Below are 72,089 nucleotides of genomic sequence, written 5' to 3'. Positions count from 1 at the left end.
TTTGTATCAACTAATCATCCTCCGTCTCTGCTCGGAGTTTTCCGGAACTGGAGTCTTCCGGGTCCCACACCGGAAATCCCTCCCCTCGGAAACCCGGCCGTGATTAAAAGGTTCCGCCTCCTTTGTCACCCCGGTGACACATACAGTAGCATTTCATTTTTTATAAAATGCGATTTTGACCAAATGTATTTTACAACAGGAAAAACTGAGCGCCTATATAGCTATAACAATCTAGTTGGTAAGCTGTTGATGAAAATGTAATGATGCCGCCGGCGCCGTTTCCATCGGAAAATCATAAGCACAGGTGCGCCCCCGCGCTGTTCGTACTGGAACTACACAAAGCACGAGTGATCCTCGTCACCGAGGTAACATATATTTCTAAGAAATGTGTTCTTTGATTTATGATTGCTGATACACTTAATTTATTAACATTTAATCATTTAACATTTAATGTTATGGTAATAATATTAAATTATGGTTAATTCAAGTCTGTTAATATGCACGTATTCGCTATCTAATTTTTGAATCTACAGTATTCTATACCTACTCTCCGGTCGTCCTCACATGTATAAATGTAGTTAAACATGGTTTTACTACAGTAATGTTGTAGTAGTAACTAAAAAAAAAAAAAAAAAACATTACAGAAGATCACTGTGAAATCTTTATATTTTATCATGCAGAATGTAATTCATGATTTAATTCATTCCAAGGCTTAATTTATTTGATCCAAAATAAGCAAAACCAGTAATATTGTGAAATATTTGTACAATTTAAAATAACTGTTTTCTATTTGAATATATTTTAAAATGTAATTTATTTCTGTGGTCAAAGCTGAATTTTCAGCATCTTTAGTTCAGTACTCTGCAGTGTCACATGATCCTTCAGAAATGCTTTTCACTGCAACTGTACTTTTCACACTATTTTATAATTTTTTTCATTGCTGGCTTATTTTATGGGAAGTGTAGTGAATAAGTGACCTTCAAGAGACCAACATTGGTCCTCCACAGTATCAGGTTTTTGCCATCAACTGCAACTGTGGAGAGATCCTTTTCAAAAATGAGGTTAATTAAGAACCAACTCCGAAGCCTTTGCTCAGAGGAGAGACTCTCAGACCTTCTCCTCATAGCCAAAGAGAGGGACATCCCAGTGGATCACAGTGAAGTCATAAACATCTTCAAGCATGGCTCACAGAAGGTTGCTGTTGTAATTAGGTTTAAAGAAGCCCTGAAACCCTGTATATCTATATTATCTATATTATTATTACGGTTATTAATAGTGAATAAATCTAAAGCTTTTGAGACTATTTTTTTTTATTGAATTTGTCATGAAGATGAGACCATTTCCTCCTTTAATGTAAGCTTACTAAATAATCTTGATATAAAAAAAAGGGAGGGGGGTGCCCTTTTTCAGTTTCAGCACATGCCCCTCAAAAGGTCTGTGCACGGCCCTGCTGCAGACTCAATACTATATACTGAAAGACTCACTTGTTCTTGGAAGTCTTGAGCTGTTCAAGTCTGACTCAGAAAGATGTGACTCATTTCAGCATAAAGTAATCACTCAGAAACACTGTGATGTAATTAGATATTCAGTCAGAGCCAGCCCATCTAATCATCACACCATGCTATGAATCTCATAGCCTGTGCTGAATTTCTATAATGTTTGTGTTTACTTGTGCATGAAAAGTAATTGAATACTTAAGGATACTTGGACCTCAAATGTCTGGTCTGGAGTGGCTATTAGTGAATATGTAGGCTATTTTGTCATATCATAGTAGTAATCCTGTAAAGTTTACAACAAGATTTAACCAAGTGGGATAGGTTCCTGGATTAGTATCCTTTATTGGTCCTGAAACAATTTTCATGTCCTGAATCTTAGCCCAAAAATTAGTCCAAATACAGTCTTGATAAGAATGTTGTTTCAGGGCCAGGGCTCCAGACTGCACATTTTACGACCAAAATTTGAGAGTGTGCGACTGAATTTTACATCCAGTCGCACATGTGCGACCAGTAAATTTGTCCCCCTTTTTTTTTTTTACACGGAAGGGGCTTATCAATGAATCTGGAATGTGTGGCAGGCCAATGAGTGTGAGAAGAATAGGGAATGGCCACTGTAAGTGGCTAATGTGTGGAGGAAGAGGGCCCTAGAGATAATCGAGCGCGCGTTTAAACGTCTGTGGGAAGGAGACGGAGGAGACGCAGACAACCTGCTATATGCGTTTGAGCCATAGGGTCTGAGCAATCATGAGCAAGCTAACTATTGACTTGTTCTTCCGACCTGCGTCTAGTGTGCCAGTTAAATTCACTTGCTGGCTTCCCAAATAATACATTACAACAGCGATAATCAAAAAAACGTGAACAAAACGATTACTCTTTGTAAACACTGTTCAATGTGAGTGCCAAATCTCGAACATGACCTGTCATTTACGCCGCCATCACCCAGGAGTTGATAGCGCACGAGCGCAGGCGAGACCTGAACTGCAGACGTTACCATCGGTGTTTAAACTAAACTCATTTAAGTTTTGCCTATGTAAACATTCAAGAGCAAGACGCGTCTTTCAAGTCTTGCGTTTGACCCTATGGCTCAAACGCATATAGCAGGTTGTCTGCGTCTCCTCCGTCTCCTCCCCACAGACGTTTAAACGCGCGCTCGATTATCTCTAGGGCCCTCTTCCTCCACACATTAGCCACTTACAGTGGCCATTCCCTATTCTTCTCACACTCATTGGCCTGCCACACATTCCAGATTCAAAAAAAAAAGGACTTGAATGGACAAATTCACACAAAAAGTATGTCAACATGTCTGTCTTGATGAGTATCCTAGCAGACATAGTCTGTTATGCCTTAAGTGAACTTATATGGTCAAGAAAGACACTCACAGTATCGTGTAGGGCAGGCCTACTGAATCAGCTCTGAATTGAATAGCTTTTGTAACTTTAATAAGGATTAATCTTTAATTTATATAGTCAAATATGCAATGTTATTTTACATATGATTATTTTATTAAATTTCTGTACCTGAAAACTAATCTTAGACCTACCTGAAAAGCATCGTTTATTTTATTAGTATCTTTGCTCTATTGTATTTATTTGTGCTTTTGCTTGTGGTTAGATTATTTGTTCATATTTTCTTTATTTTATTTGACAGTAGTCTTTTTTTCCCTGAACACATACCGAATCATACCGAAACCGTGAACCTAAAACCGTGGTACAAACTGAACCATGAGCTATTTGAAGCGTTGCAGCTAGTACAGTGTCACAGTCAGAAGATGATTCAGAGTGAGAGGTTTTTGTGGCGAAAAAGGCCAAACCCACCATTTTCGTGAAGACTGGCTGCGAGACTTCAGCTGGTTAAGGTAGTACTGTAAGGAGACGAATTCAGCTTGTTAAGGTAGTATGCGAACTGCATACTACCTTAAGGTAGAGCACTAACCTGCGAATGTTGCAGTCGCTACCCCATAACTGCGGGGATTGGGAACACGAAGTTTGCCAACAGTGCAGGCGCTAGTTAAACACAATCTTAGCCTCAAGCGTAGCGTATGCGGTGACATGTTAATAAATCAAAAAGCAACGCCACTGCCGGTTGCTTTTAGAAGACAAGAGGTTGTAACGTTAAATCAGAGGGCAAAGGCATTGTAATTTCTGCATCTATTATCAAAGTATTTATTAGTAATACACTGGAAATTTAATTAGTAGAAATGTGAATATTTGGTTAGTATGTTGATATACGGTGTGTGCCCCTAAATTTTCTGGTTGTGCCCCTAAAATTTTCAGTTGGGGGCCACTGTGCTCCTAGTGAAAAAAGTTAGTCTGGAGCCCTGAGGGCTATCAAAAATATTGATCCAGGAATAGCCTATGTCTTGCTTGATAAAATCAAGGTTAGCACAGTCGCACAAGAGTTCAGCTAATGAAGAACTCTGTGAAGATGAAAAACAGAGGATCTAGACAGCTGGAGAAACACATGTAATTGTTACGTAACACAGGAGAAAGATGCAATAGCAAATACGCTTTATTAGAGGTAAGTATTTAACTGTTTGGTCAGAGTCACAAAAACACAGCTGGAGAGGAATGGAGGATCGGGCAGGATCCAGCGCTGATGTAGAGTGACGCAGGGACCTCGGTGAACAACCAGTGCAGTGCTCCCAGTCCAGTGAAGATGATCCGTGAGTGAAGTGAATCCGTGGAAGTGCGAGGAACTCGAAGAAGAACAGGGAAATCCACAGGAGGCCAACAATACTCGGGAACAGGAACACACCGGGAGAACAACGATCTGACAACATGAGACACCAGTTACTGAACATATAAAGGGTAAAACAGATTGAAGCCAGCTGGCGCTGCTGATCATTGCTGATCAGTGACCACGCCCACAATTACACACACACACACACACACACACACAACAGCACGCAAGACGAGAGAGAGACAATGAATTCATACACCGTGACAGTACCCCCTCCTCTAAGAACGCCTCCTGGGGTTCCCAGACGGACTTACCTGTCGATTGTAATCATCGATAAGGGAGTGATCCAGAATGTCTCTAGCAGGAACCCAACTTCTCTCCTCCGGACCGTAACCTTCCCAGTCCACCAGGTACTGAAATCCGCGTCCCCTCCGTCTCGAGTCCAGAATACGGTTAACCGAATAAGTTGGTTCCCCATCTACGAGACGCGGCGGGGGAGGAACCGGGACTGGCGGATTAATGCGTGCATGAAACACAGGTTTAATCTTAGACACATGGAAGGCGGGATGAATTCTCCTGTACGCAGGAGGAAGTTTGAGTTGGACTGCCACCGGACTAATGATTTTGGTGACAGGAAACGGGCCGATAAATTTGGGAACAAGTTTATTAGATACGGATCGGAGAGGAATATTCTTAGTAGAAAGCCACACTTTTTGACCCACGACGTATACGGGAGGCTTCGACCGGTGGCGATCGGCCTTAGCCTTAGTGCGCTCTTAGTCTCACGGGCTCTCATCCAAGTGTGGCGGCACCTCTGGACGAAGGCGTGGGCGGAGGGGACCGCGACCTCAGATTCTGTACTGGCAAAAACTGGTGGCTGGTAACCTAAACTACATTCAAACGGAGTGAGGCCCGTGGATGACACTGGTAACGAATTGTGGGCGTACTCCACCATAGACAATTGTTGACACCAGGAGGAAGGATTCTTGGAAACCAAACATCGCAACACTCTCTCCAAATCTTGGTTGGCTCTCTCAGTTTGACCATTGCTTTGGGGATGGAACCCCGAAGAAAGACTGACAGTCGCTCCCAGTAACTTACAAAATTCTTGCCAAAATTTGGACACAAATTGGGGACCCCTGTCAGAAACCATGTCTATCGGAAGGCCATGTAAGCGAAAGACGTGATCAACGACGGTTACCGCTGTCTCCTTGGCAGAGGGTAATTTGGGCAAGGGAATAAAATGAGCCGCCTTCGAGAACCGGTCCACGACAGTCAAAACAACCGTCTTGCCCTGGGAGGGCGGTAATAAAATCTAGTGCGATGTGGGACCAGGGTCTCGAAGGGACAGACAGCGGTTGGAGTAACCCATCTGGGGGTCGATTGGAGGATTTACCAATGGCACAAACAGAGCAAGCCAAAACAAAACTGCGGATGTCACGAGCCATAAGTGGCCACCAGAATCGTTGCCTGACCAAATAACTGGTACGATTAACTCCTGGATGACAAGCCACACTGGAACAATGCCCCCACTGAATAACGTTGGACCGACACTCCTCTGGCACAAACAACCGATTCGGTGGGCAATCAGGCGGAGGCGTTACCCCTTCTAAGGCCTTCATGACCTTCGACTCGACCTCCCATCTGAGAGTGGAGACCACTAATGTCTCAGGTAAAATACACTCGGGAGTAGACGGGCGTTCGGATTGGTCAAAAATACGAGATAAAGAATCGGGTTTGATGTTTTTGGAACCTGGGCGGTACGAGAGAGAAAAGTCAAAACGTCCGAAAAAAAGTGCCCACCGAGCCTGCCTAGAGTTGAGTCTTTTGGCGGTTCTGATATATTCCAGATTCTTATGATCAGTCCATACGATAAAAGGTACCCCTGAGCCTTCTAACCAGTGACGCCATTCTTCCAGCGCTAACTTGACTGCCAACAACTCTCTGTTACCAATGTCATAATTACGCTCGGCAGGTGATAAACGATGGGATAAAAACGCGCAGGGGTGCATCCCAGATAGCAATGAGTCGGCGGACCACCGTCGGTTCTCCGGCGGCAGTAGAAGCGGCAGAATGGCGACATCGCAAACACGTTGGACGGCGCACCGCCGGCGGCAGCCGCTTTTTAAAAGCGGCAGCCGCCTTCCTACCGCCTTCGTTAAGCGGCCGGCCCGCGGGCCAACCGCCGTTCCGCCGCCTTTATATTGAAGGCCGTCCTTCCGCGGCCCGCCGGAGGCAAACGCTATTTTCGAGCGCTCTGCCGCCGCTTATTCTGGCTATATATATATATTTTATTTATTTATTTATTTATTTATAGCATGCAGTTTATCAAGAATAATGATTGCTCAAACCAGACAAATTTACAATTGGCATTTTTATTCCACATTTCAAAGTACAGTAACTGTCATTTAAACAAGATGTTTCAGATCACTGAAACATAACAGAAAAATAAATAAATCAATATACTAACATGCAGGTTTCCAATTCAATTTTGGTTAAACAGCCTTACAAGCAAATTACAACACTTACAATAAGTGTTCATATAAAAAGGACAGCTCTAGGGTAACAAATTACCAGTAAACATTATGACAAGTAAAGAGGATATTTGATACCAAATAATGTGCAAGATACCAAATAAATAAAAGTATAACTACATTTACAAGCCATTTCTAACAATATGATAAGTGGTAGTAATTTATAGTAAAGCTCTGGAGTAGAATAGGCCATTATAACGGCAATGCTGACCTGTGGCACAAGGATTTACAAGCTTTATTTGAAAAAGAAAGTAATTTCCACAGTGAGTGAGTGTAGTCTGACACTTCTGACTTCTTTAGGGGTCTTGATTCTACTGACTGCAAGATAAAGAAAGGATTCCAGTTGTCAGTGATTCTGGGGTGTCAGTAGTCAGTATAGTTTTAAGTGGTCGGCTGTGGGTCCCTCTCAGCTGTGCGGCGCCTTTTTCTGCCTTCACGGTCAGATGCTCCTTTCAGGTAACGCGTAACGTTAACCTGGACCGCCTCATCAGTGCATCCAGGGTTGCTGGGTCCTTCCGGATGGCTAATATAGAAAATACAGATCTGTCATTTAATTTGAATTGCATGAGGACAATAGGACATACACATCTACTTAAATCTAAAAAAAATATCCAACTTACTTTGAACAATGGTCTTAAGGAACATGTCTCTAAAACATGCTTTATCCCCTACACCAAGCTGAAAATCCAAAAAAGTGTTACAAATTACATTTCTCTGAAGCTTCTCATAAATAAATAAAAAATGTGAAAGGCTAAGGATTCAGACTGTAATATATGCAGTATACAATCTTAAATTTTACTTTATATCTAGGTCTACTACATGTACAGGTAGCCCCAGTGGGAATTAGGGCTGTAGTCAACCAAAGAAATCCTTAGTCGACCAAAGTCTTGTCCTGCGCAACGATTAGTCGACTAAAAAAAAACGCAATGTTTTGATTGAACATTTTTTAATAATTGTCATAGAGCATTTATAAAACAACAACGAAAAAACATCAAAAATACATAAAACTATAATAATAATACAATTCTTTGAAAAACTGCAAAAAGTGAGGAGCTCTGTCCTCCTAGGTATAGTAACAGTCACAATCGCGCACCTGACCACACCACACGCTACAAAAAATATAACTGCTGTCTGCCACAATGAAAAATCCTAACAAAAGCTCTCGTTTATACAGGCTGTATATTCTTCTTTACTTTCAAAGCTATGGGTTAACTTTTGTCCAGCCGATCTAGGAGTTTTAAAACAAACACACACAAAAAACCAAAGAGCCTAAAAAACATTCCTAATAATAATAGGCTGTATTGTAGGACCGCATATAGGTTTATTTTCGTTTTGTTACATTATTTAGGCTATTTTCAAATGCGTCAAGTGTACAAATAAAAACAAAAACATATCAAGAAAACAATCTATTGAGTCAGCATGATAAAGCCGTTAAAGGGACTGCTCACGTCTTTTGCGCGCTCAAGTTCGATTTCAAATGTAGGCGCGCGGTGTGCGCTAATGATGGAAGCAACGCGGTCGCGGTGCGACGCGCTCTTTTTTTTCCAAGTGCGTCCACGCCGCATCGAGATAAAAACATATAGTGTATAAAAACATAAAAACCGAAACAAGTAGCGTTCTAACTGAATGAATACAGCTAAACTACCTATATCCCTCACTGAGCACGAAGCAGCAGCGCAGCCGGCCACAGGTGCGAGCGAGTGTTCTATGTGTGTGCGCTAAACTGTGGCGCTGTTACAAAATAGCCTAAATTAAAGCATTTAAAGTTGGGGATAAACCATAGGCTAATTATATTTAGAATACAGTAATATATAACTGCTTATAAAGGAATAAATATCAAGGAGTAAATCATTGAAAAATTCGTTCTATTGGTAAAAAAAAAAAAAAAAAAAAAATGCGACTGGTCGACCAATAAGAACGTCAGTCGACCAAGACGGCATCGACCGATTAGTCGACTAAACGACTAAAGTTGACAGCCCTAGTGGGAATTAAACTGACAACCACAGGTGCTGTTTGCAAGTTGTACCTAATTGCTCAGTGCAAGCAAACGTCTTCAACATTGTTTGTTGAACTTGCTTCACCTGCTCTTGAAGTAAGATTTTACAATTCGTATTTTTATATGTAATATTGTAGTGTTTATTATAAATGATTTATCTGTGCACTTCATTATTCTTTTAAAATTCATGTAGCCTTATAATCTTTAATCAAATACGTTACCCTTCCTTCCCCCCTCGAAACGACTTCTCTTCTCTTCCGGTCATGTGCTATGGCGCGAGGGCGTGGCAACTCCCCTCAAACCGTGCTATGAGCAGAGATGGAGAAGAGGAGCGCTAGAGTAAAACCCTGCCCTCCGTTCATTATACCGTTTCATTTTTAAATACGTCACAACACTGGAGAAAAGTCGTTTGTAACTTCCGGTTCATGCCGACTTCAAATAGAAGCAATAGTTTCCAAGACAAAAAAAACTTCACAAATAACATCACTTACTTGTACTCAAACTCTTGGCTCTGTGAAGTGGAGTCTGGATTACTGGGGAGAAACCTGGTTGCGAGAAAGAGGAAACAGAAATTTGAAAATCTAACAAATGGTATAGTTTAGTGGCAGGATCACAAATCCAGCATAACAGCAATAGATTTTACATACCAGTTCAGCATTTTCCTGGTTTTCTGGAATCGATGCATCTTTCTAGAGTTTTTTTTCTTGAGACTTCCAAGATTCTAGAGTAGGGAATAATGAATGAAAGAGTCAGTTATCCACAATAAACAGAAAATAAATTACACAGATGAAATACAGGAAAAAAAAAAATACACAAGTCAGACCCATTTACCTGCTCCCTTCATGAACTTAAAATGATGTTTCTCCCAGGTGCTGTGTGGAGGTGTGCAGAGGATGGCTAAATTGTTGCCTTCGTCTTTTTGCTGAGGTTAAATGGGGGCCAATGGCACATGCTCTCGCTGAGCCACTCTTGCGGAACCACTGCAAATGGCAGATCCTCCTCGTTGATAAACTGAACAATGTGAACCATTTAAAATAGAAGAACATTTTGCATAAAGTATACTTTTTGATTAATTTCCAGGCAAAATCAATAACATTAAAATGCTCACCCCTTCAAAAAACGAGTCATTTTCACAAGTGGATCAACAGAAAACCATGTTCAGACAAACACAATCATATACATATACACACATATATACATATACACACATATATACATATACACACATATATACATATACATATATATATATATACACACACATCGTTATTTTTGTAAGAAAACACCAAAAGTTAAACTTTCTAGATGTAAAGCTTTCTTTCTAGATGTAAAGCTTTGGCGATCTACTGTAGCTAGATACATTTCAACATGTCGAACATGCTTGAATTCAGGGAGTAAAAAAGGCGAAGCAGCATGTGTTAGCTAACACTGTAAGTTAAACTAGACTAGCAGCATGGTTGTCGAATCAAACAAAACATCATTATGTTTAGTTAGAAAACAACACAAGTTATACTGATCAGTCTTTCTTGTCGTAAAGATGTTGCTAACGTTACCATTCCCACGTGGGCGGGAGAATTGTCCTTCAGAATTTGGTTACGTAAGTTAGTTCATTATTCGACTGACCAATACTATCTTAAACTACATACTGTAGTACTCACACTTGCATAAACATACGTAAATATAGTTAAAAGAAGAAAAGAAAAAACTAACGCCAGGAAGAAACTAAGTAACGTTAGCCTAACTAACGTTAGCTATGTCAGAAACATGACGAAAACTTTGTAAACAAGGCTAACTTACTAGCTTGACTAGTAAGGCAAGAACATATTTGAAAAAGATGAACTAAAAATGTACAAAATGAACATAATATTGCGTTACACAAAAAGGAAAAATGTACTTACTTTAAAGATCGTAGTCAATGACTATAGGATATCGTCTCCAAATACTGAAATCGTGTGACGAGTGGCCACTGTTGTGTTGCTAAATCTGCTTCCGTTTTTTAGGTACTGCCCCTCTCGGCCGGTGGAGGTACTTCTCTGTTTGTGCTTTAATACTTTCTTAAACATTTGTACAGATTGCAAAACTCGCAATTGCAAATTAATCCCTTACCTGTAAAAGGTAAAATAAATAAAAAAAATCGAGCTTGTAAAAAAATGAAAGACATAAACGAAATTTCCTGGGGTGACAGAGAGACAAAATATTTCTAAATATTTCACTTTATCTTTCAGGTCAAAACAGGGATTTTCATGTTTATTATAAATATTACCATGGTTGCAAATTAATAAAAAAAAATCTAAAGCATACCCAAGCTTTTGGCCAAGTTGCAGATGTCTTTCACTGTTCACTGATTTCAGGCATTGGTGAAAAGTCTAACTTCATCCATTTATTCTGCTAAATTGTTCATACCATGAATGAAATATTTATTTTAAAACCTAATCAGAATCAGAAAGATATTTATTGCCAAGTAAGTTTTACAAAAGGAATTCTTTTTGGACTATTTGTGCATCTCGATTGTGCATAAATCAAAGAAATGTAAAGAATTGTCATCCTTAAGTGAATAAAATAATTCTATATATTTTCCATAGGCCTAGCACTGAATCGCTTCAGAGTTTCAACGTAATTTAAATGTATTTTCCTAAACCTTATGGAATCAGACTGAGTCAAATCTGTTATAAACCCTAATGACTTTGGAGCAACAACAATAACAAATTTTGATATAATTCACATAATAATCGCTTTAAATGTGATAGTTAAAATGCTGTCAGTTCCACTCATGCCAATGACATGGCTGGTCGATTTCAAAGCGGCTTGCCGCCAGCCGGCCGCGGTTCATTTAGACGGCGGCAACCGCCAGAGAGAATGAAGTCGGCGGCCCGGCGGCTGTTCGCCGGCGGCATCTCGCAAGAAATGGGAGTGACGTATTCGGCGGCAAACGCTTCATCTCCGCCAGCGGGGCGCACCTATAGCCGACAGTTTGGGGCCGGCGGCAAAAAGAAGCCGTGCCGATATTTTTTGCTATCTGGGATCCTGTCGTCTGTGGAAGAACGTTGGGAAAGAACTGCTCCTACCCCCACCTCTGACGCATCGACCTCCACCACGAACTGACGTGATGGATCAGGGGTAACGAGGATGGGAGCCGAAACAAAGCGGCTCTTAAGTTTGGCGAACACAGCCTCGGCTGTATCGGACCACCTGAACGTCGTTCTGGGGGAGGTCAAGGCAGTCAGAGGCGCGGCTAGTTGGCTGAAGTTGCGAATAAAACGCCGATAGAAATTGGCAAGTCCCAGAAACCTCTGCAGGGCCTTACGGGAATCTGGACTAGGCCAATCAATCACAGCCTTAACCTTGTCAGGATCCATACGCATTCCCTCAGACGAGACGATGAACCCTAGGAAAGGAACAGACTGTGCATGAAAAACGCATTTCTCCGCCTTGACAGAAAGCCCATTCTCTAGTAACCTCTGAAGCACTCGTCTGACGTGCTGAACGTGTTCCTGGAGAGAAGATGAAAAAATCAATATGTCATCCAGGTAAACATATATGAATTGGTCGACCATATCTCTCAGCACGTCATTGACGAGTGCCTGGAAGACCGCTGGGGAGTTGGACAGCCCGAACGGCATAACCAAATATTCAAAGTGCCCCCTATGGGTATTAAACGCGGTCTTCCATTCATCACCCTTCCTTATGCGGACCAAATGATAAGCGTTACGTAAATCCAATTTTGTGAAGATGGATGCTCCCTGCAATCGCTCGAAGGCTGAAGACATCAACGGCAAAGGATAAGTATTATTTACCGTGATGTTGTTCAACCCTCGGTAATCAATACACGGTCGCAGAGACCCATCCTTCTTCCCCACAAAAAAGAACCCCGCCCCCGCTGGAGATGAAGAAGGGCGAATGAATCTGGATGCTAGAGAATCAGAAATATATTTCTCCATAGCCTCCCTCTCTGGAACAGAAAGTGAATATAATTTGCCCTTAGGCGGAGACTTACCAGGCTCTAAGTCTATAGCACAGTCATAGGGACGATGAGGAGGAAGAGAAGCAGCTCGAGACTTACTGAACACTTCTCTCAGGTCCTGGTACTCCTCGGGCACGTTAGACAAATTCACTGCCTCCTCCTGGAACACAGAAACAGGTACAGACGAACACGCAGATACGAGACAAGACTCATGACACTTATTATTCCATGTAGACACAGAATTGTGGCCCCAATCAACTCTGGGATTGTGCAAAGTGAGCCACGGATGATCAAGTACAACTGGTGCGAGTGGTGAGTCCATGAGGAGGAATTGTATAGTCTCAATGTGATTGCCGGATGTGATGAGAGTGATGGATTCAGTAGTGTGAGAGATGTCGGGGAGGAGTTGGCCGTTGAGGGCATTAACGGAGATCTGGTGCTCGAGTGGAGAAATGGGAATAGAAAGTTTATTTGCCAGTCCAAAATCCATAAAATTACCTTCCGCCCCAGAATCCAGTAATGCCTTGGTGTCGTGTGTGCAGGTTGCCCACCTTAGTCTTACCGGGAGGAGGGTAGATGATGATGGTGATGAGGTCTTCTCGGCGGAGATCCCACCCGATAGTAGCCTCAAAGTTACTACCGGGCTTGATCTTTTACTGGGCAGGCATGAATGAAATGGCCCGCCTTCCCACAGTATAGGCATAGTCCCTGGGATCTCCGCCTCTCGCGCTCCTCCCGGGAAAGCCGAGCTCTACCCACCTGCATGGGCTTGGGATCGGGGATGGGGCTGACCGTGTCCCTGCTGCCGACCCGGGAATCCTCCGTGCTGAGATACTGATGACTCTGCTGAAACCGACCCATCCTGCTCAGCCGAGCATCGAGTCTTAGTGCTAGCTCAATGAGTCCATTCAAATTCTGAGGCAGATCCAACATATAAATTTCCCTCTGGACACGGTCAGCCAACCCATGCAGGAAACAGTCCCACTGCGCCTCCTCGTTCCAATGGCACTCTGCGGCCAGGGTGCGGAACTGGATGGAATATTCCGACACCGAGCCATTACCCTGGCGGAGATCGGCGAGTAGTCTGGCCGCCTCCCTACCCGCTACCGCACGATCGAAGACCCTTCTCATCTCTTCGGAGAGTGCCTGGAACGAGGCGCAGCATGGGTCTTGATTCTCCCACACCACCGTTCCCCAGAAAGCCGCCTTGCCAGACAGTAAAGTCAGAACAAATGCCACTTTACTTTGTTCCTGGAAAAACGTCAGTGGTTGCAATGAGAAATGCATAGAGCATCGGGTCAGGAAAGCTCTGCAAAATTCAGGTTCACCTGAATATCCTTCGGGGATGGGTAGGCGTGGCTCCCGCTGCTGGTGCGGCTCTGGTGGTACGGGTTGAACGGGCGGTGTGGGTGGCACAGTGGGAATTCTCAGATGTTGAAGTTGTTGGGTGAGCTCGGACACCTGCGTCACAAGCGCTTGGACCGCCCGACCTGTGTTGCTGATGCTCTCATCGTGCTGGTCCAAACGCGCAATGCTCCGATTGGCAAACTCATCCCAGTCTCTTGCGCCTGCTACATCCATGATTGGTCAGATCGTTCTGTTACGTAACACAGGAGAAAGATGCAATAGCAAAAACGCTTTATTAGAGGTAAGTATTTAACTGTTTGGTCAGAGTCACAAAAACACAGCTGGAGAGGAATGGAGGATCGGGCAGGATCCAGCGCTGATGTAGAGTGACGCAGGGACCTCAGTGAACAACCAGTGCAGTGCTCCCAGTCCAGTGAAGATGATCCGTGAGTGAAGTGAATCCGTGGAAGCGCGAGGAACTCGAAGAAGAACGAAGACGAACAGGGAAATCCACAGGAGGCCAACAATACTCGGGAACAGGAACACACCGGGAGAACAACGATCTGACAACATGAGACACCAGTTACTGAACATATAAAGGGTAAAACAGATTGAAGCCAGCTGGCGCTGCTGATCATTGCTGATCAGTGACCACGCCCACAATTACACACACACACACACAACAGCACGCAAGACGAGAGAGAGACAATGAATTCATACACCGTGACAGTAATATGCATGCAGATGCAGTGGTGGAATGTAACGAAGTACAAATACTTAGTTACTTTACTTAAGTACATTTTTCACGTATCTGTACTTTACTTAAGTAGAATCAATAGTGGATACTTTTTACTTTTACTTCGTTACATTTTGCAGCAATTATTATACTTTCTACTCCACTACATTTCTACAACGTTCTGTTACATTTTCGTTAAATTTTCTGATCAGTTTTTCCTCTGTCAAAACGTCATCCTGACCGTCCGTTCGTCGCACGTTTGTCTCACCAGTGAAGTCTGGTTGCCATAGATATATCAACCCGGTCACACTAAATGCGTCTCTATAGCACGCAGTGTGTTTATCGTGCAATTTATATGCGAAAATTAGTTTTACATGCATAGGAAACACATTGGCAGGTTTAGTAGTGATGTGGGGTGCGTGTGTATTATACGTTTGGTAAGGATTAGTATGGCAAGCCAAGAGGTTCAGAATTACGCCATAAATGAATCGCGTTTACAGCCAAACGCCGTCATATACGGCGTTTTAACATAATATGTGTGTTTATATATATATATATATATATATATATATATATACACCGTATATAGTAAGGGTATATAGTAAGCTTGATGTGTATATTGCCTAATTGCAAGCTTGTTCAGAAATGGTGACAACAACTTAAAATATAACTGCTTTTCCATCATATTGAACATCATTATATGAGTATTAGGTTGAATGAGTTAGAATTAACTGTTTTATTAATCATTAGAATATAGACATTAAGAGAATAAATTGTTATGCAAGTACTTTTACTTTTAATACTTAAAGTACATTTAAAATCAGGTACTTTTTACTTTTTACTTAAGTAGGGTTGTCATTGTGGTACTTCTACTTTTACTAAAGTAAATATGTCTCTGGTTATTTGTACTTTTACTTAAGTACTGAGATTCAGTACTTCCTCCACCACTGTGCAGATGTGAGCTCATCGGTATATCCGTGCATATGGATGTATATTTTTGTGAATGCATGGAAGGGTGTGCATGAAATGGCATGAGTTTTTTTAATTTATCTGTTTTTTGTATGACACAGGGATGACATTTTCTATCATATCACAGAATCCCCATAGCCAGCAATTTGTAAATGCCTGTTAAAAAAATATCACTATCGAAGCACCATCTTCTCGATAAACAAAAAAAGTGATCGTTTTTATAGCTGTGTCTACAAAATGATAAACAGTATGAATCAATTGCGAGGCTAAACAGTTAGCAGTAAGGAAGGCCAGTAGGCTAACCCTTACAAAAAATAACTGCAGTACAAGTACAACTGCAGTAAAACTGCAGTTTAAAGCAGTATAACTGCAGTTTAAAGCAGTAACGTTATAACTGCAGTACAATGAAGTACAACTGTAGATTTGCAGTATTAATGAAGTATAGATACAATATAACTGCATTACATTGAAGTACAACTGCAGTAAAACGAATCGGTTACCTAACGTAACCTCGGTTCTCTCTAGATGAGGGAACGAGTATTGCGTAAGCTAGCTTACGCTACGGGAAAGATTCATCTTTTCTGAGAAATTGAAGCCAAAAAATTATCCTATAATTTTGTATCCATTGTCAACGCAGTTCAGCTGCAGCAGACCATGAGCGGGCTAGCTAGCAGCTCATTGGTTCGCTCACAGAGAACTGCTTAAGCCTATGAGGAGACGCGAATGAACTCTCGGCCAATGAGAGTCTGACATGCTCTCATTACGTCAGAGCCCGCCGAAATGGGCGTGGTCAGAGAGTATATTACTGGCGTCCTAGGCTGTAAACTCTGGTTTTCATAGAATGAAGCGAGAACGCTAGTAGCACAAGCACGGCCAGGAACGCAATACTCGTTCCCTCATCTAGAGAGAACCGAGGTTACGTTAGGTAACCGATTCGTTCTCTTACGAGAGGTTCTCTCGTATTGCGTAAGCTAGCTTACGCTACGGGAACACCTGGTCAACGCCGTGCGTGCTAAGCATCCACTATGAGTCCCAGGGGAGACCCCAGGGAACCCTTATGAGTGGGAATAAATATAAGTACATGTGACAAAGGCCAGCAGAGCGGGCCGGAGATTGTGTAGTACATAAGCACATGATAGAGAGGGACAGAGCGAAACCGGTCTGTGTGAATAACTCCCTATAGTGCAGCTCAACCAGAAGAGCTGTAACATACTAGACTGCTAGTAGTTTAGCCTGCAAGGCGGGAACTTCCAGATTGTAAAATCTGACAAAGGTGGAGGGGGAAGCCCATCCCGCTGCCACACAAATGTCATGTATTGAAAATTCCGCTGGACCATGCCCACGATGAGGCCATGCCTCTAGTGGAATGAGCCCTGATGCCCAGAGGGCATGGCAGGTCTTTTGATGCGTATGCGGCTGCTATGGCATCAACTATCCATTTGGATAGAGTCTGTCTCGAGGCGGCCGACCCCTTGGTGCGCCCACCGAACGAAACAAAAAGCTGCTCGGATCGTCTGACCGGAGCAGTGCGAGTAATGTATAATCTCAGGGCCCTGACCGGACACAGGAGATTAGAGTCAGATTCGCTATCGGATGCAGGCAGAGCCGATAGGGAAATAACTTGTGCCCTGAACGGGGTACCAATCGCTTTTGGGACATAACCATGTCTAGGTTTGAGAACGACTAAGGAGTCATTGGGCCCAAACTCGAGACAGGAAGCGCTAATGGACAGCGCGTTAAGGTCTCCCACACGTTTTACTGTGGGAGACCTTTAAGCGCGAGCAGAAAAACTGTTTTGAGCGAAAGGTATTTGAGGTCCACGATGTTTAGCGGTTCGAATGGGGGAGCTTTCATAGCTTCGAGAACTATGGAAAGGTCCCAAATCGGCACCGAAGGGGAGCGTGGGGGGTTCATCCTTCTAGCTCCCCTGAGGAAGCGGATGGCCAAGCCATCTTTGCCCAGTGACTGGCCGCGCCGGGGTTCAACGAACGCTGCGACGGCTGCCACATACACCTTGAGAGTGGACGGGGACCTGCCCTTGTCCAACATCTCTTGGAGAAAAACTAGCAAGGAAGAAACCTCGCATGACCGTGGGTCCAAGTTTCTGTCGGTGCACCATTTAGAGAACACAGACCATTTAGACGCATAGAGCCTTCTAGTAGAAGCCGCTCTAGCCTGCATGATTGTGTTTAACGCTCCCTCTGGCAAAGCAACGGGTAGGTGTTGATCACCCACGCATGTAGCGCCCAGCGCTCTGGGTGGGGATGCCAGATCATGCCGCGAGCTTGGGAGAGGAGATCTGCTCTGACTGGAATGGCCCACGGGGCTGTCTGTGACACCTGAGTGAGCTCCGGAAACCAAGTCTGACCCTCCCAACACGGGGCTATGAGGAGCACCGAGTGGCGTGTTTCCCTGATTCTCTGAAGCACCTGTGGTAGCAGAGAAACCGGAGGGAATGCATAAAGCGGCCGGCTGGGCCAGGTCTGGGCTAGCGCGTCCTCGCTCTTTGAGAAAAATATTGGGCAGTGGGTGTTCTCTTCTGAGGCGAAGAGGTCCACCTCTGCTCTGCCGAATATTCGCCACAGCTTTTGGACTGTAAGAGTGTGCAGGGACCATTCCCCGGGGGGAATGGGGTTCCTGGACAGACTGTCTGGACCGTCGTTCAGATGGCCCGGCACGTGCGTCGCTCTGAGCGAGAGCAGGTGACACTGAGACCAAACTAAGATGCGTTCTGTCAGCCGGAAGAGATTCTTGGATCTGACTCCGCCCTGACGGTTTAGATAGGAGACCACGGCTATATTGTCCGAACGGATCAGCACGTGGTGACCGTGAATGCGCGGAAGAAAGCGCGTGAGCGCCTTCTCGACCGCCAGCATCTCCAAACAGTTTATGTGGAAGAGGCTCTCCTGAGCTGACCAGGGGCCGAAGGCCGGTGAGCCCTCGCAGACTGCACCCCAACGCGAGTTGGATGCGTCTGTCGAGATGACTTTTCGGCGAGAAAAGGTCCCCATGGAAACGCCCCGCTGAAACCATTCTGCCACAGTCCATGGCTGCAGAGCTGTGATACAGGTCTGCGTTACTTTTATCAGCTGGCGGCCCGTGGTCCACGCACGGTGAGACACACGGCTCTTCAACCAGAGCTGAAGCGGGCGCATGCGCAGTGTAAGGATTCAGGGGCTGATCTAATCCGTGGGGAATTTGCATATCATAATTAATAATTGGTAATTAATAATTATTCATGCATGTTTGGATTAGATCAGTCTTACATGTTAATAAATCTCCCGATAAGGGAGGATCTGTCATTTTACCTGCATGCATGCATGTGAATCCTTGAAATTAACCACAAGTTGATTGCAATTAATTACACGGACCACGTTTCACAAAACAGGTAAAATGAATTAGCTCAATTGTCAGGATAATATTTGTGGGGATCCACCATATCATCTTACTTTATAGGATTTCAGGAAACGCAATTCTCTGGCCAGAAGAATTGGGTTTCCCGCCCTATAAACACAACACATACTCTTTAAGGTATTTTTAATTTTAGTAAGCTTGTAGCATAAGATCTTTTGCACTTAAGGGACTTGAAACTGAGCAAAGAGACAGCACATCAATCAAATGAATATATAATTAATTTAATAGAGGCATGACTACTTATGTATTTACTACGGTTACACGGGATATAGGTATTTACAAACACACAGACAACAATGAACAATACAATAAGACATCAATGAACGAGAAATGCGTAAAGTTTGGACAATGGATAACTTACACGCGTGAGCGAGTAAGAGAGAGAGAAAGGGGGAGGGGGAGAGAGAGAGAGAACATTGGCAGAATTTCATTGGCAGAAAGACATTCACCTCTCCGATTACAACACGAAACATCATCTTAAAACTTCTTAGAAGCTCTATAAAGAGATTATACTTGCACAAGTTATGTTATGGTCTCTCTGTGTGTCGAGGCATTCCTGTACGGCCCTGTCTGGCCGCGTGAGCTGAGTCCTTTGTGTGTGAGGAAGCGTCACGTGGGCTGCTTGGCGCGCGTGTAGAATGGAGATTCAAAGTCTTTTGGGTAACATTACCAAAGGGAAATAGTTCGGCTAAGTTCGTTTCACTTCGTGGAAGTGAACTGAGTCAACTACGGAAAACAAAACTTTGACTAACAAAAAAGAAATAAAGATCTCTACGGGGAAATCACGCGGAGTTAACGTTACATCTTTGCATGGCTGGTGAAGAAGCGCGTGCGTCGCTCGGTCCGGCGCGTCACGCGGTCACGTGCGCGTGTTTCTCCTTCAAAGCGAGCGCGCGCTCGTTTAAAGGTCCCTTGTAGATGGATTTGCTGAAGAGATATGTCACGGGGTTTTCTTTTCAATCGTCGATTGGAATTAAACACAGAGACTTATCTACAACTGAAAAACACAAACTAAACTAGAAACAAATAAAAGAAAAGCGAAGAGCTCGCCCGGAGGCGAGACGTTACATTATGACACGAGGACAAGGGAGGAAGAGAGCGTCCAGAGGGAGGTTCAGTCCTCTTTAGAGGAACTGGAGTCCACACCTCTGAGGTGCGAACTGGCCAATGACATTCAACGAAACTTTTGGCGGCCAAATTCTCTTTGTCTTGTCAAAGTTAAACTATGGCCGTGTCCGCCTCTTTTATGACCAGTCAGAATTTGTCAGAATCATTCCACAAGATGGTAAAAACATAGAAAACATACATTTTACTGTAATCTTCTGTATCTGACCAAATCAGTTGGAACGAGATAATTAAAACGGTACCAAACAAAACATTTACACATAATTGGAATACGAAGATACATCTTAATACATAACTATAAACTCTCAAGAGTTTCACTGATACGCTAGGAGATCATATCTAGACTACCATGGACTGGGAAACACACAGACATACAGGAATATATCGTATACAATTGGTAATGGCTCGTTTTATGAGTGTAATGTAAAGGTCCATTATGTGTGTGTGTTGGTTTGTGTGTGTGTGTGTTAGAGTTCTGTTATCTCTCTTGCAGAGATGGGGGAGGGCATGGAATGTTCAAGCATTTTATGACTCTGGCCATTCCTCTGAAGCTTGCGGGCTACAGTCCGGGTGAATATCGCAGGACATCTGAATATGTCAGTTAATTTGGTGTTTAAGAGAAAGAACCTTCAAGATTTCTTATAACACCCCTGCATCACAAAGTTAGCAAGATGTAATGTAAATCAACAAATGGGAACGAAGGTTGGAGTTTATCGAGACTAAACATGCTACACAGTGATTTCTGTTTCTCATAGTATGCAAGTCACGTCTCAACATTAACCCATTAGAGTTTACAAGGCCACACAGACCAAACAACATAAAGGAAAATCATGAGATGGAACATTAGATGCATGTATCACATGGTTATATGTATATACATAGAATATATAGGTTTAAACCCGGGTTCGTTACTTCTTCTCACCAAGAATAAGGAGGAATCCCATTCTCTGGGACATTCCAAGGGTAAAGCTCAGTCTTGTAACAGAACACCCCGTTCTTTGTGTGTGTGTGAGAGAGAGAGTGTGTGTGTGTGTTGTACACACGTTCTTGCTTGAGGAAAGGAGGAAGTCAACTGACAGTCCATACCTTACAGTCCCCCTTTTCGTCCGATGACGTCCCTTTGTGGACATCATCGGACGACACATCACAATGGGCGGATGGCAGGTGAATCATGACTCATGCAGCAGGTGGTTATTAGGGCTGAGGATTCAGCTCTATGAGGTTCGAAGCTGCCTCTGGCCTGGTCTCTGACTTGGCACCCCCTTTTTGCGGGTTTCGTCCGAAACCTTTCGTGAGCTTGGCTGAAGATGTTTGTATCTCGTTGAGTCTCCTGTATAGGATGAAGGTCAAGCCCAGTGTCAGGGTGTGTCTGACTACCATAGAGGTACACAGTGCAGTGTCGGCTGCGGTCCAGGCTTGGACAACAGGTGAGGTAGTCAGAATGGGTAGTCGAGACAAAGCTTGGAGGGCTGTGTCGATAGGAGCAATGTCAATTAGCTGGGATCACCCCCCTTTCGCAAACCACAACTCCCGTTCTGGAGTTAGGGTGAAAGTGTGGTTCCTGGAGAAGGATGGGATTTCCAGTTTTAATTTGTACTCTTTGCATGGAAGATGGTACCATGCCAGGTCGTCAAGGTGAAGGATGGCACTTTTCGGTGCTTGGATTCACAGGCTCTAGTGGAGCGAGGTGACACAGGTGTCAGTGTCATTCTGGTCGTAAGTGAGTGCAGCTGTGCGCACAGGAGTGTTAGCGAGCCGCCTGTCACTTACACTCTCTGCTTGGGTCTTGATGCCTTGAGTGCGTGGCTTGGCTTCGGCAGGGCAGCGGGTGTCGCTGATCTGCAGCCCGCAGATTCCATCAGTGTTGTCTCTGAGGAAAGGCTTGTTAGGGCAGAGATAGTGAATTTCTTTGGTCAATGTGCACACGTACGGGTTCGGAGCTTAGGACGGCTTTGTGTTGCTGTCGTTGCAGTCAACCCCGTCCGGCGTGTGGATCTTGATGTGAATGTTACTTTTCAAAATCTGACCTTGACAATGTTCTTGAGCCGGTAGATTCGGCTTGACTCTATGATGGGCAAGTTCAAGAGAAACCCCCCCCCCTTCTCTGCTTGTAGTCGACGCAGAGAGGGATGGCACTACCCAGAGAGTAGGAAAGGTGTATTTGTAAAGAGTCAGTTGGCGTGGTGATGGCGGACGCCAGCACGGTTTTCACGAGGCTTAAGGGTATCAGGTGCGGTGGAATTCTACCCACGGCGAGGCTGTCGATGGAGGAGTTCACCCCCTGCAGCAGGTTTGTCATCAGGGCTGTTACCAGCTGAGTTTGAGCAAAGTCATTCTGGAAGACAGTAAACAGCTGTTTCATGGAGTGAGTGTTGGAGTGCATGGGGTTCAACGCTGTGAGTGTTGAAAGTTACCACAGTTCCCTTTCTTGTGTCTTGTCGATGGTCTGCAGGGATGCACTCTGTTGTGAGTGCTCTTTTATCTGTGGAATCTCAGTCTGAATTTCGGCTACATGCCGTCCCACGTTGGTGAGGTTTGCTGCATTCATGCTGGACATACAAGTGTTAAACAGAGTTCTGACTGCAGTGCGGCGGTGGTTGTGGCCACCTGGCTCCGCTAGCGTGACAGTCATTTTCTCAAGTTGCTTGAGCATGTGTTCAACCACGGTCTCAGCGTGAGTGCGGGAGTCCTTTGTCCATCGGCACCTACCCAGCTGTATTGTGTTGTTACGCTGGGGTAGTGTGTTCTGTAGGCGTTGTGAGGATCAGGTGGCACATTCACTTTCTGAGTGCGGGTCCGGCAGAAAAGGAGTCCTGGTGCCAGACCTGGTGAGATGTCCGATTGCGGTTGCCCTCTGGTTGGCTGGAGGCACAGCAGCATCCTGGTAAAAGTGAAAGGGAGAGAGAAAGAGAGAAAGGGAGGAAAAATTTCGCCGGTATGCCACTTGCTTCGGTGTCTTGCAAGTGTCTCTGGTGCTGCGGCGTGCAGCGGAAAAATTTCGCCGGTATGCCACTTGCTTCGGTGTCTTGCAAGTGTCTCTGGTGCTGCGGCGTGCAGCGGCATACATTGGCATTACCCCCCTTTTGCACTGTGGCATCACAAGCTGTGGCGCGGTGATGGCATCAGGTGCAGAACGCTGAATGTTGTTTAGTGCACGCAGCATGTGCTTGTTGACGTAGGTTGTCTGGGGCACCGGTTGTCGGTTTGTGCAGACGGCGTCCGTGGGTGGTTGGAGGGGTATGAGAGGTGGTTTCTCATAGTGTCCATTGTTTTGTCATAGTCTTTGGTAAGCTGAAAGGTTAAGGTCAGGTGAAGCAGGGGCTCTGTGACTTTTGTCACACTTGTGGGGAGAGACTAATGCATGACCCTAAAAGTTCAGAACCACGGTTTAATTGGTTCGCTAGGTATGTAGCATAAGCTTGGTGTTCAAGTGTAGCTAGCTAGTGAAGTGTGTCTTGTATCTTATCTTTGCTGTGGATGTTAGGAGGCCAAGACTTTATGTGGTTCCGAGAGTATGTCCTGTGAAGGGGATAGCCGAGATGAAATAATTGTCTTAAGACGAAACTATTTCTCTGGACTTAACTAGTGGGTCACTACGGCTTGACGAAGTGAATGATAGGGGGAAAAAGGACAGCTGTCCTATTTGAATAATGCTTATTATCAATTCTCTGGACTATAGTTGTGCCCTAGTAAAGTGCTGAAATACTTGTGTTTCAGGGTCACAAAAATGAGTGCGCTTGTTGAAAATAAACACAATCACAAGTAAAGGTGTCTCTGTTTCCTTTCTGGGCCCTATGGGGACTGGAACCACATTTGAATAAGAGAGGAAATAAAAGTAAATCATATAGATGATCGAATAGCCAAGGGAATAGCTGAGTGCTATTATTATCAAAGTCAAAGAAATTAAAGAATTAACGAAGAGCAAAAAAAAAAAAAAATTAAAAGCGAAAAGAAATAAAAGTGATCAAAACTACGGGAATGATCTTAAGGCGAGAATAATCAGTGGCCTTAGTGACTAAACTTTGGATTTACCTGGGTCAACACTTCATAGTGGGTTACGGCGATTGCGTGTTCCAGACCACACCGTGTGTGTCCCATCAAAGGGTTAGTCACCTGCCGATGAAAATCCCTATTGCTATATGAATTCTTCTCTAGCTACACAGTTTACATGTAGTTAAACTTAAGTTTAATTAACAGGTCATCTGCGAAGTTATCCTCCGACAGTTAGTAAGGAGTAGGGGTGGCTCGATACCACTTTTTCATGTCCGATACCGATACCACAAACTTGAGTATCTGCCGATACCGATACTGATACAATACCATACCATATTTTTCTCCCTCTTAATTAAGCTGTTAATAACACGTTTGTCAGGAGGATGCACTGTGATTAACCTAGCCATCTAAAAAGCATCATGCTCAAATAGTGCAATAAATGTTCTACTCCCCTAAATGAAGAAATACGTAGCCCACAACATCTACTGCTGCTTAATTTTTATTAAAATAATTTTTAAACAGAACTTGTAGCAGCATTTTTAATTATTCAGCACCATTCAATTAATTAAATTTAAAGTCCAACTGTGCAAATAAAAAAATATATAATTCCAGTGCCAAATACTGGATGTAACACAAAACTCTAGTCATAACTTAAATAAGTATAACCTACCATAAAAATAATGGTATCTCCATTATAAAATGTACAATAGAACAGAATAGTACAATAAGCCACTCACAAATTAAACTCTACTAGGCCATTACACCTAATAAAGGGGAAAAACATTTTGGGTAGACAGTCCAAGCTCTAAAGTTTTTCACATGTAACATCTGGGGATCATAGGTGTAATTTGAGGGTGCGACATGTCCCAGCCACTTTTTCTCAGGATCGATATTGCCCCCCACCACTTTTGAAACATTATGAGGCACAGATGTAATACAAATAAATAAAACATCTCCATTTAACAGAGCATTAATTAACATAGTTAGACCTAGCGCTAAAATGTGTTTGTTTTTTTAAATCAAGCTGAGCGCTCGTTGCCGCTGCTATCAGTTGCACGGATACAGTGTTCTCTTGTGGCGCGCGCACAATCTTCACTCGGACGCGCTCCAATCTATCGCCGTTGCGGAGACTCACAAAACAAAATGCACACTTTTTTAAAATAACTCCACACAGCTGACATGATAATTGCTGACAGGTCTCACCTTACTCGTTCTAGCTACTGTTCACGTGACGCCAGTGTTGCCAAGTCCGCGCTCCCTCTCACACCCCGAAACGCGATTGGCTACTTTTTAAAATGCAATTGGGCGGGTTTTGTTGTGAAAATCTGGCGACCCTGCGTGCAGCTGCAGCGTGACGCATGTTGCTCATCTCTCTTTACGGCATGTCTCTCAGGTGTTGTTAAGCATTTGTTTGACAGTTTAGGACTAGGTCCGTGGTCGTATCGGATCGGAATATACTCCCGCGATTCATACAATATCCGATCCAGTGATTTTGGCCAGTATCTGACTAATACCGATACCGAATATCGGATCGGCGCACCCCTAGTAAGGACTATGCCTGAACTAGGGAAGGTAAACTTTAGCTAAGAGGAATTGCAAACACGGAAAGTGAATAATTAGAAACCCTAACCGGTGTTAAGGAAAGTATTCTAGAATACGTTGCATTGTGTGAACACAAGCGGTGATTAGGGGTTCAAGTAAATGATGCTAAATGCTAACTGTAGAAGTTATTATTTAGCTTAGCATAAGCTGGATGGACGCCAGGTTAGGTTAGTTTAGCTTCCTAGGCTGGTTTGTTTACAAAGTGACATCACAAGTTAGCACTTCCTGTGACAGGTTGTTGTCATGGGAACCAGAGCATGTCAGACAATTCAACAGTCCCTGAAAAATGTCTGTACATTTTACATGAATTATGCATGTTTAAACGGGTTAACAGGAGGCACTTATATTTTAAGACCTTCCAGAACTTGGTGTTACATTAAGTAAAATGCAGATGTGTTTTGGCATTTGCTAATTCTACTCGTGGAACTGTTCTCTTTATTTTACGCAACTTAATCTATTTGTTTACAGAGTAAGGAAATAGATTTGCTGGAAGTCAAAGCTTGTCTAAGCATATATAGTTATGTCCCTCTCGTGCATAAATGCTGACTTCTCGGCGAGTGACTTGTTTTGATCGCTAGGTAGCTCTCTGTTTGTAGATGCAGCTAAAATTTAGGTGAATTACATCAATCTAACAATAATTTGTAAGGCCTTTACATTTGTAGAAAGGGGAGCATCACCCAGGTCTACCTAGATATAACTTTTTCCTGAGCTTTCTTTGTTAGACACAGGTTTAGTCATATTACAATTTGGATTTCTTTTAAGTAAAGCAGAACAGATATCGGTACAGTTTACAAGCTGCTGAGATGGGGTTTCTTCGTCAAACAGACTTACGCTTTACTGCCGAACATGCTAAGTTTAGTTGGAAATCTAAGGCTATTTTACTTAAAGTAGAGATGTCAATTCCAGCTATCGTTTTATCTGCATTTAGACAAGCCAGCGATCAAAAATGCATATTGCACGTTGTGTTCAGGTTGGATCGCAACGACCAAAAGCACGCCTGTAGGTTAACAGTAGTTTAAAACTGGGGTAGTTTTCCTACACTCTGGCGTTAAATGGGGACGTATGCTCTATTTGGAGCTAGTGTTTCTCGTAACCCTTCATTGTCATGGAAACTAATGTTTAGCAGTGTCATTTCAACCAGCATGTCGCAAATGTTTGTTTTTAAAAGAGTCGTGCATAGTCTTTTGGCAGGTGAGGCTCACACGTCTATTCGAGATTTTCTTTAAATCAGTAAAGTTCTAATTTTTCCTATTGCAGAGTCTTGTGTCTCTTTGAGCACACATTTTCGTCTATTCTTAAAAGTTCTATGTCATTATGCTGATCAGGGACCCTTTTAGAAGAGTCTTGCACTGTGTTTGTGCAGTTCAAAGTCAGTGGGGTTTTAGGAATTCTTTGTGAGGAGGCCTTCTGCATTAGGTCACGCATCGTTGAGTGGGCATTGCGTGGTCTTTGGCGAGCTGGAAGGTGCAGGGTCGCGAACTTGAACCTTGACTTGGTGCTGAGGCTGAGTATTCCTGGATGGCTGCTGGAGTTCCTGGGAACTCTGTGACCTTGGAGTCTGGCTTTGGTGACCTGTGTGACTGGAGGGGCGGGGTTCTTGAACTTGGGCCCAGACGGTCAGGTGTTTGAAGTCTAATCAAAGCTCAGAGCATTCTAGCAGGTCTTTGCCCATCAGAAAGGGGTACATGTCCATTTGTGAGATGTGCACCGGGTGGGTAGGCCTCAACAGACCAATTGTCAGGTAAGTGGGAGCTCTCTGTTCGAGCCGGAGGTCGTTCTGGCTGTACGACTGCACATTCAGCTCACATAGTTGGGGTATAAGAGTTCGATCTTCGCTCTTAGCTTTAGCACTGAGTCTTTCAAAGAGTTGAGCTGACATTAGAGTGAGGTTTGAGCCGGTGTCTACCAGGGTTTCAAGGCTCACCTCATTGTCTAGAGTGATGGGTAGGTAGAGTTTCCGGGCCCACCCCCCTTTTGATCAGGTCTTTTGGGGTTTCGGGCCCAGCTGTGGGAAACTGTGCTGTCTCGCTCAGGCTGTGCAGCTGTCAGCTGTGGTGGCTGTGTGCTGCTGTAGGTATGACGCTCAGACATAGGATGTAAGGCTCGTACCTCTTGAATTTTTGGAAAGTCTTTTGTGAAGAAGCTTTTCAGCGACTTCAGGGTCTCGGCTGTCTCAGACGTGGCGGCACTGTTTTTATCTGGTGTGTGCTCAGACTTGTGCTTATCAGTGGCATGTCGAGAGGGGTTCCGCTCTGGGCTGTCTGGGCTTGATGGTCTGGTCGCTGGGGCTCGGCTCTTTCTGGGCCATTGGTCGGTTTCCCCTGTGGCTCCACCTTTTGGCTGGTCAGGTGGTTGTTGCAGGTCCTGGAATCTGTCAAAACGCTCGCTCTGGTGTCTTGGATGAGCACCATCGCAGTAGTGCTGCCCTCTGTTGGCCTGGAACGGTCTTGACTCTCTGTACACAGGGCTATGGTGTTGTGGGGTGCCCTCTAGAGGCAGCTCTGAGTATTGTTCAGAGACAGAGTAGATTGTGGGGTTATTCAAAGTCTTTTAGGACATAGTCTTTTGCTTGGTGTAAGCTTCTTTTAGCTTGTTAAGTCTTTTGGGAGCCATGCCGTGGTTAGTGGCAGCCCAGCTAGCAAAAATTGTGCGAGAGCGGCCCGAGAGCGGCCCGATTAAGGCTAAAACACTCGGCCGATCCTCGGCATGAATCTAGGTCCGATTGCTCTGCGAGCACTCGGTTTTAACGCGGTCCGATTAAGGCTTAAACACTCGGCCGAGCGCTCGGTTTTAATGCGGCCCGATTGCGGAACCCCGAGTGAGAGGACGTAACGCTCCCCTCCAATCCCGTTACTTGTTTTGGCTTATTTAAACTATTGATTTTTCATTCATGTCAGGTTAATACTAAAATAGCTGAGCAGCCGTTATTTATGCAAGATAAACTTAAATAAAACAGCACAAGGAAGACAGGTTTCATGTTTAATGAATTTTTTATTGGACCACACTTCTCTCCCCTCTGATGAATGAAGGACACTTCTTAAATTAACAAAGTCAGCTCATCACACACACGTCTGGTTCGCTATCTTTGTGGGGACTCTCCATAGGCATAATGATTTTTATACTGTACAAAATGTATATTCTGTCCCCTTACACTAACCCTACCCCTAAACCAACCCATCACAGGAGACATTCTGCATTATTACATTTTCAAAAAACATTACTTAGTATGATTTAAAAGCTGTTTTCCTCATGGGGACCACTGGCTGGTCCCCACAATGTAGGTGATCTCAGGTTTTACTATACTTGTGGGGACATTTGGTCCCCATGTAATATAAACAAGGGCACACACACATTAATAACAGATATTGAAATATCACAGCATTAATGTAAAATCAAGGAGTTCAAAATACTAATTTCCAATATCAAATTTGTAACTTTAAAACATTTAATCCCACTGCGTTTTTGAGGTCTATGTTGTCTGCCTGTTCGCCCTCTGGCTTCGGCCACCATCCCTATCAGAGGCTGCAGCCACCTGGTGATGAGGAGCTCTATTTCCTTTTCTGTAGTCTTTGGTCAGGGCATTCCGGCGGACTGCATCTGAGAAAAACACAAGATAGAAGAGGGCAGCATGACCATGTGATGTTACTCTGCAACCACCAAAACTTAATTTGGATGCAAGGCTCTCCTCTACACTTACATTTCTTTTTAATTTAAAAAGTTTAGGAGCACAGTCAAACATTTAGGAGCACCTGATGTGACCTGATCTGAAAAATGACAAATTAACCTTCCCATTATAAGGGGATTTATATTTGACGGGTTCGTACAGACTCTGTCATTATGAAATTCCAGGACTTTCAAGGACGTAAAGCACTACTGTTTTGGATTTCACGGACTTCAATCAGCACTTATCAAACAATATCTTATTTTTATTTATTTTATTTTTTTACTCAAATTACATATGGTATCTGATGTTTCACTTCATAGAGATCAATCCATTGACCAGCGCTGTCAGGCATGGGAAATTTGCCTGGCTGCGCCCTCTTACGCACTTCCGCTCAATTTCATTTTCCTTCAGTACTACGTCTGGGACTGCTGTATATTCTTAGGTTTCCAGAAATCAATTTTTTGTAGGACCAATCAGCGAACAGAGGGAGTGGCTGAGAACGATGATGGTTGACAAATGAAACTTTTGAGGAAAAATACAATACGGAGATGTTACATACAGCACAATTTTTAAGAAACAAACATCAAAATTCAAGACCTTTTAAAGTCTTTTTAAGGCCCCGCGAGAACCCTGTTAGTTATTTAAGGAATATAGCATGAGTGAGAGTGGGGACTGACTTTTAGGAATGATCTGATTAATGTATAAATTAACTCACCAGATTTTTCCTCTCCTCTGGATTCTTTAATGTCTCCTCCAAACATTGTAGCTCCTCAATAGTTGAAAGTGGCGGGAGCCCAAAATGTGTTGGGTCTGGCGTGAAGTCTGGAACTGCTTGACTGCTGGAGATTTTTTGGAAATGCACCAGGATGAGCAACTGCTGCTCTGATAGAATCGAGCTGAATGAGGATCTCCTTGGCAATTGCTGTAAGACAAGAAAAAGCAGGCATAGCAGATTAGTAGCAAAACATTATATGTAGATATGTCAGAGTAAACCGAGAAAGATCACTTTGTAGAATTCCTACCTGTAGGCACAGCCTCTCGAGAAGACCTGTTCTGTGTGTCATGTACTTGTGGGGTGTTCTAAAATAAAAAAGCCACAAATATGTTACAAGACATGTAAATTTACATTACAGTAAGATATTGCACGTTGTGCATTGGAAGCACTTATTTTAACAGATGACTGTTTTGTATAGCTAACTCTGTAAAACAGAAAGCAAACTTTTATATATATATATATATTTTATTCATTTTTACAGAAGTTGTAACGTTAGCATATTCCTTTTGTAAAGCTACAGAACATGTTTGATTCATCAATGTTTTGTAAGTTTGAGCCATGTGTTTATTAAGGTCTGAAATAAAACTGAAAACTGAAATAAATATTCCCAGCACTTTCTGTGATGTAGTATGCTTGCTTAGCATAGGAAGTAATAAGAAATTACTCTTTACATTAAGGGAGATTAAGTGAAAACAGGGTGTTTGGGGAATCACTTTTTTTCATCGCATACAATTGCATAAATATTCCACATATTCCGTCGCATTTTTTAAGAAAACGTGCCGCATAATTAAGGATTTTTGCCCGCAACAAATCACAAAAAAAACTCTGCATTTTTCTGGAAGGACAGGTTAAATGTTACTATAGTGCATACGTTACTTCAGTTTGCACCATAAAACTACAACTATAGGCCAATTCACACCGCACAGACAAACGCCAGCAAACATGTTATGAAAAATAAGCCAACAGCCACCGACAAATTCGAGCACCCACGGAAAAACAGGAGATATTGCCCATTTATTTTAACCAATACAAGTAAAAGATTGCAGCTTTCAGACACGACTTTCTTCTCGATATTGTTAAATGTCGAAAGTGCATCTGTTAACAGGCCCCGCGCAAAAGGCCATTAAATGCATTTCACGACCACGTCATGTCACAGCGTTCACAAAATGGCGGACGGTCTGCACATATTCAATATCTTCACAACCCAGAACATTAATACACAAAATATTTGCAGCATGAACATACATCGGAATTACAGGACTCGTCTGCATATTAAGTTGTTATCATACCTGTAAAAACAGGAGCAAACGTGTCAGAGTAATCATACTGCGAGGGCGCCGGCGCAATACTGCTCCTCTATAAGAGTCCTCAGTTCATTTTCATAATAAGAGTCCCGATCTCACTCAGCAACAGACAATGACCCAGCTTTCAGCATGACTTATACGAAAGTCTCACATCATTCCTCTATTACAATTTACATAAGTAAAATAAACATTTTCTTACAGGATCAAAATGTGTATACTTTTTGACAATGTTTGTTGCCAGTCTGTGCGGTGGGCCTTAATCCAGCTAAAATTTTGTTCCACTTTATTTTCTTCCACAGATCAAAGACTGTGCTCGTAAATATTATTCACGTAAATTGCATTCAATAAAAATGGCGTCTAATGTACTAATTCTGGCTGCAAAGAAGAGCTAACAGCCCAGCTAACGTTAGTCAATGTTAGCTTCGTTCGCGCCATAAAAATCAGAGCCACTTTCATATTAACCTAACTTGCATTACTTAGACATGATAAACAATTATTGTCCTAATTAATAATTCTTAACTGAATTCTGAATTCTTTCTTTTCGTTTCATCTGGAGGGAAGCATGTCAAAGGACCACGAACAAAGTTTAAACGGATCGATAATAATCAACATTTAATCAGCAACAGTTCGAAATGTAGAGTTAATATAAGAAGTTAAGGGAACTCGATTGAACCTATGCTCGGCGTGAAATGTTGATGCTTGAAATTGAACACAAGACTTACCTCAAGTTCACCGTAATGGCGCAGAATCGAGAAGGGATGATTCCAAGTCAGGCGTGGAGTTTTATTTCACCCAAAGTTGTGCACACGTCACTCCAGTGATGAGCTGAGCATGCGTGCTGGCGCTTGCTGCAGTAACTAACCGTTGAAATCGGCTTCATACTGGTAAACGGGTCTGAGCCGACCGAGCGCCCAGAGTTTACAGCCGTCGACCGCTGTCAAAGCTGGTAAATATTTGAAATAGGCAATAAAATGAAGTGACTTTGCCTAATTGCGGTTGCCACTACTCAGCCAATGCCGCGACTGCGATCACCATGACTGCTGTGCGAGTGATGTCACCTAGCGCGCATGCATGTTTAAAATACATAAAGTAAAGAATGATCTTCATGACAACTAAATATTTTTGCTATGGTTATAAATATTAAAGAATGCTCTGTGTAAAACGACACTATTATTATTATTATTACTGCAAAAAATATTAATATTTTGTTTTGGACAAGCATCAGATACGGTCAGGAATTTACGTCAATTTTAAAATAATTTTTATGTTAATTATTGCTTCATTAAAACCATCATTGATTTAATCTGAGTCATTTCCAGAAGTGGTCCAGATCATACAGGCAGAGCCGGGTTACCAGTTATGGTGAACATGAATCGGCCCAGTGCTTTACAGCCGTAACAAAAATGCATGTGCCAGAGCGAGCTGCGGGCCACACTCGGCCCGGTTAACACACGCCGATGCCGAGTCTGAGCCGCAGGCGCCGCGGGGCAGCCGAGCTCGGGCCGATTATACATGCTATCTGGGAGGCCTCTCCTGGAAAGGCTTTTGAGTCTCTTTAAGTTCAGTCTCTGCTCTTTGCAAGGGGCTTCACTTTTGTCGGAGTTTCTCGTCGAGTTCCTCTCTGGTTCTTTTCTCTGACTGCTCTCTTCGGTCTATTGTGCAGATAAGGATCAGACAGGGCAGTTTGAAGTCTTTCCACTTCCTTCTTGTAGCTAGGGGTCGTTGTCATCCTCGGCTTGCATCCTTAGCGTTGCAACTTCGTGCTCCAGGGCGATGCGGCTCCTTTCGTGGAGACGTTCTTGTGTGATGAGCTGGCAAGTGAGGTTGACGTGTCTGACCGGTCTTTGTCGTGGGAGCTTTGGCTTGGTTTGTGCGCAGTCAGCTTGTCCACGTCTGCGATGCTCTTGGCTCGAGGCTCTGAGTCACTAGCGTCCTCGGGCAGGAAGTTAGCCGTCATGGCCGTCGGCCATGTGTCGAGGTTGTCCCAGCGGGTTGTGGGACTGTAGGACCGGAACATACTGGCTTCACTGTGGGCGAGAGGAACACAACACACGCAGAGAGACCAATGCAATTTCGTTCTACGTTTAACGAGCTATAATACGGGCTATGCCGTGTATGAAAATTTTGGTTAACTGATGCAGACAGTTAAATCATTCGGTGGGACAATTTAGGTAGGTCAGTATGGGCCTGAATAAAATTTAACAGGGCGGTAGCTTAGGGGTCACCTGTTGATGCTAACGGCTTGGTTTGTCAAACTATTATTCAGCGTTCCTTGTTGTCTCAGATAGGTTCTGTCTTCTAGGTGAACTGAAAGGAACAGAGCACAACAGAAAAGAGCAATGGCAAGATAGCAGAGTTTGAAGTAACATGCAACCATCAAAGATGGAAAGGTCTGTAATGAAATGGCGTCAATAGTACACAGGAAGTGTTACAAGGGAAGAGGAGGCCTAAGCTTGCGGTTTGTGGCTCGGAGAGGAGAAGGGAGCCAAACGCTTCAATGACCGGGGGAATTCATAGATTCTGTGGCCAATACTAAGTGGATGGGTTCAATACCTTTTTCTAGTTTGCCTGGGGTGAAATGAGGTCATTCGGGTTGGAGTCAGCATCGTGGTTGGTCTTTCTGTCGTCCCCAAACACTTGACAGCAGTGTCCCGGGCCCTTCCGTATATCTGTACCGATGTGCGCCCTCTCACGCAACCGGCAGTGCCAAATTGGTGGTGTTGTGTTGCGGGCCGCACCAACGGAGAGACACGGGAAAGTCCGAGACCCGTGCTCAGTCAGCGCTGGTGACGCAGGTCAGGTGAACCAGCATGCTGGACTCCAAGCAGAGATGACTGTCAAATCACCACAGCCCGAGAGAAATTTCTACCTGCAAACACAAAACAGGATGAAGGACAAGTGAACCTCATCGTGAATTAAAGCTCTCTCTATCTAAATCAAATTGAGTGTCTATCTTTGTAGAAAAAATCGAAGGCAACGGCTTTACTAAAATTATGGTACAAACAAAAAGGAAATTATGACGATGTTAATTATCAGAACAACCTAGCCTCCATTCAAAGAAGAGATTAAGTGCAGCAGGAAGAGCACAGGAGGAAGCAAGCTGCAGTGGCGCGTTTGGGCCACTAAGGGTTTGGGCCACTTCCTCCTAGTGGTCAATCTGGCTGACAGAGACCTTGATTTAAATTGCATTCAAACTGGTTTAACTACAATTCAAATCAAGCATATGCATAGATGTTAAGTAACTTCTAGAAAGTAAGGATACAGTTGTCATAACGTATCGAATCAAAATTATTAAAAATAATTTGAAAAAGGAAATATAGAAATAAGGCCATAAAAAACCATTCCCAACAGGAACGGAGACTTAATTCAAATTAATCTTGAAATTTGTTTGTTTCACCAAATTTGAATAAGTGTAGGAAATTGAAGGTTGGCATTATATTTGATGATGATCACGGCTATGGTGATAGTCGTGATAGTCGAAAACCAAAATAAAGCCAGCTGGGAGAAAGCCACTTCGGAACAGAATGATGTTAGGAACTAAGTGATGAGCTGACTTAGAGGGGGAGTGGCCACAAAGGGGGCGCTAGAAACTGCTAATACTTACTTTTAAATTTTAAGTTCAAATGTGGTTGGAACCAAATTCAAAATAAGTGTACACAGTCAGGAGTGAAATCCATGTTATTAAAACTGGAACTTGCACATGCATTGAAAGTTAGAAACACAATTTCAGGAATTCACTGGAACAATCTGAAATGGTGCTGAGAGAAAATTATTTAGGAAAGGATGACCTTGTTACCATTGTCCACACGATGGCGACACTTCGTTCATGGAGGGTAAAGTCAGGACGTGGAGGCAGTCTGATACTGGGAAGCTCAAGGGCGCGCCCTAGCGTTTGGCAGTAGCATTGCAACCCGCCTGCTTTCACGTGTGACTGTCTCAGAGGACGTGCAAAGAATTACACGCCTCAATTGCTGCATAAATCAGAAATAGTGCGGAATTTAAATCTCGACGGATTTCTTTCCGGTTCTATATTTCACAAAACGGCGTGGCAGGATTTTTCCTACACACACACATAGGGACAACAGGAATTACACGTCTGTCGTTCAGGTCCAAATACATTTATCAAATAGCATTTTATGATTAAAATGTTTTTAGGTTTTGGATTTTTCGATGCTATATTTCACACAACGGCGTGGCAGGATTTTTTTTTCTCTACACACACGCATAGGGACAACAGGAATTACACGTCTGTCGTTCGGATCCAAATACATTTATCAAATAGCATTTTATGATTAAAATGTTTTTAGGTTTTGGATTTTTCGATGCTATATTTTACACAACGGCATGGCAGGATTTTTTTTTTTCTACACACACGCATAGGGACAACAGGAATTACACGTCTGTCGTTCGGATCCAAATACATTTATCAAATAGCATTTTATGATTAAAATGTTCTGGTTTAACATTTGGTTAGCTACATCAAAGTTGAAACCAGGAGTTTTCGTTAGTCTAATGACTATAATATCAGGCCTTTTAGGTTGAATTACAGGAGCATCGCTGTAATTCAGATCCTCTCTCGCTCTGCTCAAAAGATTCTCGTTTTGAAAACAGGCTGATCAAAAGAAAATATATTAACATGTAAACGTCTTTACAGAGGTAATATCCCTTTTTTTTACGAACTACAGTTTACATTCAATACTTTAACCGTGAATATCAGTATTACGAACTGCAATTCATTTTAGCAATTACAACGACTAAAACGTTTAGGCGAATTTAGCAGTTTGTAATGTGCTCCGCTGACATGGATTGGCTTTTGTGCCTCTTCAGTCAGCCGGTGAGTTCGCATTGCGTTCACTCACCCGAGGCGCGCGTACAATATTAAATCACAATATAGACATACATTGAAAACTGATTTTTGCTCAAAAACAAGTTTAAAGTGTGCCAAGCATATTTCTCCACCATAATAATGTAAGGATTCAGGGGCGGATCTAATCCGTGGGGAATTTGCATATCATAATTAATAATTGGTAATTAATAATTATTCATGCATGTTTGGATTAGATCAGTCTTACATGTTAATAAATCTCCCGATAAGGGAGGATCTGTCATTTTACCTGCATGCATGCATGTGAATCCTTGAAATTAACCACAAGTTGATTGCAATTAATTACACGGACCACGTTTCACAAAACAGGTAAAATGAATTAGCTCAATTGTCAGGATAATATTTGTGGGGATCCACCATATCATCTTACTTTATAGGATTTCAGGAAACGCAATTCTCTGGCCAGAAGAATTGGGTTTCCCGCCCTATAAACACAACACATACTCTTTAAGGTATTTTTAATTTTAGTAAGCTTGTAGCATAAGATCTTTTGCACTTAAGGGACTTGAAACTGAGCAAAGAGACAGCACATCAATCAAATGAATATATAATTAATTTAATAGAGGCATGACTACTTATGTATTTACTACGGTTACACGGGATATAGGTATTTACAAACACACAGACAACAATGAACAATACAATAAGACATCAATGAACGAGAAATGCGTAAAGTTTGGACAATGGATAACTTACACGCGTGAGCGAGTAAGAGAGAGAGAAAGGGGGAGGGGGAGAGAGAGAGAGAACATTGGCAGAATTTCATTGGCAGAAAGACATTCACCTCTCCGATTACAACACGAAACATCATCTTAAAACTTCTTAGAAGCTCTATAAAGAGATTATACTTGCACAAGTTATGTTATGGTCTCTCTGTGTGTCGAGGCATTCCTGTACGGCCCTGTCTGGCCGCGTGAGCTGAGTCCTTTGTGTGTGAGGAAGCGTCACGTGGGCTGCTTGGCGCGCGTGTTGAACGGAGATTCAAAGTCTTTTGGGTAACATTACCAAAGGGAAATAGTTCGGCTAAGTTCGTTTCACTTCGTGGAAGTGAACTGAGTCAACTACGGAAAACAAAACTTTGACTAACAAAAAAGAAATAAAGATCTCTACGGGGAAATCACGCGGAGTTAACGTTACATCTTTGCATGGCTGGTGAAGAAGCGCGTGCGTCGCTCGGTCCGGCGCGTCACACGGTCACGTGCGCGTGTTTCTCCTTCAAAGCAAGCGAGCGCGCGCTTGTTTAAAGGTCCCTTGTAGATGGATTTGCTGAAGAGATATGTCACGGGGTTTTCTTTTCAATCGTCGATTGGAATTAAACACAGAGACTTATCTACAACTGAAAAACACAAACTAAACTAGAAACAAATAAAAGAAAAGCGAAGAGCTCGCCCGGAGGCGAGACGTTACATTATGACACGAGGACAAGGGAGGAAGAGAGCGTCCAGAGGGAGGTTCAGTCCTCTTTAGAGGAACTGGAGTCCACACCTCTGAGGTGCGAACTGGCCAATGACATTCAACGAAACTTTTGGCGGCCAAATTCTCTTTGTCTTGTCAAAGTTAAACTATGGCCGTGTCCGCCTCTTTTATGACCAGTCAGAATTTGTCAGAATCATTCCACAAGATGGTAAAAACATAGAAAACATACATTTTACTGTAATCTTCTGTCTCTGACCAAATCAGTTGGAACGAGATAATTAAAACGGTACCAAACAAAACATTTACACATAATTGGAATACGAAGATACATCTTAATACATAACTATAAACTCTCAAGAGTTTCACTGATACGCTAGGAGATCATATCTAGACTACCATGGACTGGGAAACACACAGACATACAGGAATATATCGTATACAATTGGTAATGGCTCGTTTTATGAGTGTAATGTAAAGGTCCATTATGTGTGTGTGTTGGTTTGTGTGTGTGTGTGTTAGAGTTCTGTTATCTCTCTTGCAGAGATGGGGGAGGGCATGGAATGTTCAAGCATTTTATGACTCTGGCCATTCCTCTGAAGCTTGCGGGCTACAGTCCGGGTGAATATCGCAGGACATCTGAATATGTCAGTTAATTTGGTGTTTAAGAGAAAGAACCTTCAAGATTTCTTATAACACCCCTGCATCACAAAGTTAGCAAGATGTAATGTAAATCAACAAATGGGAACGAAGGTTGGGGTTTATCGAGACTAAACATGCTACACAGTGATTTCTGTTTCTCATAGTATGCAAGTCACGTCTCAACATTAACCCATTAGAGTTTACAAGGCCACACAGACCAAACAACATAAAGGAAAATCATGAGATGGAACATTAGATGCATGTATCACATGGTTATATGTATATACATAGAATATATAGGTTTAAACCCGGGTTCGTTACTTCTTCTCAGCAAGAATAAGGAGGAATCCCACTCTCTGGGACATTCCAAGGGTAAAGCTCAGTCTTGTAACAGAACACCCCGTTCTTTGTGTGTGTGTGAGAGAGAGAGTGTGTGTGTGTGTTGTACACACGTTCTTGCTTGAGGAAAGGAGGAAGTCAACTGACAGTCCATACCTTACAGCAGTAACCCCACCTGGAGCACCGCGGAGGCTGAGGCCATGTAACCCAACGCCTTCTGAAAAGTTTTCAGAGGTGTGAGTCTGTTCATCTGAAAAGATGCGGCGAGACGCTGAACACGGCGCGTGCGCTGTGTTGACAGACGAGCCGTCATCGTGACCGAGTCTAGCTCTATACCCAAGAAGGAGATAGTCTGACTGGGTTGTAGTGCGCTCTTTGTCCAGTTGACAGAGAGGCCCAAAGCTTTCAGATGGTCGAGGAGAACTGTACGATGAGACAGTAGCTCTCTCTGTGATTGTGCCAAAATCAGCCAGTCGTCCAAATAGTTCAGTATTCGCAGCCCCTGACTCCGCAGGGGGGCGAGCGCCGCCTCCATGCACTTCGTGAACGTACGGGGTGCTAGGGATAGGCCGAACGGAAGGACGGTGTATTGATAAACCTGGCCTTCGAAGGCGAAACGTAAGAATGGCCTGTGAAGGGGATTTATCAGAATCTGAAAGTAAGCATCTTTCAGATCTAGTGAAATGAACCAGTCCCCCTGGCGCACATGCGCGAGGAGTTTTCTGATAGTGAGCATTTTGAACGGTCTCTTCATGAGAACTTTGTTCAGAAATCTGAGGTCTAAGATTGGTCTGAGGCCGCCGTCTTTCTTGGGAACCAGAAAATAACGGCCGTAAAACCCCGACTCGCTCATAGACAGAGGAACTCTCTCTATAGCCCTTTTGCACAATAGCTTTGCTATCTCTGAACGGAGCAGCGTCACTGCTTCTGGGTTCACAATAGTTTCTAGCCGCGCTCGAAAACGTGGAGGGCGGCGGTGAAACTGTAAGCGATAGGCTAGCTTTATTGTGTTTAGCACCCACTGGGAAAATCCCGGAATAGCTTCCCACGCTTTGAAGCGTAACGCTAGAGGGTGAATGGCTACATGGTCCCCGTCGCTGCACATAGCGAGCTGCGTGAGCGCGCTCATAGTGTTTATAACAGCGGGACTTACACTCGGAGAGGAGTTTATGGGCCGTGTAACAGAGTAAGCAGAGGTGGTACGCGCACACGGGCTCGTGGGCGCGCTTATGCACTCTGAAACTCGAGCGGGTTGGAACCGCATTATGAGAGTGGACTCTGTGTGAGACACGGGAGCTGCAGTGCTTTTGTGTATGAGTGAACACAGTGTTGTGGGCACATTTTCTACACAAGAGGCTTTTATGCTCTTTTTGAGATATCTCTGGGTCGCCGTGGAAACGGTGTTTGTGCACCTGCAGTGCTTTATGTATGAGTGAACACAGTGTTGTGGGCACATTTTCTACACAAGATACTTTTATGCACTTTTTTAGATTTCTCTGGGTTGCGGTGAAAACGGCGTTTGTGCACATGCAAGCGGGAAAAGAGACCGGCTTGTTGATGGCGGTGTACACTGCTGCAGTAGCCGTGTGAACAGGGACTGACAGAGGGCGAAACTTTGATGGCGGTTCGGCCGTGGCGAGGAATAGCCGTCCTTTTCTCAGCTGAGGCTGGTCACGTGAGCGGCCTGCAGCGGGATATATATATAGCCTGAAATCGGCTGCACTTGTGACGCGCGTCGCGTGCAAGTGCGTGTTAGGAGACTATTTTTAGCCTGCAGAGGCTGGACTTGTGATGCGCGCGGCATAAAAGTTATCTGCGACAGCCGGAATCGAACGCGGGTCTCTGGCGCGAAAAGCTTTGTGATACACCACTGAGCCACAGGGGTAATGACACAAGCACAGTAGCGCGAGCAGATAAGAGGGCGTGATAGCAGTAACAGGTTCGGCCTCAGCGGAACTAACACACTATAACCCATTTGTCCAGCTTTATGCTCGGAAATGAGAACGTTTCTCATGAGCGCGGGAGAGCGCGGCCGCTTTCTGTCACGTAAGAGAGCTGGGCGCGAGCTCAGAGCTGCATAAAGATTATCTGCGAGAGCCGGAATCGAACACGGATCTCTGGCGCGAAAAGCTTTGTGTTCCACCACTGAGCCAGGGGTAAAGACACAAACATAACAGCGCGAGCAGATAAGAGGGCGTGATAGCAGTATAACAGGTTCGGCCTCAGCGGAACTGATACACTATAAACCCATTTGTCCAGCTTTATGTAGTGGCGTTATATACAGGCGGGAGAGCGCGGCCGCTTTCTGTAACGTAAGAAAGCTAGCCGAGAGCTCAGAGCTGCATAAAAAATTATCTGCGAGAGCCGGAATCGAACACGGGTCTCTGGCGCGAAAAGCTTTGTGTTCCACCACTGAACTAGGGGGATTACACAGGTTTAATAGCACGAGCAGATAAGAGGGCGTGATAGCAGCGACTAGTTCGGCCTCGACGGAACTAACGCACTATAAACCCACTTGCCGGTGACGCGTATGCACGGGGCCGGGCTAGCTCTCTTGTAAAGTAAAGAAAGCTAGCCGCGGTTGGCACAGCTGTAAGCGGCTCGTCCCCCATTCAGCGCTCGTGGGCGGTGAGAGGGGGAGGCGGCTTAACGCTTCGAGTCGAGCCCGCAGGGTCGACAACAGAAGCCCATTCGCAGAGGAAACATCCGCCGTCGGCGAGAGAAAGCTCTGCGTGTTCCAGTCCCAGGCAGAGAGCGCAGAAGAAGGCGGGCTCTGGCGCTGAGAGGGACGCGGCATGAGCCGCAGGTGTGCGAGGCATCTTAAAAAAGACGCTCACTGCTCTTTTGTGAGGTACACAAACAAAATACAATTGTAAAGGATACGTCGTCGGATGGCGCTAGCTTGCAGGACGGCTGAAGGTGGCGAAGACGGCCGGCCTCCTCAGTCTCCCAGATGCTCGCTAGAAGGTGCCTTTTCAACGACGGCGGCTTCTCTCAGGATCAGCAGATGCGTGTAGCCTCGCTGAAGAGATGAAAATCAGAGTTTACAGCCTAGGACGCCAGTAATATACTCTCTGACCACGCCCGTTTCGGCGGGCTCTGACGTAATGAGAGCATGTCAGACTCTCATTGGCCGAGAGTTCATTCGCGTCTCCTCATAGGCTTAAGCAGTTCTCTGTGAGCGAACCAATGAGCTGCTAGCTAGCTCGCTCATGGTCTGCTGCAGCTGAACTGCGTTGACAATGGATACAAAACTATAGGATAATTTTTTGGCTTCAATTTCTCAGAAAAGATGAATCTTTCCCGTAGCGTAAGCTAGCTTACGCAATACGAGAGAACCTCTCGTAAGAGAACTGCAGTACAAAAAGTACAACTTCAGAATAGTGAAGTAAAACTGCACTACAACTGTAGATTTGCAGTAAAATGAAGTAGCCTATAGATACAATAACTGCAGTTCAGTGATACACTTTAAAAAGTGATAGACTTTTAAAAAACTCAAAGTCTCTCAGTAATTTCACTTTAATGGCAATGAGATCATTTTTGTTGCCGTTAAAAAGTGAAATTACTGAACCTAAATAAAGGAGCTACAGTATATATGAAAAAAAAAATCAGATGAACTTTTTGGTTTTTGCATCCGAAGTCTTGACCTACCATTAGTATTACACTGTAGGCCTACTGCAGTATGCTGTATTGTGCGACACTAACTTTTTCACGCGCGTATAGCCCACGTGACCAGAGCTTCCTTCGCGCGAACGCGCCGCGGTCGTTGTCCTGACAACGAGTCTCGAGAGCTGCTGATGCTCGTTACGGTCAGTCAGCGTCTTTTCCCGTGGTGTCTGCTCCATAAAATACGGTTTGGTTAATTTCCTTACTGAAAATATCGTTCATATTTATGAACTATCACAATTAAAACACAAAGACATGACAGCATTACAACCCGTGGTGACGGTCATTCACAAGTGGGACGGAAGAGAAGCGTTTTCTGGAAGAAAAGAAGTTCATTACGCGAGGTGGAGTGTTGGCCTTGTCAAGTCATTCAGTTTAGAGGCGAGTATAACGTATAATGTCCTCATATCTGTTTATTTTAATTTTAGATTAGTGTAAAAAATACTTTATATGTTATTCAAACCGGTGAGCAAATAAGAGGAAACGCCGCTTCCGTACTGTAACGTTAGCGTAGTTTTACACAGTTTACGTTACTTTTTAGAGCTGCGTCACAGCAGATTGTGTATGTTTGCAGCATTATTTTCTTTTTCACCTTTAACGCATTTTTTTTAACTGTCTGTATTGTATAAAGCGCAATACATAATGGTGACTTAAATTGTTTCAATTTAATATCAGGAATATTTGGAATATCAGACACTAACTTACTGGATATACACAAAAAATACAAGCAATTATGTTCAATAGTTTGCCATTAATGGGCAGAAAAGGATTAAAAAAATACTTTTTATGGTGTGATTATTCAGGAAAATGCACTTGTAACAACTAAAGATCAAAAATGTAATTTAACAGAAGATAATGGCTGCTGTGAAACAAATATGCACTCACAACATTTAAAAATTGTGTCTTTCTGCTTTTTTCCAGAAATGCATGTTATTGGGCAAATTGCGTAGACTGTCAATGGAGTGACAGAAAGCTCTCAGATTTCATCAAAAAGATCTTCAATTGTGTTCTGAAGATGAACGAAAGTCTTGCGGGGTTGGAATGACATGAGGGTGAGTAATTTAACTTTTTATCTGGAGTGTTCAAACTCATTATTAATGCTGAACAATAAACCATAAATTAACTGGAAATAGTATGAATACTTTCCACAAACACTTGCTGACACCAAGTTAAAGGAACACGCCACCTTTTTTGAAATAGGGGTTATTAACTGTCTCACCTACATTTAGATAGGTGGGCAAATGCATTTTTGTCTATATGCATGTATTGTCTTAGTCTGGCAGCGCCGCCGCTAGCTTAGCATAATGAACGGAATCCTTTGTTGCCGGATAGCATGTTGTGAGTAAAAGTGATAAAAAAAACAACTAAATACTACGCTGGCCTGCGTATTCACAACGAGTACAAATAGAAATGCAGATTAAGCACTGCTACTTGGGCGCAGAGATATCACGCAACACCTGAAAGTTGAAACTTTTCAAACTCAACACAATCCAAAAGTGAAGATACTCAGTGCAGGTCACGCCTGTATGGTGATGAAAGTATGTTGCGTGATATCTGTGCTCCACCTGTGCTTCACCTCAATATAGTCAATAAGTCAATATCTGCCTAGGAAATCGCCTAGTCTTAAGGCCATTGCACACTGAGTCCGAAATTCGCATCCGAAATTTTCGCACGTTAAAAAAAAAAATCGACCTCAAGTTATGTCAATCACGCTTGCACACTGCCTCCGAAACTTTCGTCCGTCATAAAAAAATTCGGATCGGGTTCGATTTTTTGCGTTTTTCGCATCCACAGCCAGCATTTTGAGAGTTTTTTTGACAATTCAGGGCCGGGGGGAGCTCGTTCTGCACATCATTGCACATGCGCAGTCCTTTCAGTTTCGGTTTTCAATTCGATCAAGTGTTTATATGTTCTCTTCAAGTGTTTATATGTTCTCTCGATCGGATTAGAAAAGGAATAAACCTCCCCTTTCAATCAGATCGAAATTTCGGATCGATTAAGGTGTGATTGAGCAGCCAATTCGATAACTATTATTTGGGTACAATATATAGGCATATAACCTGTAGCCTATACAGCTGTTCTGTCTGCTTCCACCGGGCCGCATGTGTTCCATGTGTGTGTGTGTGTGTGTGTGTGTGCGCGTGCGTGTGTGTGTCCATACCTGCTTAGACATACTGCCACAGTCTCTGTTCAGGATCGATTGGTTCACAGAAATTGGTGGTCTTCTTTTTAATATGTGGCTCCAGAATCGCTAGCAAAGCATCAAACTGTTCCACTGACATTCTGAAGTAGGCTAAATTTTGAATCGCTCGGGATAAATTCGCAACTCCTTGATAAGGAAGTGGAACTTTCCTTCCTCTCGGCGCAATTTCAGGATTGGATGGACCCAAAGTTTTCTCTTTATTCTCATTTCAATAAGAGAGAGGGCAACAAAATCATCCTTACTGCTTGACGAATCCATTTAGTATTTTTGTGCGTTTTTTTTCCGCAAAGGTTTAATAAATACGCATCGGACTTTTTAGGCTGACGAACACGAAAAAACGCATACGAAAATTTCGGAAGCTCATGCTTAAGGTCTTCTAAATCTGACTCGAATGTTTTCCCCAAAGCAAGCAGGGGTTCCTCTTTTAAGAATGATGGGCTTTTGGGGTCAAGAGACTGCACTCCTTCCATTATCTCGCAGTTCTTTTCGGAAAAACGCCTATCTATTTCTGCTGTAAGACAGTCAAGTACCTGATAGAAAATTCTTTTATTGAACTCTTCATTGTTTGCAAACTCAGAGTGCCTCTGTCCAACAGTGCTCATTACAAGTGAATTCAGAAATTTCAAATTGGTCTTTGGTCGTCTCTTGTTTTGTGCTTCTGTGCTAATGTTGCAGTGGTGCACAAGTTCTTCAATCTCCTTCCATAATTCACCAAATGTACAGTCACTTCTGTAGCTTTTCAATGTGTCTGTAAGGGAGCCAACTAGATCTATTGCTCTAACCAGATCAAGACTTCTGGATTGGAGCATGTCAGACAGGATTTTCACATCCCCAAACACTTTACAAAAGGTTACCAAAAGTCCTATAAACTGTAGGTCAATTTCAGCCAAAAGACCCTTTGCTTCTATTTTCCTATCTCCACTATTCTTCTCAAGTGAAATGTCTTGCAAGAGCCTCAAAACTGCTGGAAGCCTGTCTCTCATAGTCCTACATGCCATGTACCGGCAAGCCCACCTAACATCTGAAAGTCGCTGAAGTTCCCTAGGCTTTTCATGTGGGTACATTTCTTTTTGAACATCAAGCCACTTCACATGGACAGCAGAGCCAGACACAAACCTATAAATACTCTGCAAAAGACCAAAAAACTCCTCAGCTTCAGGCACTGACTTCACCGCATCAACAAGAACAAGGTTCAGACAATGAGCACTACAATGCACATAAAATGCAAACCTGGCATTGCTTTTAATCCGTGCAGATACACCAGAATGTTTCCCGCTCATCACTGATGCACCGTCATAGCCTTGGCCAACAAGGTTGTTTCTGTAGTCAAGCCCATGCCTCTCCAAACATCCAACTATCATTTTGGTTAGACCTTCTGCATCCAAGCTTTCTGCTGACTGAAAGTGCAAGAAGCTTTCGTGTACAGCACCGCTGTAATAGTATCGCAGCACTAAAGACATTTGTTCTTTTTTTTGCAAGTCTTTTGTTTCATCTGCTAATACACTGAACACTTCGCTTTCTTTTACTTCTGCAACAATTTGCTTCTGCACCATATCTGCTAAAACCTGAAGCATCTCATTTTGGATTTGGTGGCTAGTGTACTTAGCATTGCCCTGTGCAGCAAGTCTTTCTTCAATAAAGGGGTCATGCTTTGCAACGAGATTCAAAATGGCTAAGAAATTGCCTTCATTCTCAGACTCACCACCCTCCCTGTGGCCCCTCTGTGCAATGTTTTGAGTAGCAGTTAAGAGTAAGACCTCGGCAATTGTCTTGATGTAATTTTTATTTTTCTCAACTTGCTGTTTTCTATTCTCATTTAAGGCATCAAATATTGATTTCTCACTTTCCCTGCTTCTTTTGTATTCTGCCCAAGCGTACATTGCATTTGCATGTTGGTCTGATCTTGAGTGAAGTTTAAAACCAGAATCTTTAAATAATGCCTTTTTCCAGTTGGAAAACCCAAATTCAGATGTAAAGGCAGTTCCCCTTCAGGGACTACCGCTGCGTGTAATCGCAGTGGGAACGCCCCCCAGCGTAGCGCGTCTGAAGCATGAATGAAATCAGTCAATGGAGCGTCGCAGCGAGTGACGTCACCGACCAGGAAGCTATAAATATCCCCTGAATACACAAGCCACCAGCTTCTGTTACTTCAGCAGCGCTCTGTGTGTGTCTGATATCTTTCGATTGTGTTTGTCTGATTCTGTCAGGAGTTTTTCACTATATATATATATATAAAAACCAAAATGAGCGAGCAGTATAGAAAGTGTGTTCCCCCCTGTACACGTTATATCACGGGTGGGGATTCTCACGAGTTATGTGTAGCTTGTTTGGGAGTTCAGCATGCCCAGTCGGCTCTCGAAGGAGTCGATTGTGAGCATTGCGAGCGCTTTCCTTTGAGAACTCTGCGCTCGCGGCGATCGCTCTTTGAGGAGAGTGGTTTGTTGCGAGCTCCCCAGGGCTCGGGTCCCGCTTCTGTTGAGGCAGAGCGGCGGCGCTTGACTTGGGGTTCGCAGATGGATCTCACTGGCGACGCTGAGACAGGCCCCGCCCTATCTCAGCTTTCTCCGGCGGGATCCAGTGCCTCTCACCCGGCTCTGGAAGCACGCGCTGCGGCGGTTACTTCCGCCCGGGTGGAGGCACATGATGATGTGGAACTTAGATTATCCAGTTCTGAGGATCTGGATGTCGAAAGTTTGGCATCAGAGGAAACTAGCTCACTTCATTATACTGCTGAAGAAGGTTTGATGGATGTGTTATCTCGGGCTGTTGAAAAACTCAGTATTGAATGGCCAACTGATAGACAGGAATCTAGAAATAAAAGCAAACTAGATGATAGATTTCTCTCTGCACGTCCTCAGCCTTCTCGTCGGTGCTTACCGTTCTTCCCAGATCTTCATGCTGAGGTTTCAAAGACCTGGGTTAGACCGGTTTCGAGCAGAATATATACTAATCAATCCAATGCTTATGGTAATATTTTTGGTGCAAAGTCTGCTGGATATGTGTCGATGCCGAAGGCGGAGGAGACGCTCGCGAGCTATCTCTCTCCTGCCTCGGCATCTTCGCTTAAAGCACCGGCTCTTCCTTCTAGACCACTAAAAAATACTTCTGTGCTGGTGGGGAAGGCTTACTCGGCGGCTGGGCAGGCGGCTGCATGTTTGCATACAATGGCCATTATGCAGGCTTATCAGGCTGACCTGCTCAAAGATGTGTGTGAGGGGGGAGAAATTTCGGCAGATATGATTAATGAGCTCAGGCAGACTGCTGATCTCACTCTCCGGGCCACCAGGGAGACAGCTAAATCTGTTGGCCGGTCTATGGCAGCCATGGTGGCCACAGAAAGGCATTTATGGTTGAGTCAAACCTCTATGAAAGAAAAAGATAAATCTCTCCTATTAAATGCTCCCGTTTCGCCTGCGGGCCTCTTCGTGACGCTCTTCACTCTGTCACTGAGAGGTTCCAGGAAGAGAAAAAACAGGCGGCTGCTTTTCATAAGTTTATCCCTCTCAAAGTGCGCGTCACTGGGGCTGCTGAGCGAGGGCAGTCCCAGCCGTCGAGTTCGTCTTCTAAAAGAGCACACCAGAAGCGGAGTGTCGCGTCTCGGGCCCCCCCGCAGACAAACTGGAGGGACGAGGCGGGGCGCTCTCCGGCGCGGCCTTCTCGGGGCAGGACTGATCTGAGGACAGTCATTGTCGCCAGGAAGGCCGCGTCGAAAAAGTCCTGACGGGCTGAACGTCAGGACTCTGAGGGTGGTCCCCATCGGGAAAGACTTGAGTTCGCCGCTCAAAGACACGGCGCCCTGTCTTTCTCGATGCCCTCAGGGGTCTGTTCTACTAACCCTGCCTATACAGGGCGTAGAGAGACTCGGCGAGCGATTTCCCGAGGGACGCTCGCCCCCTCCGAGGAGGGTTGTGGAGTGCTCAGACCAGCTGTTTCCTGCCAGTATGTTGCAGGGCGCTGTGTCTGTCACTCGGGATGTTCATCCAGAGGCCAGCCTCGAGAGGCTGGTTCCCTTAGTAGAGTTCCTGGCGGAATGGGAAATGCTTCCCAATGTTTCTCAGTGGGTCCTGAATATTATAAAGAACGGGTACGCTATTCAGTTCAGAACGTGTCCACCTCGGTTCAGAGGGGTTCTGCCCACGGTGGTGGGCCCCGAGCAGGCTCTGGTATTAGAACAGGAGGTAAAAACTCTGCTGCAAAAAGGGGCTATAGAACGGGTTCCTCCGCCCAGCAGGGAGTTAGGATACTACAGCCGGTACTTCATCGTTCCGAAAAAAGATGGAGGGCTGCGTCCCATTCTAGATCTGCGTCTCTTAAATCGCACTGTAGGGAAGCTCAAATTCAAGATGCTCACTCTCAAACAGATCGTGTCACAAATCAGATCCGAGGACTGGTTTGTCACGATAGACCTAAAGGATGCTTACTTCCATGTATCCATCCTCCCTCAACACAGGAAGTTCCTGAGGTTCGCTTTCGGGGGCGAAGCGTACCAATATCGGGTTCTTCCGTTTGGCCTAGCACTGTCACCCCGCACGTTCACGAAGTGTATGGATGCAGCTATAGCCCCGCTGAGGCTGCAGGGCATTCGTATTCTGAACTATATAGACGATTGGTTAATTCTAGCTCAATCAGAACAGCAGGCGGTTCGGCACCGAGATGTCGTTCTTGCTCACATCAAGAGGTTGGGGTTGAGGCTCAACGCCAAGAAGAGTGTTCTTTCTCCATTACAGAGAACCACTTTTCTCGGTGTAGTGTGGGATTCGACGACGATGCAGGCACAGTTGTCACCTGCTCGTGTTGCTTCGATTCTCGCCGCAGTAGATCAGGTCAAGCTAGGCCAGTCGTCCACTGTAAAACAGTTCCAGAGACTGTTAGGTCTCATGGCAGCTGCGTCCAACGTGATACCTTTTGGCCTCCTGCACATGAGACCGTTACAGTGGTGGCTCAGAACCAGGGGATTCTCCCCGAGGGGAAATCCGTTTCGCATGATCATGAGTTCGCGACGATGTCTTCGCGCCCTGGTTATGTGGAAAGATCCTCGGTTTCTGTCTCAAGGCCCGGTGTTGGGAGCTCCTTGTCGTCGCATTATGCTAACGACAGATGCCTCTCTCACGGGGTGGGGGGCGATCATGAGTGGTCGCCCAGCTCGGGGTCTGTGGGAGGACCATCACCGTCTATGGCACATAAATTGTCTAGAGATGTTGGCAGTGTTTCAGGCTCTGAAACACTTCCTCCCAGTCCTAAGGGGCCACCATGTTCTTGTTCGAACAGACAACACATCGGTGGTCTCTTATATCAACCATCAGGGGGGTCTGCGTTCTCGCCCACTTTACAAACTGGCACGTCAGATTCTCCTATGGTCCCAGGGGAGAATTCTTTCTTTGAGAGCTTTTTATCTCCCAGGGTACTTAAATCAGGGGGCAGACATCCTATCGAGGCAGGGGCCGAGGCCCGGGGAATGGAGTCTTCACCCCGAGGTGGTGGAGCTCCTATGGGAACATTTCGGTCGTGCCGAGGTAGACCTATTTGCTTCCAGAGAGACATCACATTGTCCACTGTGGTTTTCTCTCAGCCTGCCAGCCCCACTGGGGTTGGATGCGATGGTACATCCGTGGCCGAGGTCACGTCTGTACGCTTTTCCCCCGATCGCTCTGCTCCCGGGAGTTCTGGAGAGGGTTCGCCGGGACGGGCTCAGTCTTCTGCTAATAGCCCCGTTCTGGCCGGCCCGAGTATGGTTTGCGGACCTAGTGTCTCTCCTCGACGGCTCTCCCCTAGAGATACCGATCAGGAGAGATCTACTCTCTCAGGCGAGTGGGTCGATCTTTCACCCCCGCCCAGAACTATGGAGGCTGTGGGCTTGGCCTCTGAGGGGGCCCAGCTCATAGATTCTGGTCTCTCGACTGAGGTCGTTGAGACCATCCTCCAATCCAGAGCTCCCGCCACAAGGAAGTTATATGCCGCGAGGTGGAAACTTTTCACCTCTTGGTGTGGAGAGCGCCAGCAGGACCCAGTTAACTGCCCGGTTGGTACAGTGCTGGATTTCCTGCAGGACCGTCTCTCCACAGGGTTATCCCACTCCACACTGAAGGTGTACGTGGCGGCCTTAGCTGCTTACCACAACCCTTCGAGCGGAGGTTCTCTCGGGAGACACCCACTTATATCTCGCTTCCTTCGTGGCGCCTTGAGGCTGAGGCCTGCAGTTCGCACGAGGGTACCAGCTTTGGATCTGGCCATCGTCTTGGAAGGTCTCTCCCTAGCTCCTTTCGAGCCCATCGAGGAAGTTTCGGAAAAGTTCCTTACACTAAAGACTATCCTTCTTCTTGCTATCTCGTCTCTAAAAAGAATTGGAGATATTCAAGCACTTTCGGTGGCTCCCTCGTGCCTGGAATTTGCTCCTGGTATGGTAAAAGCTTTTCTCTGTCCGAGACCAGGGTATGTTCCTAAGGTACCAACCACTTCGGTTAGACCTATAGTACTGCAGGCTTTCTGTCCTCCGCCTTTTTTGACGTCAGACCAGGAGAAACTGAATTTGCTGTGTCCCGTTAGGGCTTTAGATGCGTATGTCCACAGAGCTGCCCTGTGGAGGAAATCAGAACAATTGTTTGTCTGTTTTGGGTCACCTAAGAAGGGGTGTCCAGCATCTAAGCAAAGGATGAGCAAGTGGGTGGTCGAGGCCATCTCGCTTGCTTACGGTTCGGCCCATCAGCCTTCACCTTTGGCTGTAAGGGCTCATTCCACCCGGAGTATGGCTGCTTCTACAGCTCTTCTTTCAGGAGCTTCTCTTCAGGACGTTTGTGATGCGGCAGGCTGGTCCTCACCGCACACTTTCGTCAGATTTTATTCCCTTGACCTTAGCTCCACTCCTGGGGCTCAGGTTCTCTCGTCGGCTTGTGTCTCCTTATGACACACGACGGGGATTTGGTCGTATGGGGATGTGGGTATTGCGTTCCCACTGCGATTACACGCAGCGGTAGTCCCTGAAGGGGAACGTCCCGGGTTACGTATGTAACCCTAGTTCCCCGAAGGGACGGACGCTGCGTGTCCTGCCACACTCCCGGCATCCCCTTGGATCGCTTGCTTCAGTAACATTAGAAGCTGGTGGCTTGTGTATTCAGGGGATATTTATAGCTTCCTGGTCGGTGACGTCACTCGCTGTGACGCTCCATTGACTGATTTCATTCATGCTTCAGACGCGCTATGCTGGGGGGCGTTCCCACTGCGATTACACGCAGCGTCCGTCCCTTCGGGGAACTAGGGTTACATACGTAACCCGGGACGATTCTGTGGAACCTGGGAGGCAAAAGTGGCGGCAGGCAAAGCAGTACGCAGCGCTTGTTGTGCGTGCTGCGTAAGGATGCTTTCACGTCCGCTGGGAGATTTGGGAAATGCTCGTAAAAATCAAACAGTGTAATGTTTTCAGCGGGGTGGCAACAGGGGTGGCAAGGACATCGTCTGGGGTGGGGTCAACTAGCCCTCTGGCTCCGCCACTGAATGCAACTTTCTGATACAACATAAAATTGTGAATCATACCCGTATGACATTTGTGCATCAAAATACTTGAAATATCTTAATCTTTCCCTTTCTATAACCAGTATCTTCCTTGGTAGGGTTTCAGTCACTTGAAAAGCATGGAAGTGATCATGGAAACATGTTTCATGCTCAATCAAAACAAAAAACACTTTACCATTGTGTAAAATGATTGAGGTTATTTTGCTGAAAAGTTGCATGTTTTCATCAGTACCTGTGCAAACAAAAAGTCCAACACGATACTCAACACCACAACATCTTACCCACTTAGTGAGATTGACAGTGGCTTGTGAATCAACATGGAGAGATGCAGTTAAATGTTCTGAAAATTCAAGCGTCTCAAGTGAACACAATTTAACTGGACCAGACTCAACTGCTTTTAAAGACAAGCATTCCCAATGATATGCTACTGCAAACTGGTGTTTATTTGCAAGCGATACAGTCAAATTTTTGAAGTTCTTCACAGAATCTTTAAAAAATTTGTGTTTCGCTTCGAATCTCATGGTCCAGATATGAATGAGTGGTCCTATCTTTCTAATGCACCTTGGGTAGTGGACCATGAAATGATGTTTTGGAAGCAAGTTTTTTGATGGGTACAGTTCATTGAAGAGCTGATGATGTTCAATAATAAGGTGCTTTAAATACACTGTGTTCTCTTACTCAATCACTGAGGGGATGACAATGTTTATGATGTTCAACAATAAGAGCAACAAGCGCCAGTGCAAATCATCCTCTGGTACCAGGTCACCAAATATCAAAGGTATGTTTGTGACTAAACACAGTGTTTGCGATGCATTCAGGCCTAATCCATGTCCTCCACAGTCAAGATTAATATTTGTTGGCTTGTTTTTAGTTTCCAGATAGCCATAATTAAAAGCATACATCCTGTTTAACAAGCTTTCTTTAGAGATGAAATGTTCAGTTAGATATTCAAAAAGTAGTTTGATCTCATATTGGCCAACCCCTTCCAAAATATCGTGCATGATGTCAACAGCATAGTTTTCCCCTGTATTGAAATACTGCAAAGTATTGAGGATGCTTTTCCTCTTGATGCCAAAAGAAGAGGTTAGTGTTGGATCATCTACCAAACTGGCATAATGCTGATCATTCAGTACTGGTGATCTTAAAGTCAAACTTGGGTCATCCTCTGAGAAAACGGACTGAGCTGAAGATTTATCAATTAAGCAAAATCGACAGAAATAATTTGCATTAAATGATTCCAAGAACCCAAGAATACTATGCATACCCAAGTTATCGCCGGTAATTTGAGCAAGTGTGCCATGTACAGGTTGTTCAGCAAATGGAACAGCAACCCCAACAGTTTCTAATATTTTCAAGTCCCTTATTAAAGGTTTCAGCATTTCATCAATCCCATATGTCTTAACATCTTGGGCATGAAACAAAGATACCAAATGGATGTTCATGAGGGCAGAATTCACCTTTGGAGCAAGATTTCTGAGAATAAAGTAAAGGCAACCAACTTTATGAATACCCTTTTTGGAGCCAAGAGGATTTGCACATTCAAACTCATCAAAGTATAATTGAATTTGGAGAGCAAATTTATTAGTCGAAAATAATGGATGATTTTTAAAGTAGCTACCGTCACAGAAGTCTTCATATATGTCAGACTGAGTACACGTTTGCATCATCTCACAAATGTTTTCGTTTCTGAAAATGAACTGGAGTGTTTTCAAAATTGGAATATATATGAATTTATCATTAACAGGAACTTGTTCATAAGTTCCAGTTTTGTTATTTCGTCTAGTATCATACCTTACACCAAGGCGCAGTTCAACTGGCTCTACTACTCCCCATTTGTCTCTGAAATACTTCTTCTATTTGGTATCAGTGTTCAGTTGGCTGAAAGGGTTCTCCAAACTTTTAAATAACTCTTCTATGGCTGGTCTGGATGGATTGTTATCTGGGACTAAGTTCAAAACATGGTCCTTAATATTAGACTGCAGATCTTCCACAAATTCCTCCAAATTTTCAATTGTGGAAAGAACTACAGTATTTGGTACACCACTACCCAAAAGCTTTGCTATTATGGATGCACACATGTCTTTCTTGTGAGTGGATACTGAAGGGCCTGCTTCAACATTTTGGCACTGAGATGAAGTAGAGGGTATTTCGTCATTTAAGGAATGAGAATTGTCTTTTTCATTTTCATAACTGGAAGGGGTCTCGTAAGGAACAATTCTGTCACCAATTGAAGAATGTATCTTAACAAGATGTCTCCTAAATCCAGAATAACTAGAGAATTGCAAGCAACAACCTGCTTGAGCACATTTCAGTCTTAGATTTTTTCCCAGGATACATTCCATGAATTAGTTTGAGGTGCCTGAATAAAAGCAAAGCTGAACCAAAGGACGATGTGCAGAGGAAACAACAACATTTTGTTTGAATAAGACAATTACTGCTTGTTCAACAGCTTTGCTCTCAGCTCTTGACTTTTGGAGTTTCTTCAGTTGTACCGATATCAATATTGTACACAGTAGTCTGCAAAAATGTGTACAGGCTGGACAGAGCATCATCATACTTCACACTGAAAACAAAATGGCACTTGAACAGCTCGTCAAAAGCACCCAAGGATGTACATGACTGACAAGGCAGAAGTTTTTTTGTCCAAGACAATGTAAAAGGTGAAAACCTGTGCTTTTGAAGTCCCTGAAGCAAGAAGATATGGCTGAGGGTTTCCTTCAGTGGTCAGGAGATGATACTCGAGGCTTTGGCATGACTGAAACACAACATAAATGTCTCTTTTTAAACAATTTGTTTAAAATAGGCATTATTTGGAATAGGATAGTGTTGTCTTAACAAACCTTCACAAATTTCACCAGATGATCTGTTGCCTCTCCAACACTGATCTTCTTGGGCCGCTTTCTTCCAGCTGGTTGTGGAGTGAGAAGATGCAGCAGGACAAGTAGAGAAGCCATGTCGCTGTCACATTCTGGAGACAGAAAATAACAGTAGTTCAAACCAGTCTGTTTATGGCATTACCATAAATTAAATTACCCCTGTGTATTGTGTATCATAATATCTTAAAATTACAAACTATTTGTGAGGTAGTTATTACAATTTTCTTACAAACAGCATGATTTTTAAAAATGTAAATAGTTATGAAAAGCATTTGCAAAGCATGAATTTAATGATGAGCTTTTGTAATAAACTAAATTAAGAATTAACTGTGAGTTAAGACTTTTGGGGGAAATGCTTTTGGGAAATAATCAATAAAAACTTTTATCCAGAAGATTTATTGACTCAAGTAACAACATTACTATTTTGATGATGACTGTACCTGGATCATCAGTAGTGTCAGATTATTCATTCAGTGCAGCTTTCAGATGCTGTTTTAGGAGAGCAGTCTCTTTATGGTTCCTGGCCTCCTGAATGACTTTTTCTTTAAAACTGGTGTTTCATTTTTCCAGGAACCTTGAAGCAACCTCTGGTCCAAACATCTGTGAGAAGTCTTGCAAAATCTAATTAAAAAAGGAAAGATAACCATTCAGACAACTAATTTAACATAATATTTGTAATACAATTTTGCATTCTTATTTAATACTTACCAGTCCTTTGATGTCCAAGAAACGAGGAAACATTTGTAGTACATCAGCAGAGCGCTGCGAGTCGTGGATAATCTGCTGACGGTAGTGGAAAGTTTCTCTCATCTTCTGGAACACCAAGTCACGGTCAGTTGTGTGGTGGAGGAGAGAAATGGCTTCCATACATTCATCTCCCATTCGCTGGTCATCTATGGTTCCAGTTGTTCTTGATGATGTGGGACCTCCTTTTAGCTCCACTCTGTTCTGTGATGTAGAGACGATTCTGGATTTACGTTGCACAGTCTTTATACGCCACTCAAGAAAGCCTTTGTTGCTCTGAATGTCAAAGAAATGTTCCTGGGGGGAAGCAGTATGTTATGTTGGACAAAATAATACAATTGCAGTGGCTCAAAAGCATATAAGATGTAAAAAGACTTACATATCCTTTTTTAGAGTATGGGTCTTTCAAAGATGGAAACAGTGACACAATCCCAAGGGCATGGAACTCCTTTGTTGCTTTACTAACAGCTCTCCTGCAAAGGTGAAAACATATTTGTATTTAGACAGTGTTTCCGCTACATTCATTCTGCCGTGGCGGGCCGCCACACCTAAAATCATCCCGCCACGGCTGCAGCTTCTCGGTCCGATATTGTATGTGTTATTGTTAAGCCCCACTAAAGGCATACAAAACATTGTAAAGCACCATAAAGTTTTCGCACTATATTCCAAGACTTCTAAAGTCATTCAATAGCATAATGTGAGGTAAAAATGTATATTTAAGTCGTTAAGTTAAAGTTAATGGAAACTCATCTCTCCTCAGTCATTCTCCATTCAGCATTCAAACAGCACGTGACGTGCTGCGGTTTGGTTACAACAGTTCGGTTCGCTTCGGTTACAACAGTAACACGACGACACTCTCTTCAAGATCAATGTTCCCATTATTATACTTTATTTGTAGATAAAGGTCTATAGTTTGCATAAAATTACTTTATCTTGCTGGAGTTTATAGCGCCTTCTAAATCATATTCCTTTCTACTGGGTGTCTCTGTCTGTTACTACAGCACTAGAGTAGAGAGCACTATGAATTGTTCTTCACGCGCACTGTAAGTTAACTGAAATTTAAAACTGTTAAAAGAAAAGGCTCAATAAACTGTTGCATAGATATAATACATTAAGCATAGATAGATATAGTCTCTTCGCTTTGTGCTTTGAACTTTTCAATGCGAAGCGCTGCGCGCTGTGACTTCGCGTTGCTTCAAGTGCATCATTCTGCGCACGGGATGCGCATAATCGCTTTGCCGCTCTTATTGGCGCCTTTCATGTTATAATGCTTAGGGGAGGTTTAAACACCTGGGATAAGGGGGCGTGGCCAATGGGAATATCACTCATGGGCCACGCCCCCTCCCCCTGCCACCACGGCTGGAAAAAATCCTAGAGGAAACACTGTTAGACTCTAATAAAAAAAAAAAAAAAAGGATAGTCATGACTTCTTTAAGCTTCTTACCCTTCTTTTTCATGCATGTGAGCAACAATAATGTTCACCATTAACCGCCTTGTGGAATCTTTCAAGCTCCCAGTCTCTTGATACTCTTTAATCACAGTCATCCCTGCTGGCTTTGAAGTAAGAATTTGCTCGACATTCTAAAACAATGAAAACATTATTTAGAAAAATTACAACGAAACTTGGACCTGTTTTTTTAAACAAAGACATTTAATCTGAATCTAATAAAAAATATATATTTGTGTGCAAGTAAAAAAAAAATATATATATATATGTCACAAGGTGACAAGTCTAGCGGAACCAATTTCCGCTAGGAGTGTGTTTCCCCCCCGGGACGATTTCGCCGGCACACCGGGCTGGTTCACTTGTTGTCAGTTGCCATGACAGCGGCAGCTGATGAGGCAAGTGGTAACAGGTGCTGACGATTGAACTGAGGATCAGCGATAGGGCTTCGGGGCTGGAGGAAACATTTAAAAGGAAGGGAAGAGGGAATTGGGTGTGGTACTCCCCCGGGAGAATTAGTTTCTTTGACTGTGGCTGAATTCGCTGGGATCTTTGGAGAGGGCTGTGAGGATTTGGCTGGCTGAAGGGTGCAACGGTGATTTGTGTGAGTACACGCTGGAAACGTGAACTGGATGGAAAGTTGGAGAAGTGGGGAGATACAGTCAAGACTGGAAAACGCCATCATTCCTGAAAGGAAGTTAAGTAATAAAACATCGAATCTGTGTGAATGCATGTCCTGCACTGAGTTGAACAAAGAATTGTGAAGTGTATTGATCACGAGTGTAACTGTCACATAGGAGTGTGAACTGAGTCACCATTGAAATTCTGATATCTTCATCTTCTGAGTTGAACAAAGAATTGTGAAGTGCGTTGATCACGAGTGTAACTGCCACTTAAGAGTATGGACTGAGTCATCATTGAAATCCTGGTATCTCCGTCTGAGAGTGAGAGAGTATTGAAGACGCTGTTCTCCATGCTGTGAGAAGTCATCTGCATCTCTTTATCGTCTGAGTGCTGATTCAACATAACAGTGGAAGGAATGACTATTGGACGAATTGCCGGCGGCTGTCTTCTTGGGCGCTGCCCGTCTGAAGGAAGGATCCACCCTTGTCCCAGCGCTGTCCGCTTGGAGCCACACAGTCCAGCCATGATTCGTCTGCTGCTGTCTTCTTGGGCGCTGCCCGTCTGAAGGAAGGATCCACCCTGGTCCCAGCGCTGTCCGCTTGGAGCCACACAGTCCAGCCGTAAGCCCGATTCTCCATTCTGCAGAGGAGCGTGCCTGCACCTGTATAAATTGCTCTGTCCGTTTAACTAGATGATTCGTCTGCTGCTGTCTTCTTGGGCGCTGCCCGTCTGAAGGAAGGATCCACCCTTGTCCCAGCGCTGTCCGCTTGGAGCCACACAGTCCAGCCGTAAGCCCGATTCTCCATTCTGCAGAGGAGCGTGCCTGCACCTGTATAAATTGCTCTGTCCGTTTAACTAGATGATTCGTCTGCTGCTGTCTTCTTGGGCGCTGCCCGTCTGAAGGAAGGATCCACCCTTGTCCCAGCGCCCAGAGACACAAACCCACGTCAAGGCTTTTAATTTCCTTTTTATTATTCAATAAAGATTGTTCATTTTTAATTCTACTTGTCTGTCTGGTCTCTGGTACGCTCCTCAGAGTGGTCCTGGGTTTGAGGGGTGGGTGCAGTCTGGTTTGGCCCCCCCGACCTGTGACAGATTTGACGTAAGTCGGCAGGGTACCACTTTGAGTTGAGCGGCCAGAGATCTAGATGGCGGACGAAGAAGCACCTGTGGTGCGGCAGCCAGTTATGCCAATCTGCATGGGAGCCCCATGGGCCCAGAAGTATGGAGGCCCAGGATCGGAAGTGGGTTTGTCAGCATGGAAGACCCAGGTTGAATACCTGGTGGGACTCCAAGGTTTAAGTGCCCCCCAAGGAGTGCAGTTTGTTTTAAATTCACTGGAGGGAGAAGCGAGAAGAGAAGTCCAAGCAGCACCGGAAGCAACGAGAACCACGGTTCGGGCCATCTTTGATTTCCTTACGGAGCAATATGGAGACACCACCCCGGTTGCTGTACTGCGAACACAGTTTTTTAATTGTAAGCAGGGACCGCGACAAAATATCCGGGCATTTGCACTACAGCTGAGGGAGCAGTTCTCCCGGTTGAAGAAGAGACAGGATCATGGCCTGGGAGGTGAGGAGGTCCTGCTGCGAGATCAGTTCTTACTGGGATTGCTGGAGGGTCCCGTGCGCCAAAGTTTACGGATACAGTTCCGACGAGAGCCAGACCTCACTTTCGAAGACCTACGGAGGGAAGCCTTAGCACTTGAGCAAGATCATGCCGAGAGTGTAGTTCCTCCCCACTGCATGGCCACGAATGCTGCTGGTAGACCTCCGTCCCCCGCCATGTCTGATTGGAAGCAGGCCTTCCGTGAAGAACTGAAGAGGGATGTTCGTGATCAAATGTCCTCACCGACCAAATCCTTTATGGAAGAGCTTCGCCGAGAACACCTCCATTTCTTGTCTTTGCCGAGGGAGCGAGCCTATTCGGAGGGGAATCGACCTCCAGCACACCGTCCACCCCGACCTGCCGGGTCCCGATTCCAGTGGGATGAGCAGGGTCGCCCCATCTGCAATGGTTGCAGAGAGCCAGGACACTACCTTCGCCAGTGCCACTCTCGCCGTGCCTCACAAGGGGGTTTTTAGTGTCACCGGCCACTGTGGGTCAAGTGGTCGGGACCCCCTCGTTAGACCCATGTTCGTCTGGGACTTCCCAAGAGAGTCTGGTGGGGTGTTGCCCCGTGGTGATGGTCCAGGTAAATGGCCAGAAAGTACAATGCCTCCTGGACACCGGGTCACAAGTCACACTCTTCTCAGAAAGTTTGTCTTGGGAATTGTTTGGTGCCCAAGGCCGGCCCATGACAGAAGCCCCATGGCTCACCTTGCGGGGAGCCAACGGCCTCGACATCCCGTACGTGGGATACCTAGTAACCGACTTGGAGATACATGGGATCGTTGTGCCTCAGAAGGGAGTGGTGATTGTGCGGGATACATGCCTGGGGTCGCACCGCGCACTGTTGGGCATGAATGTCGTTTCGGAGTGCTGGGAGGAGATATTCCGGAATGGACCAAGTCGAGCAGTATCAACCTCGGAGGGCCGAGAATGGAGTCGTGTGGAGGCCGATTGTCGTCGGGTCTGCCTGGCTGAGTCACAGGGGAATCGTGAGAGCACCGGGAGGGTGGCTTGTCGCTATGCTCTGGAAATTCCAGCTCGGAGTGAGGCCGTGGTCTGGGCCAGGCTGCCTTCCCGATTCTATCGCTCAGAGGAGTGGGTCTTGGTGGAACCCCATTCAGATTGTTCCAAGGTGGAGGTACCCCAAGGATTGGCGTCCGCACGGAGAAGCCGGGTCTTCGTAAAAGTCAGGAACACGAACTCCTTCCCTGTCCACTTATACCGTAACCAACGTTTAGCCCGAGTTACCTCGGTGAAGTTACAGCAAGTTCGAGAACCAGGAGAAGTCAAATTCAGCCGGGTGAGTCCGACAGTAGTGGAGGTGGCTCTGGCACAGACAGACCAGTACGTGGAGGAGACCGGGGAGGGAGTCCCGGCCCATCTTGAGGGAGAGTCACTGTGGGGAGAGGGTCTAGAAGGAGGTCAGACTAAACAGCTTCAAGGCTTTCTGTTGAGATGGCAGCACTTGTTTTCCACCCACGACGAGGACTATGGTCGTACGGATGCAGTTAGACATCAGATCCCCACTGGAGATGCTACACCCAGTAGAGAGCGTTACCGGCCCGTACCCCCTACCTTGTACTCCGAGGTCCGCGCCCTCCTGCGGGGGATGCTGGATAAGGGAATCATCCGGGAGAGCAGTAGTCCCTGGGCTGCGCCCATTGTCTTAGTACGGAAGAAGACCGGCTCCTGGCGGTTCTGTGTGGACTACCGGAAGTTAAATCTGGTGACTAAGAGAGATGCTTTCCCATTGCCCCGAGTGGAGGACTCCCTCACGAGCCTGACACAAGCGGCCTGGTATTCTACTCTTGATTTGGCCAGTGGATATTGGCAGGTGGAGGTGGATGAGCGGGACCGGGAGAAGACGGCTTTCACTACCCCCTTTGGGCTCTATGAGTGGGACCGGATGCCGTTCGGCCTGTGCAACGCTCCAGCCACATTCCAACGGTTGATGCAGCGTTGTTTGGGCGGCCAGCTGATGGAGTCCACTTTAGTATACCTGAACGACGTGATTGTCTACTCCCCAGATTTCGAGTCCCACCTTCGGCACTTGGAACAGGTCTTTGGCTCTCTGGAGAAGTACGGGCTGAAGCTTCAGCCAGATAAGTGCCAGCTCTTCAGGAAGGAGGTGAAATTCCTGGGCCACATAGTGAGCGCTGCAGGGATTTCGGTGGACCCAGAGAAGGTATCGGCTGTCCAGGAGTGGGCCGCGCCCAAGACCTTACGCCAGGTCAGATCCTTCCTGGGCTTTGTAGGATACTACAGGCGGTTCATAAAAGGCTTCTCCCACATCGCCAAGCCCATAAACCAGCTGTTAGGGGGCACTGGACGGTCCCGGGGCCGGGATCTCCTTCAATCCAGTGGGATCCAGCCTGCGAAGCTGCCTTCCAGCGGCTCAAGCAAGAACTACTGCAAGCCCCAATTCTAGCCTATGCCGACTTCACTCAACCCTTCATCCTATACACCGATGCCAGCAACCTGGGTCTGGGAGCTGTACTGGCCCAGAAGCAGCAGGGCAACGAGAGAGTCATCGCGTATGCCAGTCGAAGCTTACATCCGGCTGAGAAAAACGATGCAAACTACAGTTCCTTTAAGCTTGAGTTGCTGGCGATGAAGTGGGCGCTGAGCGAGAAGTTCAAGGACTATCTGTGGGGAGCGAAGGTGCTCGTTGTGACTGACAATAACCCCCTGGTACATCTACAGACCGCCAAGCTGGGGGCGGTTGAGCAGAGGTGGGTGGCACAGTTGGCCAATTACGACTACCAGCTGCAGTATCGGCCAGGAAAAGAGCACACCAACGCTGATGTACTGTCCAGACTTCCTGAAGCGCGATCTGTGGGTCAAACATCAGCGCTGAACGTGGGACGTGAGGAAGGACTGATGGTGGGCATTGTGGAGGCACCAGGCCAACCACCGGTCGAACCCCCTGCAAATTGGGGATGGGACCCACAGCGTTGGAGGATGTGGCAGGAGGAGGACGAAGACTTGAGGCTGGTACGAACTTGGCTGAGTGAAGGAGCTTGGCCCGAAGGAGAGGAACGCCGGAACCAGACACGGGTGGTGAGGGGGCTACTGGGACAGAAAGAGAGGCTCTTCCTGAAGGAAGAGGTGATTTGTAGGTCCCTCCAGGATCCGCCTCGGCGGAGGAGGTCTGCCAGGTAGTAGTCCCCGAAGGGCGTTGTCATTCCCTGTTACAAGCATATCATTCCAAACTGGGACATCAAGGGCAAGAAAGGACATTGTCTCTGCTACGGCGGTACTTCTACTGGCCTGGGATGGAGGGGACCACGAGGACTTACCTTCAGGGGTGCCCACGCTGCATGCTATTCAAGGCAAGGAAGGAGGTACGAGCCCCATTGGTGCCGATTCGGGCTAAGGCCCCACTGCACATCGTAGCCATGGACTACTTGACGCTGGGACGACCGATGGATCGGATACAGAACATCCTTGTAGTAACTGACTTGTTCACGAAATACGCCTGGGCCATTCCAACCCTGGATCAGACTGCCACTACCACCGCCAATGCCTTGTGGAGGTATGTTATTCAGCCATTCGGGTGTCCCGAAATACTCCACGCTGATCAAGGGCCCAACTTCGAGTCTCGGGTGATCCACGAACTGTGTCGCTTGTATGGGTGTAAGAAGACCCACACCACCCCATATCACCCTCAAGGGAATGGGGGGTGCGAAAGGATGAATCAGACACTGCTAAGTCTCTTGGGGACCCTGGAAGGAGAGCAGCAAGGCCACTGGGCGGACAAACTTCCGATGCTGGTCCAGGCGTACAATAACAGCGTGCATAGCACCACCGGGTATGCCCCGACCTACCTGATGTTCGGGAGACACGTGAGACTGCCTACCGATCTGCTGTTAGGAGCTGCTCCAGCGGAGGGGGGGGGCAGCCTGACAGAGTGGGTGGCAAGGCATCACCAGCGCCTTCACAATGCTTACGAACAGGTCTCGGACCGGATAAATCAAGCAGCAGTGAAGAATAAGAGGCTGTATGATCGAACAGCTCGGGAGGCACCGTTACTACCGGGAGAAAGAGTGCTGGTACGGGACAATCGTCGTCAAGGGAAGGGAAAACTGAGCGATCGATGGGAGTCCCAACCATACGTGGTTCAACGACAGCCGCACCCAGATCAACCGGTATACGCTATCCGCCCAGAAGGGAGAGCTGGCCCAGAGCGAGTGCTACATCGAAACTTGATCCGTCCATGTCCAAATTATCCGAAACCAACAGAAAGCAATCCCCCGGTTGAAACGCCACCGATGCCCTTGCTGCTAGGTTGGGCGGTGGTCCCAAGGGGACTGGGCGCAGAGCCGCACCAGGTGGACCCTGCCTCACCGCCGAGACGGTCCCAGCGGGGGAATCGAGGCCAGCCCCCAGTGCGGTATGGAGACTGGGTTGCCGAGCCCCGTTCTAGGGACTAGAACGGTTTGGCGGGGGGGTATGTCACAAGGTGACAAGTCTAGCGGAACCAATTTTCGCTAGGAGTGTGTTTCCCCCCCGGGACGATTTCGCCGGCACACCGGGCTGGTTCACTTGTTGTCAGTTGCCATGACAGCGGCAGCTGATGAGGCAAGTGGTAACAGGTGCTGACGATTGAACTGAGGATCAGCGATAGGGCTTCGGGGCTGGAGGAAACATTTAAAAGGAAGGGAAGAGGGAATTGGGTGTGGTACTCCCCCGGGAGAATTAGTTTCTTTGACTGTGGCTGAATTCGCTGGGATCTTTGGAGAGGGCTGTGAGGATTTGGCTGGCTGAAGGGTGCAACGGTGATTTGTGTGAGTACACGCTGGAAACGTGAACTGGATGGAAAGTTGGAGAAGTGGGGAGATACAGTCAAGACTGGAAAACGCCATCATTCCTGAAAGGAAGTTAAGTAATAAAACATCGAATCTGTGTGAATGCATGTCCTGCACTGAGTTGAACAAAGAATTGTGAAGTGTATTGATCACGAGTGTAACTGTCACATAGGAGTGTGAACTGAGTCACCATTGAAATTCTGATATCTTCATCTTCTGAGTTGAACAAAGAATTGTGAAGTGCGTTGATCACGAGTGTAACTGCCACTTAAGAGTATGGACTGAGTCATCATTGAAATCCTGGTATCTCCGTCTGAGAGTGAGAGAGTATTGAAGACGCTGTTCTCCATGCTGTGAGAAGTCATCTGCATCTCTTTATCGTCTGAGTGCTGATTCAACATAACAGTGGAAGGATTGACTATTGGACGAATTGCCGGCGGCTGTCTTCTTGGGCGCTGCCCGTCTGAAGGAAGGATCCACCCTTGTCCCAGCGCTGTCTGCTTGGAGCCACACAGTCCAGCCATGATTCGTCTGCTGCTGTCTTCTTGGGCGCTGCCCGTCTGAAGGAAGGATCCACCCTGGTCCCAGCGCTGTCCGCTTGGAGCCACACAGTCCAGCCGTAAGCCCGATTCTCCATTCTGCAGAGGAGCGTGCCTGCACCTGTATAAATTGCTCTGTCCGTTTAACTAGATGATTCGTCTGCTGCTGTCTTCTTGGGCGCTGCCCGTCTGAAGGAAGGATCCACCCTTGTCCCAGCGCTGTCCGCTTGGAGCCACACAGTCCAGCCGTAAGCCCGATTCTCCATTCTGCAGAGGAGCGTGCCTGCACCTGTATAAATTGCTCTGTCCGTTTAACTAGATGATTCGTCTGCTGCTGTCTTCTTGGGCGCTGCCCGTCTGAAGGAAGGATCCACCCTTGTCCCAGCGCCGTTCGCTTGGAGCCACACAGTCCAGCCGTAAGCCCGATTCTGCAGCGGAGTGTGCCTGCACCTGTATAATTTGCTCTGTCTGTTCAACTGGATGATTCTTCGGTGCTGAGCATATTCGGAACGACCGACGGTCTAGGAACATACCGACCTATCTACTAGGGGTGGAACGGTACATGTATTCGTACCGAACCGAAACGGTACGGGCGTCACGGTTCGGTGCACGAATTTACACTGAGAATACACGGTATAAAAATAAATAAAACTCGCGTGAAAATTAATTAATGTAATGCGGAACTACTGTTAGATACGCGGGTTCTTTAGGGACACATAATCTGTACCATCGGCTTAGCTCTGAACGCGCGTTCACTTCAAACGTTGGCTGTATACGCGCGTCCTATTCGCTTTGGACTAGCGTCGAACTAGACGCGATAGACGCGAATTTAACGCTCTATTCGGGTTTGGTGTGACCGCATAATGAACAGGCTGCGATGTCAAGATTGCAATGCTGGAGTGTGTGTGTTTGTGTGTGTGTGTGTGTGTGTGTGAGAGAGAGGCGCGGCCGCGATTGAACAGTGGAAACATAAAAAACATACTCCGTCATTTTGTTCATACAGATCATTAAACCTGCAAAGTGTTTACTTATATGTGTGTACACTCGCAATAAAACACAACATTGTGCTTTTGTCACACTGTAAACTCATGTCAAACTGTAACCTACAACTGTCACCAAACCAAAATCTCTCTCTCTCTCTCTCTCTCTCTCTCTCTCTCTCTCTCTCTCTCTCTCTCTCTCTCTCTCTCTCTCTCTCTCTCTCTCTCTCTCTCTCTCTCTCTCTCTCTCGCTCTCTCTCTCTCACACACACACACACACACACTGTTTTAAAAGCAAAACATATTTATCCAACTACATTTCAAAACAGTCTGTGGGTCCCATCATCTTTTAGACATTCATCATATCGCATTGGTTTTCATTTCTTGTCCTCGGAGCACTAATCTCACACATTCTACATCGATTAAAAAAGAAAATCGAATGCGTTTTTAATGGTAATATTATTTTATACAGAAATCAATTATTTATAATTCAGATGAGAATGTTACATTGTTAATAATGTTAATTAAAATTAAGGAAAACAAATATATTTATCTGAAATATAGCAAATTAATTTTAAATTAATTCAGGTACAATTACCAAACATATCGCAAGGTCTTTTTGTCTTTTTATTAATTTAATTAATAAACGAATTATATAAAACTATTGTCAGTGCACTACAAATAAACTGGTTCTATGCCTTTATTAATAAAACTTATTTAAAAAATACAATGCCTTCTGCATTTTTGTTTTGCTTTTCCCTCCATTGTACCGAAATCGTACCGAACCGTGATGTCTGAACCGAGGTATGAACCGAACCGTGACTTCTGTGTACCGTTCCACCCCTACTATCTACCCACCTGTCTTCCAGTGAGGCCCCTCCGCCTGCTCGCCTTCTTGAGAGGTATACGTACCTGCTACTCACCTGTCCGGTGGAAGAGTCTCCTAGTCCTCAGTCCCGGTCCTGCCCTGCCCGGGTATCTGTCCGTCTGCATCGTGGTTAAGACGTTCTACTTACCCCGACACTTACCTGCTGCTGGAACAGCAGACGAATCCCTCGCCTCCCAGGGTCCAAAGCGGTTTCCCCCTTCCTGGACAGAGACACAAACCCACGTCAAGGCTTTTAATTTCCTTTTTATTATTCAATAAAGATTGTTCATTTTTAATTCTACTTGTCTGTCTGGTCTCTGGTACGCTCCTCAGAGTGGTCCTGGGTTTGAGGGGTGGGTGCAGTCTGGTTTGGCCCCCCCGACCTGTGACATATATATATACATTTCTTGCATGGACACTGTCCATTAAAGGTGGAATCATTTGAGATGCAGAATCACTACTGCTTGAGACAGACAATGTATCTGTCAGACTTGGGAGGAGTAACCTTCAACCGCTTGCTGCAGGACAGTCATATCTGAAGATCACAAAAACAACAGTATGAGGCATATATAATCTAGCACCAGGGTGGATATGCCCAGGGTCAGACAAAACAATCAAATTGCATATAACTCTGCTTACCACAAGTAGTGAGAGTAACATATTCTGTCAGATTTGAGGTGGCACCAAATTCTGTCAGGTCTGATAAGTCAGTAGAGTTCTTGGATTTTTCAGGAAATGGAAGTTCTGAAATGCACATATTTTGTTTCTGAGTCAAGATACAAACTCTCAAAATATCTATAAAACAAAACAAATGTACTAAAATGTCCTACCATCATCAGTGTGGATGAAAAAACACATTTCTTTGGTTGTTGCAAGTTCTGGAAAGACATCCTCATCCACCTCTATGCCCTGGTCATCTGTGACTTTCAATTCTGTATTCTCAGGTATCAGAAACTTCTGCTGGACTACAACATAATATCAACAACGTTATTATTTAAAAGAATTGACCAAATTACTGTTACTTACTCTTTATTAACTGAATACTAAACATACAACTCACCTGCACTGAGAAAGTCTGTAAAACAAACTTCTTCCAGTTTTACATACTTCTTCTTCCCTCCAAATTGCACTTTTATTAACATCGTGACCTGACATTAAAGAGAAAACATGTCATTTAAGATAACAGCTAATGATTGAGAATGCAAAAAATATATAAGCTGAAAATCACGCACATCGTGGATCACCACTAATACGTAGCCTAACGTTACAATTCAAATCATTGCAGGCCTACACAGCACAGCTCAACTATATCTTATTATCCAGGGTAACGTTAGACACTGCAATTTTGTAACCACGTACGCCTGTGATGCATCAATTTCACGGCAAAACACTCATTTTCAGAAACACGGTGAATGGAAAGACGGTTAGCTAATGTTAACTCGTTTACATCGACAAAAACCCCGCGCGAATAGCCATTTAAAATTTTGAAACAAGTAGGCTATAGGGCCTATACGTTCAACAGCAAGTTTGTCATGGTCGTTGACGTTAGTAAAAAGTATAACTAGCATATAACGTAACAGCTACGCGATGACCAAACGTGTTTGTCAGAAAATATAGAACATTTTTAAATAGTTTTATATACACTTTTACCTACCTCACGACGAAGCACATGAGTCCATTATTCCTTTGTGCAGCAGAACCAGGGTCGTGTCGCGGCGCACTTCTCAAAAATAACTCCAGGTGTAGTGTTAAAACACGCTCCTGAACACCAATGAATGATCTCCAAAATACAACACAGCCGGGGAGTATCCAATAACACAAACTGTAGTCAGAGTTTAAAAAATAACTAAAAAAAATTAACTCTTTCACACTTTTTTGCCTAACTCATGATTTTTCAACTCCTGAAATTTGCTGTGTACATGTAATGTCCTTCCGATAGTATCCTTGTTTTCGCATGGGTCCGGTTGCAGTCTCTTTTTTTCTGTAGCCACTCCGAAGTCCGAACGAAGTCTTTTGCATTTTACAGCGGGTGAGTCTCTAGTTGTCACTGATGATCGTCGTTTGAATATTTCTGGATCCGCCATCAAATTGATAAGTTTAATTATATCAAGTGCTGTTAGAAAAGGCTATAAATCTCCACCTCCAGCATCCTCACACGCAATATAGCCTACTAGCCGAGACTCCTTCTTAATGTGTACAGATGTGACGTAATGACTCAATATAGCCTACTAGCCGAGACTCTTCTTTATGTGTACAGATGTGACGTAATGACGCAAAGACATGCTCGAATCTCCCGCGGAAATCCACCAGTACCACTGGAATTAAAAATATTATTACAAGCTCACCGCTTTGAATCGAGCTACGGCAAGCAGATAGTTTTGAACACTGGCTGGTTACGTATTTTATCAAATATGTATTTTGGATCATTTTTAACCCAAAAAAAGCTACGGACTGCAGCTTTAAGCATAAATATAAAGCCTACTGATTGTATTGTATCAGCAAAATAGACTACAGAATATTTCATTCTGTATTGACAGGTGCAATATTTGAAAATCGATAATTATTTATTTTCAAATTATATTTATATCTGAATTTGTCAAAACCTAGACTTTCAACCATCACAATGTAATTTATTAATATGTATTCGTGTACAAAATAATATATAAACATCTTTTTCTATTCTATTTTGCCTGGAAACGCTTCCAATACGCTTGCGTGTCGCGTGAAAAATAGGCATCGGTTCTATTTCTAGCATGCACGCGTTTTCCGCGCGCCTGAGACATGCGTGTCACGCAGGCAGTCTGCAAGCTCTAACCTGTTAACATGGGAGCCGAAATAAAAACGGACACGCCACGCAGCTGAGACGCTTACACCACGCAGCCAGTGTGTCACCGGCCTAACTGAGTGTCTCTGATTCTTTTTGTTTGTTTGTTTTTTCCAGACTACATCCAAAATCGTGTTTCCACATCTGAGATGAAGGCAGTGAAAAGAACAAAGTGCAATTATGAGAATAAGCTCTTCAAAATACGCAACTTCTCTGAATAATGTGGAGGAAGATATATGCATGATTTGTAAATAAACACTTTAAATACATTGTCTAACTCTCAGCCTGTTATTTGAAGTAAAAAAAAAAAGTAAAATCACATTATTTGTTGCATTGCAGTTTGAGACATTCACTGTTTTGTACCTTAATTCATTATATTGCAGATGTGTGAAAATAAAACTTATTTAGGATATGCTGGTTGTATTTCAATGGTATTGTACAGCATTTTATTATTGCATTTCAGTAGTATTGTAGTAGTATTGTAATTATACTTTAGTTGTATTATGTATTGCAGTACTACTGCAGTTATATTGCAGTATTATTGTACTATTCAGTGCAGTAATACCGCAGTTATATTGCAGTATTATTGTACTATTCAGTGCAGTAATACCGCAGTTATATTGCAGTATTATTGTACTATTCAGTGCAGTAATACCACAGTTATATTGCAGTATTATTGTACTATTCAGTGCAGTAATTCCGCAGTTATATTGCAGTATTATTGTACTATTCAGTGCAGTACTACTGCAGTTATATTGCAGTATTATTGTACTATTCAGTGCAGTAATACCGCAGTTATATTGCAGTATTGTACTATTCAGTGCAGTAATACCGCAGTTATATTGCAGTATTATTGTACTATTCAGTGCAGTAATACCGCAGTTATATTGCAGTATTATTGTAGTACTACTTCAATAATACTGCAGTATTTCTGATATGTAGTAGTACTACAGTTGTATTGCAGTAACTGCAGTTGTACTCCAGCTATACTGCAATATTGCAGTTTTTCGTGTCCAAAAAACTGAATTTTTCTACATGTAGCAAAAACTGCTAGCCTGGTTAAAACCAGACCATTCTCAGTTGTAACTGAGTTATGGTCTGGCAAAGCGTCATAGACAAATCATTTCCAGAGGGGCGTCACCAACGGACGTCGCGGATAGACCTAAACCCAATCAGAGCGATGAAGGAGATGACGTATGCAGAGTGGCGGAGAATTGTTCTTCGCTCGGTTTTTAACAAAAAGGAAACTTCCAAATCGCTTAAAACAGACGTGATAGCTGATTCGAACGAGTGATGTTCGACGGCGGCATCCATTTTTGTAATGTAGGCTACAAAATCTGCTTCAAAATGAAATGAAGTGAAAGAAACAGGAAGTGAGTGAGAGAGAGATCCCAAAGGAGAGTGGCAAATTACAGACCGTAAACCCTTGAGAGACAACACGGAAAACACAATCTTAATGCTCTGAAAGCTCGATAAACAATACTTGCATATATGGTTCTTTGTGGTGCTGAGTCGAGAAAGCGCATGTGTGTGGTGTGTCGTTCCGTCGGAGCATCACGTGGTCTGCGGATGGGTCCGGAGCGCGCTATTCAACGAAGGTCCTTGACGTAAAGTTACCAAAGAAATAATTCAGGCTAAGTTCATTACTCGTTTGTGGAAATGAACAAAGTAGACGAAAATACGAAAAGGAAAAACAAAACTTAACAAAAGTAAAAGCGGGGGGCGGGGGGGGGGGTGGGGGGGGGTCTCCAGGAGAAAGTTCCGTTATCTCTCTGGCTGAGAGGGGGAGGATTGGAATTCTTTTGAATCTTGAGTGGGGTGTGCGGATGGTCTCTGGCGAAGATCGCCAAGCCATAAAAGTGTCTGAAATTTCCTCTAAGTCCCAGACATGTTGGCACCATTTTAGACTTAGATTGTCACGAGTCCTGATTTACATTCGCGAGTTCAGAGTCTAAAAGCTTTGGGATTTCAGAAGGAATGTGCATTATTTGTGTTCAGATGAACCATGATTCTGGTTCAATCCTTAGGGTGTTGGAATGCATGATTCACTCTGGTGCGGCCCAGATACACTACAAGGGTGAACAGCAACGGTCGTAGTACTGAGCCTTGTGGTACTCCATGCTGAAATTTGATCGATATGACATCTCTTCATTTACTACTACAAACTGATAACTGTCAGATAAGTATGATTTGAACAATGCTAGTGTAATTCCACTAATGCCAACATAATTTTCGCGTCTATTCAAAAGAATGTTTGTATCAAATGCAGCACTAAGATCCAGTAACACTAATTGAGGCGTATGTCTTAAATCACGATCGTATGATAAGAGCAAATCATTTGTGACTCTAATGAGAGCTGTCTCAGTACTATGATATGGTCTAAATCCTGACTGGAAATCCTCGCAGATACCATTTCTTTCTAAAAAGGAACATAGTTGTGAGGATACTGCCTTTGCTATTAATTTTGACAGAAAAGGTATATTCGTGTAATTGACTAATTCTCTAGGATCAAGTTGCGTTTT

General features: G+C 44.6%; 1 protein-coding gene and 1 long non-coding RNA gene across 2 annotated transcripts; both read right to left on the bottom strand.

Moving 5' to 3' along the window:
- Window positions 1–9,195: 9,195 nt before the first annotated feature.
- LOC130081136 (uncharacterized) lies at window positions 9,196–9,705 on the bottom strand. The gene is made up of 3 exons (XR_008806689.1): window positions 9,537–9,705; window positions 9,353–9,426; window positions 9,196–9,250 (listed from the first exon to the last, which is right to left on the bottom strand). It is a non-coding gene; the product is annotated as an uncharacterized LOC130081136 (long non-coding RNA).
- A 43,218-nt stretch (window positions 9,706–52,923) lies between these two features.
- LOC130081158 (uncharacterized) lies at window positions 52,924–56,363 on the bottom strand. The gene is made up of 5 exons (XM_056246116.1): window positions 56,249–56,363; window positions 55,834–56,166; window positions 55,566–55,746; window positions 55,090–55,217; window positions 52,924–55,004 (listed from the first exon to the last, which is right to left on the bottom strand). The coding sequence occupies exon 5, from the start codon at window positions 53,914–53,916 to the stop codon at window positions 52,924–52,926; it is 993 nt and encodes a 330-aa protein (XP_056102091.1). The 5' UTR covers window positions 53,917–55,004; window positions 55,090–55,217; window positions 55,566–55,746; window positions 55,834–56,166; window positions 56,249–56,363.
- Between the last annotated feature and the right edge of the window lie 15,726 nt (window positions 56,364–72,089).

The sequence above is a fragment of the Rhinichthys klamathensis genome, unplaced genomic scaffold (assembly GCF_029890125.1).
Source record: "Rhinichthys klamathensis goyatoka isolate OS25496 unplaced genomic scaffold, OSU_Roscu_1.1 h1tg000036l_1, whole genome shotgun sequence".
Classification (NCBI taxonomy): Eukaryota; Metazoa; Chordata; class Actinopteri; order Cypriniformes; family Leuciscidae; genus Rhinichthys; species Rhinichthys klamathensis.
This window is presented reverse-complemented; position numbering and strand designations above follow the sequence as displayed.

What these genes read in the sequence shown, in the direction of transcription:
- LOC130081158 (XM_056246116.1), bottom strand. Translation starts at nt 53,916, where the DNA reads ATGATGCAAACGTGTACTCAGTCTGACATATATGAAGACTTCTGTGAC.